The sequence below is a fragment of the Columba livia genome, chromosome 4 (assembly GCF_036013475.1).
Source record: "Columba livia isolate bColLiv1 breed racing homer chromosome 4, bColLiv1.pat.W.v2, whole genome shotgun sequence".
Lineage (NCBI taxonomy): Eukaryota > Metazoa > Chordata > Aves > Columbiformes > Columbidae > Columba > Columba livia.
In genome coordinates, this window is record NC_088605.1 from 72,861,412 (window position 1) to 72,927,584 (window position 66,173).

The 66,173-nt window shown below is 43.6% G+C and overlaps 1 long non-coding RNA gene across 1 annotated transcript; it reads left to right on the forward strand.

Moving 5' to 3' along the window:
* Positions 1–19,460: 19,460 nt before the first annotated feature.
* Positions 19,461–31,696, forward strand: LOC110356296 (uncharacterized). Its single transcript, XR_010472460.1, has 3 exons — positions 19,461–19,881; positions 19,969–20,094; positions 30,083–31,696. It is a non-coding gene; the product is annotated as an uncharacterized LOC110356296 (long non-coding RNA).
* The last annotated feature ends 34,477 nt before the right edge of the window (positions 31,697–66,173 follow it).

Below are 66,173 nucleotides of genomic sequence, written 5' to 3' on the forward strand. Positions count from 1 at the left end.
GCTCTGCAGTCTTCCCTATAGCTTATGGATTATTATTATTATAACTGTGCACTTGTCATTGAATCCACATGATCTGCTTTCTCAAAAGAGCTCATAATAAAGAATGCATTTCAGTTTTTGCAGGAGAAAAAAACAAGAGAAAGCAAATGAGTTTAAAATTTCACTCAGCGCTAGCTGTGTAACTTTTTATTCCACAAGCTTTGAACAGGATGTGTTTGAAGCTGGGCCATGGCTGCAGTTCATCCTTTCCTCTCTTATTTTTCATTGCTGTAAACTTTTTCTTTCAATTACAAAAAGGAAAAAAAAAGTCCTTTCTACACCTAAACTAGAGTGTTAGACTCTGAGTGCCTCTGATGCAACAGGTGGGTTTAAGAAGAAAGAGGTTTGCATTTAGGATGTTTTCAGCTGATTTGCAACATGACAAGTAGTTTATGTCTGTGGCCTTTAATATAAGGGGCAGGGCTTGTCACTCATAAAGCCTAATCTGATATAGAAGATTTCCTCCATCTGGAGCTTCTCTGTTCTGCCAAATTTTATCCTACTGTGGAGAAGTTGTAAGGGTTGGATCGTTAATTAATAATATCCTAAGGATACTGTCTTAAGCCAATGCAGTAAATTAAGCACTGATTTATTAAGTTGTTTTGTTTTTTTTCTGCCTTAAAATACTTAACAAAAAAAAAAACCCAAACAAACCAACCACTAGAAACTCACAAAAAAACCCCACCCTGCCACCAAAAGGTTTGTTGTAGTGGTAAAATCTAGACATAGTGGAACTGCTGTATGTGCTGGAGGGTGGAGGAAGAGGGGCAGGAAAATCCTGACTTGCTTCCCCCTCTGCCAGGAACAGGGTGTGTGTGTAACAGCAAAGCTCGTTTGCTAAAATAAATGGCAAACCATGCTGAGAGCAGCACCCAGCGCTGCCTTAACACCGGTCCCCAGGTTGTCCTATGAGGCTTTGGTGGGATGGACATGTCCAGGCAGGGTCGGTCTCTGCCGAATCACTGCTTTCAGAGATGGGCAGGTTAATACCAGCCATGAACCTCCTGCCCAGTCACCACTTACTCTTTTTAAGGGAGCTACTTTTAATTTATATCAGCTTAACTCAGATCAAAACCAGGACTGGTATGTCAATAAATCCACAGACCCCTGTCCTGATGAGGTGTAAATTGGTGCCCTTTTACTTAGACCTGCTTGCATTCATTTCATATACCAACATAATCATCTGGCATTAGCATCCAGATGAGGGTATTAAAAGACGAAAATTAATGTGACATATCAGAGGTGACATTCAAATACGAAGTCCCCATCATTTTCTTGACTCAAATTCTACAATTACAAAAAAAATGAGCCCATTACGTGCTGGGAGTCCTTTCAAGCCGCAGGGCAGCCTTGCAGGCGGGAGCGTGGCAATAACACAAGCCGTACTTTGTGTTCAAACAGTGTTTGACAGCATTAAATGTAACACAGGCTCATCTAACCTTCACGTCTCCATTCAGGTGCCTGACAACGGCAGTGGCGTTTTATTATAGATGGAAGAGCTTTTCCTTTTCCTTTGACTGGCTTTTCTTTCCCCTTCGGAGCATGCTGGAGAGATCTAGGCATGTGTTTTTTCGTGTATCAAGACAGCTGGGGGGTATATTCTTATCACTCTTGTCTTTCCCATGGCGTGAGCTGTTCCCTGCAGCCAGCTGTGGGGGCTCAGTATCTCTGTGGCCCCATCAGGGGCTGAGCCCCCTGCTCCCATTTTGAGGGTGGCGTTGAGTATTTGGTGAGCAGGTGTTTGGAGGGGATGAGAAATGAAGGTACAACAGATCTGCCACAGTGGTGCTATTTGACTTCTCATGCAACCAGCAGTAGTGTGGAAGGGAGGGAGGAGAGGATCCGGGAGCTGATCCAGTTGTGGGTTAATCTATCCTGACAGCAGAGCTGTCAAGGTATCTTTGCTTAATGGGACCTGGAGATAATTGGATTTAGCAGTTGGGGCCAAGCTGTGAACCCTGGGGTGAAGGAGCTGGTAATTGGGATTTACCCCCTGTGGGGGGTTGGGGTGGTGCCTGGCTGGGAGGTGACTGGGGAGAAGTCCTTGCTACAGCCCCCCTGCTTTTTGTAGAGCTTGGGCTAACAAGCCAGAACCTGCATCTCGTCCTCAGGGTGAAATCCCTTTTGGCATCACCACCTTTTGTTCCCCCTCATCTCAGCAGACTTTCCCGACTCCCTTTCTTCCCATAAAGGTTAATCTCAAAGATTTTTAAGAAAAAAAAACACATTGCTACAAAATTGTGGTTTTTTTCCTTTTTAATTGTAGTCTTACGTAGCGTTTTGAGCCATCCTTCAGCAATAATAATAATAAAAGTTACAGAAGTCAGAGTGAAAAGAAAGATGAATCACAATTATGCCAAAAAGTAATTTAAAATGCAAATTTACTGGAGAAACTGCAAACCCCTAATTGCAGCTGTTCTCTCTTGGTCGCTTCAAAAGCTCTGCGTGCTACCTTCTTCCCTCTGGGAAGGGCCTGTGCTGCCACACTCTGACCTCTCCAGCAAAATACGGGTGACCCAAAATAAAACCAGGAGGTGAGAGGGAAAGGAGGGGGCCGGGGCACCTTGATCCCTTGAAACTCGACACTCCATGGCTGGTGCCCAGGCAGGGGTATCTGCCCCATCGACAGGGGTGGGAGTATCTGGAGAATGCTAACTTGCTGTGTGCATGTTCTTATAGGTCTTTAATGGTAAAAAATGTAACTGCACTTCAAAGAAATGTTTAGTTGAGAAATTTGAAAAGACTCCATCTGTTGAGACACCTTTGCACGGAGCCTGGTAAGCAAAGACCTAAGAATATATTTAACTGTCGAACAAAACATTTGGAGCTCTGTAAAGATGTCCTTAGGGGCTGAAATTCCTGTCTGGGCTGCATAGTGGGCAGCACTGATGTGGTGGATGGGACCACCGTGGCCTCCTGGCCAGCACCTGTGTCCTCTGCTCAGTGCAGCTGGGGGCAGAGGGGCCTCTCTGGTGTCCTGTCCCCCAGTGTGACACACGGTTGCTGTCAAGTGTTGTGGCAGAGATGCCAGTCTCTGCCAGCTAGATCGTGGATGTGTGGTTACTGTCTGGCCGCCAAAGATGGCCAATTACACCCCATGGTCTTGGGCAGGCTAGCTTGTCATGAATGCACCTAAGTGCTTTCTGCAGCCATTTGTACTTTAACCTTTGCAATTACCTTGTGCAATTAGTCTCTGTGGATTTACTCTGATTTATTGGGTGGCCTTGGAGGGCTTCTCAACCTCTGTGCTGGCTCTTATGGGATAGATTTGCAACTGGAACGCACTGGGATGCTCTGATACGGTGAGGAATTGGGGTTCCTTGGGGTGGCTGCTGGCGTCTCATCTGGGCTTGCATGTGCTAGGGGACACTTGCGGCACAGCCAGTCCCATGCTACTTCGGTCAGCGGCGAAGAGGGGACACTGTGTTGCAGGCAAGCTGGCATGTGTGTTGCTGTCTAGGTTGCTTTGGGTAAAATTACTGTTACTTGGCACATCCAGCTTCATTTAACAGCTTGCGCGGCAGGTACGGTGCCAGCTGGACACATGGTCACAAATGCAAGCGCCAAGGAAGGTGTGTTCACAGAATCTGAGAAGCAAAACCTGACTCTAAAAGGCCAGAGTGTGTTGTTTTTCTTGAGCTATGTGTTAGGATCTTGAATTATTAATGCAGCTTTATGCTGGAGACATATGTTAGATGTGGAAACTTTTGGTGTTAACACCTCTTGGTGACCTTTTTGAGTTGGATTTTGCCAATCTGATTGACTTGATCAGTACTTTATTAGTCTCATATTTTCTCTAGAAATACTTGTATAGCACTACTTACTTCATGGCCTAATTGGCATGGTTTAATTACGCAGGTTATTATTGCTACTGTTAGTGTTCCTAAAGCACTGCAGTGTTGCCTGGAGCCCTTGCTGTGCAAGGACCATCGGGGATGCCAAGAGGACAGGAGCAACAGCTGACTAAAGGAGCTTAAAGCAGCAAATTGAAAGTTTCAAAATGAGCTTTCAAATATTATTCCTGCCTCGAGCCTGGGCTGAACGTTGCACCCATTCAAACACATCACCCCACTCCTGAAAGCATCTGATGGCTTTCATCCAAAGGTCTTGGAAAGCTAACCGCAATGCATGAACACTACTTAAAAAGCTGTTTATAAAGCCAAAATGTGGGACATCCTTAGTTCATATAGATGGGTGAAGGCAGAAGGTGCTCACTTCGATGCTAGCAATATGACTCTCAGTTTTGGAGCTGGAGGTTGGCTGCTTACATGCAGTCAAGGTGGCTGCAGCCATCAGTTGTGGCTTGAGAGCAGCAGAACTGAGCAAAGAGTATTTATTTCCATGTAGCAGAAGCACAACAAAAAACTTCTTGCCTCAGACAGTTGTGATGCTCACCTGGCTCCTTGTGCGCTGATGGATGGGAAAGCAAATGAGGTTTTACTTGCCTGTGGGAAAAAAATATCTGCAAAGAAATCTGGCTTGAGCTCACCTCATTGGAAAGGCTGTCAGGGACTTTTAAAGCCATTTTTGGGGGTAGGGCTGTAGTGAAGTAGTTACTATCTCAATGCATGCATACAGTAAAATGTGTATGCTTTCTAAATGGTGTCTTTTAAAGCAAAACTGAGGAGTAAGTAGGAATGCTTCCCTGCAGGCTGGCAGAAGGACGCAGTTGGTATCACACGTTTTAGCAGCTGGCATGTTAATGAGGCCATTTTTATTGAAATGAGCTAAATACTATTAACATTTGTGGACTCCCAACTGATTTCTGAAGCATTTATTGAACTTCAAAAAGTGCTTCAAGAATCAATTAAAAATATTTTTTTAGATTTGATAGAAAGAAGACCAAAGAAAATTGTGCCGTCACGTTTATGTTTATCTGAACAGATCTTACCTTTGTGCCGCTGACTTTAAACAGTTTCCTCTCTTTATCCTTTCTGTGCTCTAAATACCACTGAAAAATATCTCTTTTAAGAAAGTAATAGGGTAGTTTGTAGCCAAGATTGTTTTGTTGGTGCGACCCCTTGGCTGCTACCCTCGGCTACACCAGAGCTGCAGCCAGCCAATATTTAAAGCGTTGTGACAAGCTCTAGTATCTTCAAGACAGAGTCAATTATTCGGTGCTAAGGTGAGGGGCTTGTTGGTAAAGACAAATGTTTAAAGGAAAAATCAAGCCATGTTCTTGAAAGCGACATTAATCTAAGCAGCGTGTCAGCCCGCAGATGCCAGCGGAGTCATTATCCCAAGCTGAAACAACAACCTATGCAATTTTATTTCCCTCGTTTCGTATTTTTTGTCGCAGCAGGTATTCGTTGCTTGCAAATACATGTAGCGTTCATCAAAGACAGTCAAAGGCTGGCCTGAGCTTTGATGGCGCATTAGGGTGCCAGGAATGCCATAGCAGCCGAGGGTACGCTCCAAGTGATGGGCTAACAGTGCCCTGTGCAGCCACTGCCCAGGGGGGCGAATTCAGAAAAAGGATGACCGACTGGTTTGTTGAAATGGGCCCCTCAGTTCCAGAAGGGCAGGGAACCGCTGGAGAGAGTCCAGTGCAGAGCAGTGAAGATGGAGTGGAGCATCTCCCGTGTGAGGAAAGGCTGAGGGAGCCAGGGCTCTTTAGCTTTGGAGGAGAAGAGACTGAGGGGTGACCTCATTAACGTTTATAAATATGTAAAGAATGGGTGTCAGGAAGATGGAGCCAGGCTCTTCTTGGTGACAACCAATGGTAGGACAAGGGGCAATGGGTACAAACTGGAACACAGGAGGTTCCATTTAAATTTGAGAAGAAACTTCTTCCCAGTGAGGGTGCCAGAGCCTGGCCCAGGCTGCCCAGGGGGTTGCGGAGTCTCCTACTCTGGAGACATTCAAACCCACCTGGACACCTTCCTGTGTAACCTCATCTGGGTGTTCCTGCTCCATGGGGGCATTGGACTGGATGAGTTTTTGAGGTCCCTTCCAATCCCTGACATTCTGTGATTCTGTGTAATAAATCTGAATAATGATGGCCAGGCCATTCTCTGGCCTCCCCTGGGGTCTAAAGCGATATAGGTGCTTGCTCTCAGCTGAGCTTTATAGCTGGAGCAGAAAACCTGCTCATCAGCAAGACTCCCAGGAAAGCAAGTTTGTGCACTGAGCACTGCTGGAGGGACTGACACTAAAAAGCTGGAGTGGGATTTCTTAGTCCTCACCCCAAGTGCATCTTGCCTATTCACTTATGAAGCCAGCCTGTGGCAGAGAAATGCTGTTGGCTCCATTTAGCAGCTTTGGAGAGGAAGGCAGAGCATTAATGTACAGTCATCTACCAAAAATACGGGCTGCTAGGTCTGTGTGCAGCCTGCGAGGCCACAGTGCATCACAAATGTGCAACCGTGCAGCAGCTAAAAATGAGCAGAGTTTTTGTTCCCATTCCAAATAGTTGTATCACTGCTTCTAGTTCTACCTCATATCTAACCTGACAGTTACTGGCCATTGGGATGATGAGATTTTTCATTGCTTTACTTTGAAAGGACAACAAAACAAAACTTCAAAACAAACGAAAAGATTCCATGATGCACATGCAAAAATAAACCAGTAGGGAAAAAAAAGACTACTTATTGTATAAATATGCCTAGCAGTGGTTGTTTTTTCTTTCTCATTTGACTTGAATCTTTTCCCAAACTTTAAAAATAGCCTGAATGGAAGGAAGAAGGAAACCAGAAGAAACAGCCTGTTGCTCTGCTGCCTTTAATAGCAAACCTGCGCTTCCCCAGGCAGCCAGCATCTATGTGGTGGGAGTGTGACATGCAAGCGAATGAGGCCAGAGCTCACTAGGCACTGAAGGAAGGAGTTTCTCCCACCTTTAAATGCTGGAGTTGAGACACATAAGCCTGGCAGGCTGGGATGGTGTGGAAGAGGGGAGAGGAGGAGCTGAGTGGCTGCATGAGCTGGGTCAGTGGCACCGGGAGGTTCGGTCTTGTCCCGCCAGCAGAGAGTGATGTCCCCCACCTCCTTCCTTCACCCTTCCTTGCTGACAGCATCCCCTGCATGCTCGTGTTTTTGGCCATGGGGTAGTAGTGTGAGACTGGTACAAGCTTGGTGAACTCTGAGGGGTGTTTTTGGGGACCCAGATGACAGCTGACAAAGTCAGCAAACTGCAGCTGATGTAGGAGAGATTGTTCTGCTTATGTTTCTTTGCTCCTCTGAGTCCAGCTTTGTCATATGAAAAAGAAACATGGATGATGCAGTTGCCTAAGTTAATTGCTAAACATTTTCTTTATTTAGCCCTGTGGCAAAACCTGGGTTACCCACTTGGTGTTTCTGAGGCTACGCACTTGACTCAAGCTTCATCCAGGGAGAACCTTATCCTTTTACCGTTATGAAAATAATGTACCGTTGTTCAGCATGTGAGACAGCATCCTGCCTGAAGTGGAATTTCTATTGGGTGCAAACACACATGGGAACACCCAAGGCACACTTCAGTTCCTCACTGATACCCGCTCTGCAAATGATCTCTGTATTTGTATTTTGCATTTATTTAAAGAGTCCAGCTTGGTGTTCTGGCTGGTGTAATTTGACCTCTTTTCATTACTATTGGTGTCATCCTGGTGATAAAGCATGGTTGTGGATCTTGATCATTCTCTTCAAAATACAGATACAAATTGATCTTAAAATATTTTACAAGCACTTTCTGAATAACCCAAAACAGTCTTCCACCTTCTTTTTGCTGAGGTTCACATTACTCACTACTCACGTAGGTAAGCCTGCTAAATGAGGGCCATGACCATCACCATGGCAGAAATCAATCCAAGATGTGCTTGTGGCTGTGTGCAGTTTCAACGCACAAGTAATTAACACATTTAAATAAAAAGCTCAGCTGAGGAGTTTGGTGATAAAGGCAACATTCAAAAGCCCTGTAAATTAATCCCTGGGTAGGGTTGGGCAGGGGTAAGGGCTGGCTCCAGCCCTGGCATCGTGCAGCCAGGCACAAATCCAGCCAATTATTGTTTGTTGGTTTTAATATGGCTAAGATGGCTTGCCTAAGTCTTTTTAGATGCTGAATGGCAGCTGCTGCCTGGAAAGCTTTGTGTGCCAGGGCCCTAATCCTGAAGTAGTCATTTAGTTGATAACTACTACTAAGTTTAATAGCTCACTTCAGCTGGGATGGGGTTGTTCTCAGTAGCTGACTGTGCAAGAGTTTACAGGAGGATGATGTGGCTGAAGATCTGAAGTCAGCAAGAGAATGTGATAACTGATAGGTGTTAGAGGAGGCAGAAAGGGTAACTGAGACAACAGCACCAGTGAGAAAACATTTCAGTTTAATTCTTCTTATAGCTCCCCTCCTATAGTTTATTCTTGGTCTTATTTCTGCTTTGTTCTTTCTATAAGTCTCCTTTTTCACCTATTATTTCTCAGGGAAATCTACCTTATCCAGCCCCCGGCTGTCTCAGTGCCCAGTTCGGCCACAAGGAGCACTGGCAGTGCCTCCATGGGAAGCTTTGCAGTTTGGATGCCCCTTGACTTATTTTTTTTTTAAATGAGAACATGTACGAGTAGTGGGTACCTTGCCCACAGGACTCCAGTATGCCAGAATGAGCGGAGCCAAATGGTGCTGGCTGCAGCTCCCTGTCGGCACCCGCTGCCAGATCCAAGCTGGGCTTGCTGAGGCTGGGCAAGCGCTGGGTGGGATTGCTGGTTCTTCTGTGACATGGTGAGAAACGTTAAATAGCAGGGCTGGCTCTTGCCTACGGAGAAAGTAGGCGGCTGCTGATGAGCAGCAAAAAATGTAATTGCTGTTTATTGCCTGAGAGGACAAATAGCGCCTTTCTCTGGCAAATGGGAGCTCAGATTTGGCACGGGTAAAGATTATCTTTCCCTGCTGCCTCCTGTGTGTGAGACTGGGGAGGAGCAGGGAAGGTTCCCTGTACAGGGACTTGAGAGGGGAGATCCCCGAACAAACCCCTCTTGTCTGGGCTTGACTTTGTCTCCCTGTTTGCTGGGAAGGTGCCCACCTTACCTAGGTGTGTGAATGAGGATGAGCTGCAAAGAGCTACCGAGATGTCACCTCCCCAAACACAACTACTCACCAGGTGACAGCACCAGCCTCAGCTGCTGCGTGCAGCCCAGAGGCTTTAGCTCAAGGAGACTTATTCAGGAAATAACATGCAGGAGAGCTGGGGGCTCTCCTGCAGATGACGGGGGAGGTGACAGGCATTTTGGAGAGACTCACCCAAAACCAAGCAGGTTTCTTGTTATGATGCTGCTGGAGTTGGCGTCACCCAGCACCTGAGACCCTGCTTTATCCAGTTGCACTTGGTTGTGTGCGGGAGGCACCTCTGCCTCCCTAAAACACAAACAAAACGAGATGGAGAAAGGGTGTTCTGAAGAAACAAGTCAAACAGAAGTGTTTTTATCTGAGCTCTGTTCTCTAATGTCGCAGTGTGGTCAAAGCAAAGAAGCAAAAGGTTGGATTTTTTTAAGGCTTAAATAATTATTTTTTTAGCACAAACAAGGCGTGAAGGCCAACGTGAGACAAAACCTAACACTGCCTGAATGGTAGCGGATAACATTAGATGTGTAAAACCAGGGAAACCAGGACTCTTTGAGGAACTAATAATGGTCTGTTTACAGTAAAGCTGGACGCACAAATCAGTGCAATTAGTAACAACGCCTCTTTTCGCAAGTTCAGCCTTTTTGCAAAAACTGCCTGTATCTTCACCTCCCTACTCATAATGAAGAACACAAGGGACCTTGTTTTGAACTACCTAACTCTATTTCATTTATATCTAAACACGTTGGAATCACATGCTGGTGCCATAGCCTTCTCCAGAGAAATGCTGCTTTAAACAGAAATCTCTCTGCCTGTGGAACTATAAAAAATGTATGAGACTGTAAACATGAACTAAAAGGGCTGAATTTATCCTTCCTGTAACTTCGATAAAGCTGATGCTATGGTCTGTGTCTGTACGAATGAAACCAGTTTGAATGGCAAGGGAGCCGAATTTATACTGGATTATTGCAAATGTTTGCGGATACTCTGCTTTGCTACCAAAAGCACATTGCTGTCGTGCAAATTTTAAGTACCATGTATCACATAAAACCAGAAATAGGAAGCTCTGTTTTGTCAGATGGCTGCGTATCAAGTATTTATTACAAACACCCAGCTTTGTGAGACATTGGGAAACTGCTATCACTTAAATTTTAAGAGCTCACTTGCAGACCAGCAGCCTCCAGGAAAACACAGAGTTTGAACCTTGATTTTGCAATGGGGTGGTTTGAATGTTTCGTTTTGGTGCTTATCTGCTGTTCTGGATTTTAAGCAAAGTTATTGTTCTGCTGCTGTCTCTTCAGGAATGGTGCTGCTATTTTTTACTTCCCTGTGAATGGCAAAAACATCAAGCAAGCTGGCATCAAGGATTGTGCTTTATAAGAAAGGAAAGATAAAATAGCTACATATGGCAATATGGACAGTTTCCAACTTAATGGAAATAAAAGAGTCTGATTTTTGCAGCATGTACCAAGAACTGAACTGTATTTTTATGCAAATGCTATAGAAAATGCAGCTCAGCAAAGGCTGTTTTCCTAACGTTGGCTGGAAAGCATTTTGAGCACCTAGACTTACATCTTCCACCAGAACTCAGTGAGAAAGAATATAAATGGGTAATAAAGCATCTAAAAACATTATGCCTACTGCAGGTTTTGTTTTTTTCTTAATCCAAGTTTTATCTCAAGAATCAGCTAAGAGGAGAAAACACTACTGAGCCTTTAACAATCCTAAACAGTGATTATTCCTTTCTATTTATATCCATATATTAATGCAGGTCAAGAGCAATTTGTTCATGGAGTAAAACACCAGAAAAACAGTGTACATCTGCACAGCATGATCCAGCCCTGAGGGCAGCCACCAGAGATACTTTAGGTGTAATACAGCTTTGAGAGTGTGAAGTTTTATGTATCAGAGGGGAAAGACAATGAAAAGCAGCACAGCACTGGTGCACAGCACTAATTAATCTCTGCTACTGGGAAGACCCAGCCTCATCCAGGTACCTCTGTGTCCAATGACATTGTGCCCCATCAACTGAAAAGCTCATTGCATGTGGTGAATAGATGGTACTGCTGTCAGAGGGAGCCACGTAACCTAGAAATCCTTTGGGATGGGGTAGTTGGGACACATCTTGGGGTATGGATGAGGGTGGCTCAGAATGAGGATGCTCCTTAGAGAAAGAGCTGAAAGACCTGAACTCCTTTATGAGCGTGGGTGGGATGGGCTGACTTCCCATGTATTCTGTTAATGTGAAAAATAAATCACACAGCTAATGCTGTGCCTGGAAGTCTGTGCAGGGTATCCCAGGGAGCCTGAAGAAGATCAACTTGCTGTCACGATGTCCCAGAAAGGAGAAATAGGAGTTCTAGGCTGTTTGCCTGTCACAGTAACTTCTCCATATACCTATTTTCCATTAGACTTAATTGTGACTGAAGGAGTCCGTGTCCTGCTGATAGGCAGAAAGTGGCAATATATAAGTGTAAACTAGACCAAAGAGCAGCGTGCTAGAGACCTGCCAGGGAGGGGGAGACAACAGGTAAAATATAGAGCTGTACTTAGGACAGACATTGGTTTTATAAGCAGCATGACAGGGAGGCTGGAGGGAGTGGGCGTTGCTGGTGCCATTTGGGTACAGGAGTGTGGCTGTGGAGGGTGGTTGAATGGACTGGAGGAGCAGTGGGATGGACTGGAACAGCAGGGTATAATTTCACCTGTGGATGCCAGTACAGGGGCTAGGCCAGCCATACGTGCTCCCAAGACCCACGATGGGGGAACTATTTGTGGGAACTGTAAAGTCATGGTAAATCCTCAGCTGTAAATAGATCAATACCCAATTCCTATTGCGTAAGATGAATTCACAGAAGTTTTGAGAAGGGGAGAATTCGCATCTCCAGGTTTGTCCTGGGTCTTCCAAAAGGATCTGATGGTGAATGTACCCGAGGGGCGATTTACAAACATGACATTAACCCTCAGAGTGGCCAATCCCTCTGCCACAGAATGGGGGGATAAGAGCTGTCTTTTTTGGGAAATGTATAAATGAATGCGGTGAGCTCAGAGGAACACTTTTAAAAGGTGGTGGAGATGCTAAAGAGATTGCAAATATATGGCTTTACTATTAACAGAAGTAAGAGCATTTCACTTCACCAGACTTACTTGGAAGGCTGTAGAGGTGCAGAAGCAATCTGTTTATTAAAAGGGAAAATAAAAATAGGCAAAAATGTACCAGTACCACAGAATACCACTTCTGGTCACATTGAGCTGTTGTAGCTTGAAAGTGTGCTCCAAATATATTAGCTTTGCTCAACTTGATGTCTGGCTTTGTTGTTGCTTAGTGTGTTTTTTCCTGTTTGGTTGAGGGTGGGTTGGTTGGTTGATTTTTGTTTGATTTGTTTGTTTGTTTGGGTTGGGTTTGTTTTTTGTGGGGTTGGTTTGTTTGTGTGTGTGTGTGTTTGTTTGTTTTAAAGTTTCATTCAAGAGTGAAATTATATACTCTGCAAATCACATAGCTTGGGTCCTGTGATACATTTTATTCTTTAGCATTAATGCCACTACCTCTACTAGAAGGGCTGGTTCCTGTAATTTCAAACACATATTAAGAGATGAGTTAAAATACCTCATATCGTTATTTTACTGAACACTTAAAAAAACAGTCAGCATTCCTCTTACATAATGCTGCCCTGCTTCTCTCCTTTCACTGCAAAATCCTGCTGTCCATCAATTGCAGATAAACGCTAAAATGCCCCGTTGGGATGAATATATTGTCCTCCTCACCAATCCAAAACTACCGGAAGGAGCATTGAGGCTGAGAACATGCATTTCCCTACTGGCAGAAACCAGACAGCAGGCACTGAGTTTCATTAGATGAACATTTTACCAAAATATTTTTAGAATAGACTCTCAAAAATGCCTTATTGTACTCATGGGGGAAAAAAATAAAATGACAAGCAGTTCAGTGTCTATTATTTTATTCTACAGACTTTTTCTTAATAGTGCTAAATAATGCTGTTGTTTTAGTTGTTAAACAGACAAGGACTTCTCAGCTTCTCACACTGGCCCGCCAATGAGAAGATGGGGAACGTGCAAAAGGTTGGGAGGGGACACAGCTGGGACAGCTGAACCCAGTGGACCAAAGGGATATTCCACATCACACGATGTCCTGTGCAGTGTATAAAGCTGGGGGAAGAAGGAAGGAGGAAACATTCAGAGTGATGGCGTTTGTCTTCCCAAGTTATGATCAGGTGTGATGGAGCCCGGCTTTCCTGGAGATGGCTGAACACCTGCCTGCCCATGGGAAGCAGTGAATGCATCCCTTGTTTTGCTTTGCTTCTGCACGTGGCTTTCGCTTTACTTATTAAACTGTATCTCGACCCACAAGTTTTCTCAGTTTTACTCTTCCAGTTCTTCTCTTGCCTTGCATACTTTGGACTATGAAGAAAAATTTGCTGACACCAGACCCAGCTGAACCCTGTGCTGGGCACCCACCTTGCCAACAGGACAAGCTTTGTGCTTCAGAAAAGAGACGGTGGGAGAGACCTGCTTTGGTCCACTGCTGCACCTTCCCTTGGCTCACACAGGCCAGCTGCACAGAACCACTGTCCCCAGGTATCCCTGATATATCATGTACCCCCTGCTGAAATCAAGCAGATTCATGACATCTGGCAATAGGAAATCTGTCGTACAGATTCCCACTTCCTCCATGTAATGCCCTAAGTTTCTCCTCAGGGTGAATGGTACCACTACACAGTTGGATGGGACAGGGAAGTTTGGGAAAAGGAATGGTTAAACAGATTTGGGTGCTGGTGACTTATTAAGTAGAGGTTAAAGGGGGTGTGATAAAGAGATGCACTGACTGCCTAGGGAAAAGCTCAGAGTAGATGTAATATGTGGCTCCAGAAGTTAATAAAAATGGCTTCATCTTTACAAACTTCTGTTGTGTCGGAAAATGATGGCCAAGATGTGCCAGGTCCCAGAAGGAATGAAGAACAAGAGAAAAAAGTCATCGTGTTCCCTCCCTGGTGCCCAGCACTGACCACTGTGAATTCAGAGAGCTCCACCAAGGTTAGTCTCATGATTTTTCTGTTGGGGACATCATTCTGGTAAGGCACAAGGGAGAATCGTACTGTATTGACAAGCTGTGCTGATGCTTCAAGGCTTATGGTGCTGCTGATTTCCAGCCTGCTGAGCAAAACGTGTCTGAGATTTTGTTCTTTGTTTCAATCATGATTACAGCACAGTGGGGGCTGATAGTCTTTCTGTGGCTGCTTCCTAGCAAGAGTTACTGGGTTTTAACTTCTTCATGTGTATTAGCCCCCTAACTGTTTGGAAACAGCTTATGAATATGAAAGATATCTGCAGCAATCTTAAAAAAAAAAAAAAAGGTGTAGGAATTAATTGAAAAAGTGAATGGGAATAATCTCCTTCAGATTTTTGCAATGAGTAGAACAAATTACTTAAAACTGATAATGTTCTTCATCAGAGATAAAGTACCTGGCTTACTCAGAAGACAAACACCCGCACAGCTTTAGGAGGCAGGTCCCTAACAGACCGTGAGCACCCACCCTTCCCCATGGCGTGACCACCCACTTGGGCACAAGCCATGGCTTGGTCCAGGTGAAGAATTGCTGCCCAGCTGATAGCCCAAGGGGAACCTGGCCAGATACTGACTTTGTTGGTTTGTTGACCCCCAGGCAAAGGCAGAAGAGGGTTTCTGTCAGGTCTTCTATGCTCTGGGTTTGGCGCAAGAGCAGAGGGCTGGGGGCATCCCCTCCCCAAGGGCAGAAGGGTGGCCCCGGGCAGCGCTTTGCCTCTTTCTTTAAGGGCTGAGCCTTGCAAGATATTTATACTCCAGCTGCCTGCTTTTAGAGTCTGACACATTTTTCTCCTACTTGATTCAAAAAGGAGAAAAAAATGTCAGATTGTAATGCTCAGCTCACTCTTCCTAGAGGGATGAAAATATGCTCCTTTGGAGGCTATTAGTATTGCCAAAGGTTACTATTTAAAACGTTATCTCTTATGGACTGTCCCTGTAAGTCTCAGAGCTGTCTGCACCTTTAGTGCTGCCAAATCATAAGCTGAAGGGGAAAGAGAGTTTTCATTGAAGCTCCAGCTCTGGGATTCATGTGATTAAGCCAGATTCTCATTTTCCATTGAAAAAGTAAGTTTACAGCTGCTGTGATTGCAAAGGAAAGGTTGAAAGTGTAAGCCCTAAGTATGCAAAGCAAGAGAAGCAAATGTAAAGAATATGAGGGTTTGGGTTTGTTTTGTTGTTGTTTTTAGTTTTTGTTGTTGTTTTTGTTTGGTTTTTATTTTTTATTTTCATTTAGTCCTATGTTTTGAAATACTCCTCCTTTCTCCAGGAGGCTGATTCATTCTTTCTAATGGATTGTGTTGGCAATACTATATATTTTTTTGTTCCCTGAGGAATATCTTCAGAGTTTTTCTTTCCAAACCACTTTGCCCAGTTTAGACAACTCCTAGAAAAACTAAATGAGAAGGAAGTTGTAAGAAAAATTAATGATCTGCTTCATAAATTTTTTACAACTTCATACATGGATGGAGTGTGTTTGTAGAATTACAGGATTGCAGTGACTAATAATAGTAATAAAGTGCCTGATTGTATTGTGTGGTTAAAGATAGTCATAATACTCTCATTGTCTTTGCCATTTTCTCACTCCTTGCTGTGACATCAGCCCGTCCAAGACCATCACATCCTGTTCATGGCTGTGTCTTTGTTGATAAATAATGAGTCATTATATGCTGTGCTCTATGACTCGTACAGCTGTATTGCCCAATTTTCCTCTCTCCAGAATGAAATGCCCCTTTGCAAGGATTTAGTAAGCCTTTAAACCAGCAAAGTTTATCTGATGACAAATGTGCATTTTAGCAGAAGGGGGAATGGATGAAATAAGGTTCTTTCTGGATGTTTGGTACCCAGAGTAGGCTCACCTACTGGAAATGATATATTTTTATTAATGGCAAAACCCTACCACCACTTTGTACTGATGGCACAATCCATCGCATACTGAAGCCATGATTTCCATGGATGGTGCCTGCAGGGCACATTGGATCCAAAGACCAGAAGAGCCCTGCTGCCACACAGCAAACCTCTGCACAAAATATTTGGATGCTTACATGTAAACAGTTACACATAGAAGTTACATGTTTTCTCCACAAACACCATAACTGATCTGCTAACACTGAAATCAAAACTTCTCGCTCTCCAGCATGCTGCTGCCTACACAGCATACTTGGGAAGCTTTCCTAAAAATATAATAACAAAATGTATTAAAAGGTGCAAGAAGTAATGGTAATGTTCTCCAAAAAGGCAAAAATACCTATGCACCCTGTGCTCTGACACTGAGAACACTGACAAAGTACCATGAGTAGCCTGGCACTCTAAATAGCTGATTTGCATAGTTGGGAGGTAGTTGTTTTCTTCCATTTAAATTTAAAAGTATGATCAAGCATGTGGCATAGCAAACTTCTAGCTCTGCAGACCTGCTGAACTGATGTGAATTTCTTATCAACAGGCATTGTGCAATCCAGTAGGCCTACTTTGTACAGATGAGTTGGGGGAGAAAGATCTAAAGGTACAACAGATCCTCAGCGAGCCAAGACATGCAAAGCGTTTGTTTTTCCTTCCCCCATTTTAACTGGTTATTTTGCAGCTCACCCTTGCAGAGTGTGAGAGATCAGGTGGCCTGGGGACTGGCAGTGAGAGTATTCGTGGATAATGCAGGGACAGCTGAAAACCAGAACAAAACTTGCGGTCCCTGGCGCAGAAGGATGGATGGCATTCAGCCCCGGCTCATATCTCTGTCACCATGCCTTCCCTTTGCTTTCTCTGAACTGAGGGTCCCAAACCCCGGCCCATCAGCTGCACATAGGCAGGGGTCTAGTGTGGAAGAGAGACTTGGCCAAAATCTTGGCCAGAAGTCCTGTCCTGCTGGTGACCCTCTGTGGGGCTGCAGCTGTGTCCCTCAACAGCTTTCCACCCCTTTCCCAGTTTGTAAGCAGAGGTGTAACACCCATCCCATGAGTGTGACGTGAGACGGTCAGGTATTGCATGGGTATGCTGCTATCAAGCAATATCTACACTTGCAAAGTGTTGCATGCGGGTGTTTGGGGGTGGTTGGGTGGGGGTGTTTATTGATGCCTGTTACCTTGCTGGCCGAGACTGTGTGTCACACTGAGCATGCCCTTCCTCGTGGTCTGGCAGGCAAAGCTTCTACACGTGCATCTCTTTCCCGCTATATCTAAAGTGATCTAGAAAAGTCCTGCCTTGAATCTCTCCCAGAAGGATCCTGAGTGAAGCCTTCTCCCTCCTGTCCATTTACCATGAGCTGGCCTGGGGCTGGTGCCAGAATGCTGTTCTCACCTGGCTAACAAACCTGCAGAAATGAAGATGTTTTGACTGTAACAAACCAGCATATTTCACTGCAAAACAACTCTGTTGACTGCTTGTGCACCTGCCACTTTCTTCCCCTTATCACAGCCTCCTCATTTGGGTTGCTGGGGGCACCATAAAGTCCTGCTTGGGGTTCATCAGGGATGGCAAACCTGCCCAAGGCACCCTCTGTTCCCTGGCCACGTTCAAGTGGTGCAGAATAGGGGCTGGGTTTGGGCAACCAGAGAAGTGTCCCTGCAGCTGTGCGGGGATGAGTCAACTGCCCATTCACTGCCTCTCTCTCTGTTCCCTCTGATGTATTTTTAGGTGGAGGGATTGCAAATTTGATTTGTTAAATAGGTTTAAAAATGTAAATGATAATTATAAAATTCCGCGAGTCTTTTTTTTTTTTTGCCCATGATAAATTTTATGTAGCTGGCAGTTAAAATAAGTGATCACCCCATAAATACTGTTTTAATAGCCTAGTCAATGGCGTAGCCTCTGCTGTTCTGAAAATTTTATCTCTGAAAAGGGAGGGAAAAAATCCTTTCCTGTAGATTTATATCACTGTAGCGGCTGCTGCTGCTGCTCATTACTTGCTGAGTAATTTTGGGGGAACATAGACTTCTAATGCAGGCAGCCACAGATGAGTGAGCATGGATGCTGGTGGGGGGTGGCCACCCTGGACCCACACAGCCAGCTGTGCCCTGGCCTGCATGTCAAGTGCTCCAGCTGATGTTTTTGGGGTAACAACCTCATGTTTTCCAAAGCCAGCCATCCCTGCACACAAGCACCGTCCTCCTCCATCAGCAACCAGTACCTTGCCAACATCGTTGTGGCCGAGTCGGAGAGAGGTGGGTTTGGTGGGTGGAATATTGACCGGACAAGGAATTGGCTGGGTGGCCACATCCAAAGATTTGCAGTCAATGGCATTATATCCAAACAGAGATACCTCAGGGGTCCATATTGGGCCTGACACTGTTCAATATCTTTATTAATGCTATAGGTAGTGGTATTGAGTGTTCCCTCGGAAAGTCCGTGGATGGCAGCAAGCTGACTGGTGTGGTGGGTCTGCTTGGGGGAAGAGATGACATCCAGAGGGACCCTGACAGGCTGGAAGGGTTGGCCCATGTGAACCTCACGAAGTTCAGGACCACCAAGGAAGGCATTTTTGACCCCTTTCAATAAATGAAAGGGGCTTATAAGAAAGACGGAGAAAGACTTTTTACCAAGACCTAGGACAAGGGGCAATGGTATTAAATGGAAAGAAGGCAGGTTTAGGAAGAAATGCCTGATGATGAGGGTGGTGAGATGCTGGCACAGGAGAAGCTGTAGATGCCCAACACCTGGATGTGTTCCAGGCCAGGCTGGATGGGGCTTTGAGCAAGCTGGTCTAGGGGAAGGTGTCCCTGCCCATGGCAGGAGGTTGGAACTAGATGATCTTTAAGGTCCCTTCCCACCCAAACCATTCTGTGAGTGGGGGTTGGGACGCCTTCGGATTTCAATTAAAAAAAATCGTTAAACGCACAAAAAAGACCCTGATTTCCCAGCGCGGGCAGCCTGCAACGCCGCTGCCGCCGCGGAGCCTGGCCCGGCCGCCGCTCCCTGTGCCGGGGCCAGCGCTCCCCACGCCCGGGGGCAGCGCTCCCTATGCTGGGGCCAGCGCTCCCCACGCGCGGGGGGGCAGCGCTCCCCACGCCCGGGCTGCTGGGCGCCGCGGGGGGTGCTGCGGGCGGCGCGGCGGCAGGGGGCGCTGCGGCCCCGCCGTTGCGTTGTGGCGGCGGCGGGAGCGTTGATCCTAATTGGAGCCGACGCGCGGCTCCTCCATAATCCTCCGACATCCCCCCGCTGGCTCGTAATTCCTGGGCGGGCGCTGCCGCCGGCTCCGCGGGGGAGCCGCCGCCGCAACAGCCGGGCAGGTGCTGCCGGCGGGCGGGTCGCGCCGCTGCGCTCCGCTCCGCCTCCCGCCGCGGGAGCCCCGGCGGCCATGTTGTCCCCTGGCGCGGCGCCTCTGCCGCCGCCGGCCGCTCTGGTGACGAAGCAGAACGGTGCGGGGGAAGACACCCGCCGCTCCCGGGGAGTAATAATTAAGCCATGAAAGTACCTTTATGTCTTTATTTGGCGCACATGGCGCAGGTGTTGAGCGTTGGTGTGGCTCCCGCACAGGCAGGAGATGGCGGAGCTGCCCCTTCCCTGCCTCAGCGTGTCCCGGCCCTGCCGTGTCCCTTGGGCGGGCGGAGGGCATCCCGCACCCCCCATGGCCTGTCCTGCTCCCCAACGAAGGGCCGTGGCACCCGGGGGTGGCCACTGACAAGACTTGTGGCACCACAGGAGCCTTCCTTAACCAAAACACAAGACTGGTTGTACCCTGCATGGTGCCTCACAGGCCAGATGCGTTCCTGCACGGTTTTAAACTCAGACTGGCTGGGCAGTATTTGAGGTAAAGTACCGAGCAACCGGGTCAGGCCCTAAACCCCTATTTATGTAGGTACCAGTGCTTCCAGTAATAACACAGGTGACTTTTCAGGTTGTGTTGGAGCTTGCCCTTTGGTGTAAGAGTTGCGGGGTTCAGCGTGGCTGCTGGTCATTAGGAGAAGCTGCCAAGCGTCCTCTCTTCTCTCCCATCGCATCCATCCTGGAGCCTGTCTGAGAGGTAGAGTTTTTTCTCTCTCTGTACTCCCTGAGTGACGGGTATACATTGATTTTACTCCTGGGCTGTGCGGGGCCCCTGGACCTTGCACAGCTAGTGTGCCAGGGTCAATGCAATGTGTGTATTTGGGGGACAGGACAGATATCAAGGGCTACTGGCTCCCAGTCCTGCTGTTCCAGGCTAGATGAGCTCTGTCTGTCTCTGCATTCATGTAGGTCCTCATTTTTTCCTCTCCATGTGAGCACACAAATTAGCCTTGCGAGGGACTGCTTCTCCAGGTTTGCCAGAAGTAGAAATAGGAATTGTTCAAGCTCAGTATTAAAGGTTTGGACTCTAAGGTTGTTTCCACCCTCATTTTAAACAGATGTAAATCTCGAGTTAACTCTGTTGAAGGAAGAGTTATCAGACACAAAACCATTGTGCATGTCTGTGAACAGATACAGCTGACTGCTGGAGAAATAAAAATAATGAAGTAGCAGTGAATCAGCCAGGCACCTTATTTTCGACCATAATAAGACGGGTTTCCGAGAAGCTAATGTTCTCCCTCTTGCAAGTGCTGGTCTCTAGCTGGACGTGTCTGTGAGGCAGTGAGGTCCCCTGAAGCCTGTGCGAGGCATGAATGTGTGTACAGGCTTTAATGGTGTCTTAGAGGCAGAGTCCCTGCAATCTGATCCTTAGACATGGAATTAAGATATTAGATACGCTGCCAGACATGTTATAGACATGGACTGGCTTTACAGGGATCTGCCTTTGCATGTCTCCTCATGTGTGCCATAAGCTATTAATGCAAGATTAATGGATGTATTCTTTCACAGCTTTGTCCCGTCGGGGCAGATTTGTATCCCGAGGTGGGCACACCTGTAGGCACAGGTGCCACACGATACACCTTCTGCTCATTGCTGGGGCCTTAGCGTAACATGTAAAGGGCTCTTACAGTCCTTTACAACAGGTTGTAGTGCCATTTTTGGCAGGATTGGGCAGCTTTACTGCCCAATGTATTATGAATTAGTTGGACTGACGAAGGTTTCTCCTGTCCTTTCACTTTAACGTGTTCCCTGATCCCAGAAAACAGCTGTGTACTGAACTGGGACAGGGCTTCTCTGACCTTCACGTGAGCCCAGAATCAGCATGAGGAGAAACTCTTTTCCTAGTCCTCTCCTCTGTTTGGACCTGAGGTAAACCTGGCCTCTAAGAATACTCCATTCTCAAATGCTTCTGTTCTAGTTTTTCTGGTCACCTAGAAAAGTCTGCTTATATTATGCTTTACAGCAATTTGCTTTGTGGGAGTTTCTAACTATTTTCTGTATTTAAATAGCTTTTCTGTTTCTTCGCATTGAATTTCTTCCCCCTGTAACACCTGTGTGTTTTCTTTTCTGGTATTTCAGTCACCTAAAAGCAAGCATGTGTGTATTTATTTATTTATCTCTTCTGTTACACTGTCAAAGAACATCCTACATTGCCCAACAAGAATTTTATTTTCCCTTTTTGTGTGTTTACTATTGGGTCTTCCCTTGTGCTTCCAGCCCCTGCACATTTTAATACCTTTTTAGCTATTCTCTTTTCAAAATCCATCAAGTTTTTGTTCTCCCTCTCCAGCCCCTGCCTTTAACTTCTGGAGTTCTTTTTGAATTTCTTCTTTTTCATTCTGTGGCTGTTTGAAGTCCTGGTTCTCCTTTGTCATCGTGTCTTCCAGCTTCTTCATGTTGGCTGTCAGGTTCCTCTTCACAGCTTCACTTTTTAGCCATTCCCCTCCTGTGCAAAGCTGCTGGTAAACTTTGCAAGAGCTTGCTATCTCTTCCAGTTGTGCTTCTAGGGTTTTTAGTTTGCCCATGCCCTATAAGCTTTTCAGTTTGGAGCTGAGCATTACCTGGGGTTGGTCACTGACCCGTGAAAGGCTTTTTATTCTTCTTTTGAATATTTGTCTTTGCAAATGCTGAGCAAGTTGAATGTCATCCTGGGCATGGTACATCTTCTGTAGCATTGCTGCTCAGGGGTGTGGGCTCATACTGCCCTAAACACACATGCAAGTGCTGCATTGGTTTCTGTATTTGGTCATTGTGTCTTTCTGCAGCTTTAATAATTTGTCCCTTAAAGCCTTGGCTGTCTAGGGAAGGTCTGTAAAGATGGGTTAATAAACAATGATTTGCATTGTGGTGTTGTGATCCAAGACAGCAAACTCTTTTGTGGACACTAGTTGGTAGAATATAGCATAAACATTGGCCAGTGCCTTGTTCTGCAGGTAATGTGGGTCTGGAGGAAGGAGGTTTAAACAAGCATTTGCCTGTCTCCTACTGTCTTCAACAGTGACTTGCATGGTCTGTGGGGCTGGACTTTATGACTTGGGTTTGATCTGGAGACTTCTGAAACTTTCCCATTTTTGTCATTCTAAGCAAATTTTGTTCCAGTTTTGGTGTGTATACACATATATCTATTTCCTCTTGTAAATAGTGTTGCTCGTATTTACCAGTGACCATACTACAAACTTCTGAATTTTTTCCTTTTTGTCCTTCGGAGCAAATTTCATTCGAACTTTGGTGTGTGTGTAGCAGAGAGTATATCTGTGTATTTATCCAAGTCAGTTCAGCTGCAGAAGCTCCTGAATCCATTTTGGCTCGTTCTGTGGAATTAAAGAAGCCAGCTACCAACCCAACCACTTGTTCGTTTCATTTCACATGGGCAGTGCAGCAAGAGGAAAATGAAAAATTAAAAAAAATGAGCTTCTGCGTGAAGAACTGTGGCTGTGGTTTTACTCACAGGAGGACAAAAGACAACATAGGGGTCAGTAGTTATGGTAAGTGAGGCTGCTGCTCTGTCCTTCAAAGGATGCTATTTGGTCCTCTTCTCCTTTCGTGGCAAAAAGTTCACAAACATATTTTTGATCCGTAGTGATCGGGTAGATCACCATTCTTATCTGCAAACTTGATTCTGTCTTCTTAAACAAAAATCTGGTCACTGGATCTCTCTGGTTCAGACTGTACAGTTCTTCCTAGAGCTGGACCTCAGCAAAGTGTTTTTGAGTAGTAGGTTTGCTGAAGAAAACAAATTTTCCAGGGAGACCCGATCTCCTTTGGTGTGACACAAAATGTGGTCAAGGTTTATTGAAAAAAAAATTAAAAGCTTTAAAATATGGTTTTGTGGGCATTTTTTTCCTTTTTCAGATAAAAAATAGAGAACAGAGGATTTACTACTTTAAAGGGAAACATTTGCTTCTTTGTTTTCATTTATTTTTCCTTAGCCAAACCGCCTCCCTTCGCTTTTATTTCAAGTAGATTCAACTGAATTTTTTTCTGCACATGATTGTTTTTTGTTTGGCCGTTGAACCAGATAATCCAATATTTGCACAGCTCTCCCTGGAGCTGCGCAAGGAGGTAATGCTGTCATTATGACAGGTAGACCTCAGGAGATAATGTGGAAGCACCGGGTCTCCTAGCAGAAGCTCCCTGGCCTTTAAATGTTCACTCTCAGATCTTCATAATTTCCCTGCAGATCTCTGGACCGTGTTGCATTAGAGGGGGTTGAAGTGTTGAGGGGTCTGTGCTTTCCCAAAGGAAGGCAGAGGAAAAATGGCATCCAGCAACAGGGCATGGAGTTCCTGAGTATTTTTCCTCTAGGGAAAGATAAGGCTTCTAGTGTTAAATGGTAGGATTTACTCCTATATATATTTGAAATTTATTTTCTTTTTACTTTGTGGGGTTTTTTATTATGAAAACATGATGTCATATATACCTCTTTCTTGCTATTGGCCCTTGCTTAGGTCAGTGTACCTTATTATGTTTGTACAAAAATATTTGTTCCTAATTAAACTCCGCTTCTTCTGTTTGTACTAAAACATCTTGAGCTCATGAAAACTGCCTGACCCATGGAGCTGTCTGCTGGCACACATGGCTTTTGCAGATCACTCAGTTTGCAGTGGAAATTCAAAGTTTTTCCTGCCTGGCTTATATGGTTAGTAGTATAAATTTTATAAGAAAATGCTCACTGTTATAAGCAGCTGTAGGTTTTGTGCTTGCGAAACCTATTTGCACAAAGCCACCAAAGTCGCCACCCAAATCTGCCACAGTCGCTCAGATCTTCCAACAATTACAATCTAATTAGACCCAGCATTCAAAGTTGCCTCCAGCATTTGAAACGAAAGTAATTTAGCGGTAATAAAAGTGGTAGATTGACAGCTCTGGAGGCTGAACTTGGCTTATCCGCAAAACATACCCGGGGTGGGAAAGAGCTACAAGAATCACCACAATGACTGTCTGAAGGGCTTGACCCCTTGCCTTGAAATCACAACCTCCAAGGGATGAACATATGGGTAATTTTCTACAGGTCCCTCTACTGCCACTGCCAAGAGTGCTGCTAATTACTGACAATAATTAGTGTATTGTCTGTGGCATGAATACTTTTCCGCTAGGAAAAACACCTGATTCATTGTATGATAACAATCAAATGCCCATCATGCGGTGATGGTGTTTATGAAGTTAAGAATTATTCTGAATTTGAACCGCAGCCTATGAGGTGAAAGGCTTTATCCTATTACCGATCCCCTGAATCATTCAGTCTGCAGTGTGTGAGGCACAGGGCTGTGATTACCAATTCATTTCATAAAGGCCAACCATTTAAAATTCTCTCAAACTAGCAGCTGCTCGAGGAAAGAAAAAGCACCTGGTCTGGACAAATATGTTTTTCTTCTTCTGGGTTAATTTAAAGAGAAAACCAACAATTCTTTCCCCTGACAAATGAGACTTTCAATCAGCATTGAGCTGCAGAAGGATAACCCATCTTTGCTTACTTGACATACAGGATTCTTCCAGTTTCAGAGGTGGAAGTCATGGTTAGGCTGAAGAGCACTTGAAAAAATAAGCTGCTTCATGTTACCAGTCAGTACAAGGAATCATTTGAATTTGATGCAGAGAGAAGAATAGGCAATCCACCCGCTTCCGTTTTGTGTGGTGTTGCTGGCTTCTTTTATTGCTGTTGCTTGTAACCACAGGCAGAGTCTTTTCCTTCTTTCCTCTCTCCTCTTGTTTTTCTATCTCCTCCTTTCTCTATCCATTGGTTTCTATGCTGTAAAATACTGGATTATAACATAGGAACGACCACCAGTGACTTCTGAAATCTGACAGGTTTTAGCTTTCCTCCAGATGCTGAGTTAATATTCACCTTACTGCAGCAGGCAAACCTGAATTCAGTTGGCAGTAGGATTACAGCAGGTATATTTACCTACAAGAACACTCATTTTCAATATCTAATTATCTCCTCATCTGCTGAGTCAGGAGGAAAATCAAAATTATCCTCTGGTTTAGATTATGTTTTCCTAGGACTGACAGGAGAATTCCGGGTGACATTCTCAAAAGCATCCAATTTATAAAGGATCAAAAGACTGTGGCTTCCAGGGGATCATCTGCTGCTCAGATGTATTAGGGACGTTAGAAAACAGTACCTTTGGTTTCTAACGTTGGAGATGGAGGTGTAGATAGAAGATTGCTGCCTTTATTGCCATCAGTATAGGATAAGATCATAATTTATGTTTTCAGATGAGGCTTCAAAAATGATGATCTTGTATGTTCTAACTGGAAACCAAGTTGCCTGTGAGGTGTGTTTCAAAAGAGTATGAGTTTGCACTAATAATTTCATGGTAGTTTTTTTATCTTGTCCCTCTGCAGTATATTTTTCTGGCAGCCTCAATCTACTCCATAGGAGGAAGAAGAAGGTAGGGGGTTTCGTGTGTGTGAAAAAGGCTTTTGATTTCTGCTGGGGGCAGCTGTGTTTTGTTTTGTTTTCTTCTTTTCTGCAGCTTTCCTCCGTGATCTTCAAATTACTATTCGCTATGTGAAAATTGGGTATAAACAAAATGCTTTTCTGCCTCCTTCATCAGTCTATTCCACTTAGCCTACAAGCAGATTCAGGCAGAGGCTGTCTCTCCTTCCAGAAGTATGCCTCCAATGTGCACACCTTAATGATGCAGAAGACCTGTGCTGTTCCTCTTGCTAGCCAAGGCTGGTGTGGAGCAGCTATACCTACAGAGACACGCACTGCAGGTCCTTTTCTCATCCAGTTCTGTTCCCTGACCCTTATTTGAGAAAAGCAGAATTTCCTCAATATAACCCTGTCTGCGAACAACTATGACAGCCAGCAACCTGCCTCCTCATCCCTGGCTGCTTGTAGCTATATCAGCAATTTGGCCCAGCATCTAACCTGACACCTCCTGAATCTCACCAAAATACAAACACTAAGATAACAATACAGATGGAGCAAGATGTGTAAGAGTCTGATGAGGAGTGGGTGAGGGAGCTGGGGCTGTTCAGCCTGAGAACAGGAGCTGAGGGGAGACCTGATCGCTGTCTGCAACTGCCTGAAAGGAGGTTGGAGCATGGAGGGGTTGGGCTCTTCTCCCAAGTAACAAGTGATGGGACAAGAGGAAATGGCCTCAAGTTGCACCAGATGGGGTTTAGATTGGATATTAGGAAAAATTTCTTCCTGGAAAGGGTTGTCACGTGTTGGAACAGGCTGTCCAGGGCAGTGGTGGAGTCACCATCCCTGTGGAAGGGTTTAAAAGGCATTTAGACGAGGTTCTTAGGGACAGGGTTTAGTGCTGGAGTTAGGCTGGGTTATGGTTGGACTTGATGATCCTGAGGGTCTCTTCCAACTGAAATGATTCTATGATTCTATGTCAATACAAATGGAAGCATTTAAGTTAGTATATGATTTGTAGAGTAGTTTGGGATCCTTTGGGTTGGTAAATGCTGAGTAAGTTTAAAGCACTATTGTGTCTTATGCTCATATAAACTTAGGTTCTTTGGCTTTGTGTTTTGCTCTATGGATTAAGTTATAGCAGATCTATCTGGAACACCCATTGAGGCTAAACAGTGTTTTGTCTTCTGCTTCATTGCTTAATATCAGGTGTTTTATTATGGGAATTCAATAAAACTTGACCTAAACAAGGCAGGCCTTCATGCTATTTTTAGAATGTTATGCTATATCCCCTGTCTGTGTTTCACAGGCTGGTGTGTAATTAATGATGTGTGTCCTTCCCTTGTTAATTGATGCACAAGCTTGGGAGGTATGTATCATTATCTAATGTAATCATGCAGAAATGTGAAAAGCAGAAAAGGAAAGCAAGGAAAAAGATTTTCATGCCTTGATGTCTTATCCCAGTTGAGGCAGAGCTGGGGGGAGGCGCAGATTGGCCTAGCAAGTTCAGAGCTGGGCTGCCTCACTGTATTGCCAGGATCCATGAGCTTTGAACAGTCTCTGGCTTCAAATGCCTCCATGACCCTGTTTAGAGAAGTTTTAAATGTGTCTGTTCCTTCTGCTGCTCCTTGCCCTGGCACCTGGCAAGAGGGTAGAGGAGCCTCTCCTTCCATTTTCTGCTCAGTGATCTCCATCTCACTGCTGTTTGCCTTCAGGTTGGAGGCGGGTGTGTGAGAGACCGTAGGTTCCTTTAATCCCTATTAAGAACAGCAGATCACAGTGGCCCCTCTGGCCTCGTTCCCTATGACTATGGAACTAGCTTTAGCAGCAGAGAGATTTAATCTTTCTAGTGGAAATGTAGTTCCAGTCAAAGGTCTGCACTGCATCTTTTAGGACAGTTTCTTAGCTGCGTGAAGTTAATCGTGAGGCAGTGTCCGTTCCAGGTTGTAGATTTTGGCAGAAGGCTTGTGCTACAGACTCACCTTTCTGCAGCTCTGCTTTTCTCCCAGGGAGAGATCCCAAACAGGAAAGCCACTAACTCTGCGGTGGGCACAGAGCGGACCTCTGACCCCTCTTGTGGGCCCTTCTTGCTTGTCTCTTCTTCCCACCGTCTATCTGGTGATCAGAGGGGAGAGAACAAGCAGCTCTGGGGTGCACTACAAGCTGTGTGGGGATGATAAGGATCTTGCTGTCTCTCTGTTATGTTTAAAACCTACCTAGTGCAATGTGTCAGCTGGTTCAGGTCCCCTCTGAGAGCACAGAAGGGGACAAGCCAAGGTGTCTCTGCTGCACAGGTCTCTGGCTGCACCCCCGGCAGTGCGTGCAGTAGGGAGGATGGGCTGATAGGGAGCAGCCAGTCGCCCCTTCAGCAGTTGCTCCCCAATTTTGTTCCTCCATCTTCGATTAATTTAGATCATACCTAAAGTGCGTCCACAACTACGTTTAAGCAAAAGCGGTTACCATAGTAACGCTGGAGATTTTCTAAATGCAGTCCATGATGTAAACAACTAAAATGACTGTCACCCCAAATAGTTGTTTATTTCTTCTGTGTAGTTTATTGAGTATTTAAATCTGTTGTAGCACACACAGATTTACCACTTCCAAGTATAACTTGGAGGAGTAACACGTTTTTTTCTTATTGCTTCCATTTCAGCAGATCTGTTTCCATGTCAACAGCTCACATTGATAAAGAATTGACATTCTGACTGCATTTGGCAGTGTAGAGTACAAGGTGACAATTAAAATAAATCAATGTTTCTAATGATGCTGCTGTTAAAACCATGCCAAAATACTGGGATTCCCATGCACAGTAGCTAGAGATTGCTTCTTGAATCTGCAGAGAGCGAGGTAGGAATTATCATGGGAACAGACTTTCTTTGCAGGGTTTTCAAGCCTTCCTGCTTACAGATGCAGAAAGACTGGGAAAGCAAACTCCCTCTGTTACAAAAAACCATACCTGGCACTCTGTGTGTGTGCACGTGTGCTTGCTTTGGCTTATCCACTTCTAATCTAGGTGAGGTTTAGAAATGCATAAAGCATGCAGTAAAAAACAGAACACAATTCTTAGACTGAAGACCTGTTTTGAGTCAAGTTTCCAGCAAAAAATTGTGGAGCGGGAGGGCTTAATTAACGCTCCCTCCCTCCACTCCTGATTTCCTTATAGTGGATATATGTATTGAAATTACTGAGGGACAAGAAACATGGAAGCCCGGAAGGGTGTTTGTTATATTTGCCAGCCTGTTCAACAAAGACCCACAGTTCAGATTGTGACTTTTGGGTGATGAGAGTGAACTGCTGTTTTGTGTTTGTGTGAGCAGCATGTAGATACACAAATGCCACAGCTGAGGTGTCATCACTGTGGGGTTTTATTTTTCCTTGCTGCCTAGCAGGGCTAAGATCAGTGGCTGACTGTATTAGGCACCCCGTTTACACCCGATACGAGAGACAGACACAATCCACAAGAATTCCCAGACAAAGCAGATAGCAAACAGGGGAAGAAGAAAAAAACATTACCCCCATTTTACAGGGGCAGAGGGGGATTATAACAATTTTGTCAAAGCTGCAGGTAGGATTGGCTTCCAGAGGATGCAGGCTCTCTACCTGTGGTTTGAATGCCAGAAAATCTCTTATCTGGTGTTTGCTCAGGGTCATGCTGGAGTCTTGTGGCAGACGTGGAAATCCAGCTCAGCGGCCCTACATTGAAATGAAATGAAATTCCCAAAGTTTGGGAATACATTTCCATGGAGGCATTCAGCTGTCTGAAGGTCCTCTGTTTAGTTTGGAGTAGGCTTGAATCTATAATTTCCATTGCATTTAGGGACTACAAGTACCTCCTGATGTCAGACATCTAAATGATGTGTCTAGTGATCTTAGTTGCTGTTGGTTCTCTTGTAGCCAATGGAAATAGTTGCGTCCAAGCAGGAGTTCACATCACCTTCAGCAGGTGTCTAGCACTGCCTGATACTGCTTTGTGAATGTGTAAATTTGCATGTTATATCTTTCATATCATGGGGTCGTATAGTTTTTGTGGGTGTGAGAAATCCACAAGCTCACTTTGCCTGGCGAGGCTTCTATTTTTAAATACAATGCTTAGTTATTGTGTTAGAGAAAAGAATATAAAAGCGGAATCACTGGTAAGAGTAATGTGATTCCTGATGCCACTGAGGTATACCAAGATATGGTGAGGTTTTGCTCTCATACATATACACAAGAGCAAACTCCAAATCCCAAAACCAGTCATTTGTGTAATGGAGAATGGAGATGAATATAGTAAATCCCCCGCATGTACTAATGATAATTTTATTTCCAGATTGCATTCTTTGGAAGATCTGAGCGCTTCAGAAGGACTAAAGAATTATGCCTCACAGCAGCCCATAAGGTGGTAAGTATTATTACTGTATTTTGTAAATGTGAAAGAATTGTGGGATATTGATAAACAGAGAAATTGCCAAATCAGTCAAGTCTGTAACAAATAACTTTTCCCTGTAGAAAAATACTGCTCTTTCAGATACAAGACAGGTACAACGTTTATACGTTTCAGCAAATGAGCCATTGCTGAATGACTTTAATTTGATTGCGCCGGAGTGAGACACTTTTAGGGCGTATCCTGTGAATGTCACTATGGTGCTGTAACATAAAAAATAGATTGTGACTGAGAAGGGATGTGTAATCTCTGATTGTTAGTCTTGAATATTGGCCGTGGCTGACAGTAGAACAGCAGCTGGTTGGATGGGTCTGCGCGGTAATGAGGGCTAAGAAGATCTTGCTTTCTGTTGAACTGCTGTTGGCCTTCCTTATTGTATTACCTCCTCTCCTAGCTGCAGGAATTGGCAATCTTTCAAGGAGGTGTGCACAGTGTTGTTGTCCCCTGCTGTGAATTAGAGGTATTAAAGCAGCAAGAGCTCTAAGTTCTGCTTCTCAGAGGTTTGGCTGAGTGAGGGATCCTGCAAGGGGGTAACATCCAGCACCTGTGGGATTTGGCTTTGGAGGGTGCTGGGGTCAAACAGGTGTCCCTCCTGGTGCCACAGCTTCCAGTACCTGGCTCTGCCTGAGCTCTAGTGTCTCCCATCAGAAGTCCTTTACCACAGACTTGTGGCTGTCCACTCTCAAGCCATGTTTCAGTACCTATAGCCATTGTTCCATGGAGACATGACTAGCCATATGGTAGTGCCGCTTCTATCCCCATTTTATTATCTAGATTTAATTAACAGGCAATTATAATAACCAGGCAGACAAAAATAATAACCTACTGCCATGCCACATTGTGAATAGTGGCTGTAGTAGCCACACCAATATTATTTGACTTAATATGAATGTGTTTTACATATGCCATCAAGAATGAGGTGAACATGATGCCTCAGACAAAACGTGTATTACCATGTGGTCCCTGTTGTTCAAAAGCTCTGGAAACGCGGCTGTAATCAATAACAGTAAAGTTCTGAAGAATGAAAGGATGGTCACAACCATTTATATACAAGTTAATGCAAACCAGAAGAAACGCATAACCAAATGCAGACAGGAGTTGAAGAAAAGCTAAAACTTAGTCCCAGAAATTCTGTACTAAAGGCCTAGACTTTAACAGGAGTAAACACCCTTAAGACACAGTTGAGAAATCTTTGTGCAAAACAGACAGAATATGTAAGTAAAAGATGTCAAGCGACGTTTGGCTGCTATTGGATACAGCATGAATGCCATGGAAATGTTAACCTAATTCTGTCCCAAATCTGAAACAAAACTTTGCTCTTGCCACCTAAGATTTCTGCTAAGCTTTGCTGAGGTGCAGTTGTGGAACAACTAATTGAAAGCAAACTATAATTCTAATAATTGGACATGGTGTTTAGTCACCAGTGTTGTCCAACACTAGAAAGTGGAGGAGGAAACAATTCAGTTACTTTATGGTCCTTTACATTAAAAAAAAAAAAAATTAAAAGGATGGGAATAATTAAAAAAAATGTAGTTTTTTTTCTACTATATATGATATATTAAGTTGTGGGCTTCTGCTCTCCTTAAAAGGAAGGAAGAGATTGTCAGTGGCAAGAACAGTACCTTGTGGGATTTTGATAGAATTGTAAAACCCAATCCCCTGTCTTTGGGATGAGGCAGTGAAAATGCACAGTGTTACTCACAGTTCTGCTTGGTTTCATTCAGTGTCTGAGTTGCCTTTTGTCATCAGTGGGGTGCCATTCCTATGGCGTGAAACAACACATATGGCATGGACTGAAGTGCCTCAAAACAGCTGCGTGCTGCCTTAGGCAATACCTCAATGGTTAATAGGACTAATGAATGTGCACGCTAACAGTGAACGCAGCCAGTTTAAGGATCACAACCAAAGGTTATTTTCAGATAAGAGAAAGGAGAAAATATACAGGCAGGCAGGAAAACCCTGTTGTGAGCAGATTTAGGGCCTTGGCACAAAGCGAAGATTCTTCTCCCTCTGGTGTTACTTTGCAACCTGAACCATACCTGACTAAAATAGTGCTTCAAGCTTCCTTAAACTTCAAAGAGGCTCTGTTCTGGGGACGGCTGGGCAGAGCGGAGAGAAGGGTAGTAGGAGGGCTTGCTAAAAACTAGTGGAGCTTTCTGCTGGGCCACGTATTGTTGAGCAGTCACTTTGCTACCTTTTGCAAGGATAGGCGCGCCCCTCCTTGTCCATGCTGGTGAAGACAGGTGTGCAGGCACAGAAACCTGGTACTGGAGAGAATGCTGCCATGATTCAGCGATAATAGGGTTTTGGCCAAAAGCAGAGCGAAAGTACATGCAGTGACACATGCAGTACCCCTGTCTAGCTCTGCTACCCTGGATGTGCCGGGTACAGTCCTGTTCTTTTTCTAGTCCACTGCTGAGGAGCAATATAGCGAGTAATTCGCTGGCTGGTTGCTCCATTCACTGTCCCATACCTGTAAGAGCTGTTGCTACCACAGGAAGAGTAACAGTGGGTCTCTGGTGACAAGGTAAGCAGATACCAGTGACTGGCAAGTGCATACTGCACTGGAAGGGGAATCCCGGGGTGTCAGAAGTGTCTCAACTTGATTCTATGTCTGGATGTTGAAATGCTGAGCCAGCATCCCAGTGCACTTTGTTATTCTGGAAGAAAGTTACTCCGTTTACTCCTCAGGTTCCTGGAAGGATTGCTGGGCTCAGAGACTGGCTTATAATTGCAGTTGTCAGCTCACTGTTAAGTGAAGAGATGTAAAATACCTCCTTGCACATCATTTATTAACATCTAAGACCCGTCTGGGGACATATAAAACATTCCTCTTTTTGTAACATTTATAAACTACTGAGAAGCACAGACACATTCCCCTATATTAATTACCTTAATTTAGGCAATGTCCATGGAGGGCCCATGAGCACAGCAGCTATGATTCCTCCCCCCTGTTCTTTTATTTCTAGGCATTGAGGTTCCCCTGAGCCTATTCCAGCTGCAAATTCTCCTGGCATGAAGCAGGATAATGCTGGAGAGTGAATATATTTTCAGACCTTGTATACATGAGGGAGTTGCACTAAGATTACTGGTGAACCTGCTTAGTTAAACCAATGCAAAATGTGACATGGAGAGTCTTATTTCATCTGGTCACTTCTTTTAGATTTGGATTAGGTTTGAAATCAAGTAAACCCCCATTTAACATCTTTAAATAAAGATGTATGAAGGCATTCACATCAGTTTAACTTGAATTGTTTCAGTCAGATTTAAATGAAACTGGTGAAACTTTCTTGTACTGAGGTGACCTCAGTAAATACAAATTTCTGTCTCTTCTACAGGGATTGCAGCACTTCTGGCTTTTCACAAAGCATAATTTTAATCACCTATACCAGGAGCCAGTGGGAATTATAAACTCTGCTGGGTCAGGGTAAATCAAGTAAGGGGCATTTAGTGGTCAAGGAAGGAACATGAGAGAAGGCAGCTTTACTTGTCTCACTCGGTGAAAATGATCACAGTGGCTCCTTTGAAACTCCTCAGGCTTGGCGCTGTGAACTGGTTGGGCCATAGATCCTCGGTGTCTTGTTGCTGGTGTCAGAGCATCCCATGACACCCGGATATATGGGGTGGGCCCAGTGGTGCATCTAACCAGGGCAGGGTCAGCCTGCAGCATCTAGAGATGGGAGATTCCCCTTGGAGCGTTCACTCCTCTCTGCTGGCTTTGGTATTGGTACCTATGTGTGAGAGCAACAATATGGGCAGGGATCTATTCCCCTTGGGTTATTTCAGCCAGCTGATAAAAACTGAGAAATGTGGCTTCTTTCGGTTCATGAAACATTTGCAGCAGACATGTTTTCCTGCACTGGTGTGATGTTTGGAGACTAAAATAAATATGTTATACTGAATGTCATCTTGAGTTTCCCCCATGAAATAATTTGCAGAGTGTTCCCCATGTGCTGAGCTGTGAGGATTGTTGCTGAAAGCACGTAATGTTGTGTATGCTTAATTTTAAATGACTCCACCATGGAGAAGTCTGTATGTATTACAGAATTACAGTGGGTTTGAATGTTACAGATCTTATGGTTTTCTTCATCAGAGGTGAACCCATGTGAATGCTGCTTGTCACTTCCTTGCCATGCGCTTGCTGTCACCTATGAATGTTTTAGTGAGCATCCCAAACCAGTGATGGAAAAGCACTGAGAAATATATAGAGTAGTAATGTTCTTGTGCAGAAGGGAGCTGATTAGGTCCAGTGCCTGCAGGGGGATCCTTCTGCAGAGGTATTCTTCCCATTAGTTGTGCCACTAAGCCATATATCATAGGAGGGCTGAAATTTGTTTTTATCAATTCAGGAATAAGATCCTACATCTGCTCCTAATTACAGGTGGGGGTCTCAGAGGAGGTCTGAGTTACAGTGTGTGTGGATATCAAAATGCATAGCTCTCATTACTTGAATAGGTAAATAATTTTATTCATCATCTGCACAGGGACGTAGGAACCGTAGCCCAGGAGATGTTAACAATTAACTGCCGTCTCGTTTGCATTACTGGCTATCAATATCTTTAGCTCTTCTGCGCAGTAGTGTAATATTGACTATGTAAACCTTCTGCAAAAGGGTTAACTTTTTTTTTTTGTGTGTGTGAATTGGGCATTTACAAATATGTTTATATTTTTCGTCAGATTGAATTTACATGGTGTTTTTCTGTAGAGGATGTGTTTTTGTGGTTCTTTGCTTTCTTTTGGGGAAAGAGGTATCAAGTGCCTTCTGCAAAATCTGGGCTACCACAGCTTATGACTGGCTTCCATTCAGGTCCAGGTGCAAACCACCATGCAGGACTGTTTCCTGTATCTGAAACAGATCATTTCCCTGGACCCAAAATCTTAGTTTTGGCAGAGTTGCTGTTGTTGCTTGTCCTTTAGAAGGTAGCTGTCTGTCCCATGTGGTATACGGGTTTTACAGGTCAGTAAATGCAAGGATTTGCTTGTGGGTTTTTTTTTTTTAAAGGGCTTGCCCTCATTGTAGAGTTACTAGAGTCGCTTGCAAAAAAGCTCACATGTGAGAAATGCCGCAAGAGACTTCACAGCCCATGTTGATACAACTTATTGCTGCAGATTCAAACAGACATGAGAGAAAAATAATGAGAAGAGTAGCTATTTGAAAGCAAATGCACTATTATTTATATTTTTAACTTGAGCTGGCCTAACTGAAGCACACTGCTGCTTTTTGCTTATAGTAGTCTGCTTATAGGCAAAAACTTGAGCTATACCACACACTAGATGCTCATATGACTCCTCTGTATAGCTTAACCACGACACTACAACACGGCTGTCCTCCTTGTAGTAATCCTAACTCAGGAGTGTGTAACTGCTGGGAAACTCCTTTTTTTCTTGTTAGAAATTTCAATTCTATCCCAGGCAGTGCAAAATACTGCTGACAGATCGGTTCTGCCCTCTTCTCATTGTGGTAGCAGAAGCGCTTTGATGGTTTGTACATATGGGGCTGGGAAAGCCCTCTGAGAACCTTTACGTGTGCAGTAATGTAAAATACACTGCTGCTGTTACTTGAATTGTTAAGTTTGTTGAAGTGAACAGAAGTTTCCTGCAAATGGGAACAGGAGAAAATCCAGTGATTTCAAAACAGTGCATTTAACTTGAATTCAGTAGCGAGGACATTGTTGGAGTTATTAGTAAAGCAATCAGTTCAGAAGCAACTACAGGAATATGGGTGGTAAATAGATGGCAGCATGGATTTATTAAAAGTAAATCATACAAACTAACTTAATTTCTTCCTCTGATAGGATAAAAAGCTTAGCGGATAAGGTAAATCCACCAGAATAAGGTGTCTCTGTTTCATGAACATTTTTCTTACAGTTCCATACAACAGTCTCATAAGAAAATTAAAAGCATGGATAAGATATAATTTTATAAAATATGATGGATTGAAAGTCATTTTGAGTGACAGTAAATATATATATGTCAAGGTGTATCTAAAGTGCTTGTCACGTTGGTACTTGTATATATTAACAACTCAGTTTTGAGAGAGGAGGGAGCTGTCTTTTAGGAATCAATTTGGGCTCCAATACTGAGTTAATGTGCTCTATTTTCATTAATTGCTTTGACGGTAGGATTAAGGCTTCATTGATCAGATGTGTGAATGATATTAGTCTTGTTGGGACTGCAAATATCATGCAGAAAGTAGTCATTAAAATATATCCTTCTCTGGACGTATCCCTGGCATATGCCCTAGGGCCTCAGACAGGGAATATGTGCATAGCTGGGCCACTTTGGAATTTCCCTGTAAAGCAAAACTTTGCGTGTCCTTCCAGCTGGGGTCAAGAGCCTTGCTCTCCGCCTGCAATTACATTTAAGAAAAAAAACCCTTGAAAAACTTACATTAAAAGAACATTAAGGTTGTAAAGCCAACCACTGAGTAATTAGGAAATAATAGAATTCAAGTGGCCTGTATAATTTTATTTCAGCTTCCTAATGCATATGTATTATGAGGCGGTCTTTGATTCCAGGAATCCATACTATTTTTAACTCAGGATTCTCCTCCGGTAGCCCTGCGCATAGGAAGGAATTTCATGCAGACTGAGTTTTGCTTCATGCAATTTCGTGAAAAATCCTCAGACCGTCATTCCAGGCCAGTTTGCAGCCCACTGTTTCTAATGATATTGCAAAACGGAGATGTGTGCGCAGAAACATGGAAGCACTTCAGCGTAATGTTTCAGAAGCACTAAGCAGAAGCATGCATTTTTGAAGTGCAACAATGATAGAAGGAATTGGTGAAACATTTTTTGATCAATCAAATAAAACTTTAAAAATCCTTCCAAATTCAAGTTTCAGTGCAGATATTTTCACCGCCTGTGGCTAAAGTCATAATATGATCTATATGTACCCTGAATCTTTGTGACTGAAGGTTTGCACTGTTGCCTTAGATGCATGACAATTAGGCATTTTCTGTTGGATGCTCTGGATAATACCATTAGATGCACAATAATTAGGTGTTTTCATCTCATTAATATTCATTTTCATACATTTAAATGCCTCTCTTATAGCATTTGTTAATTAACATACATTTACAATGGTATATTCCTCTTCGCCATTCACCCATTCTGACTAATTTAATGAGCTGACATATCAGATGACTTCTCTTACAGGGTTCTGCTGTTGTATCTTTGGTGGAAACAAAGAAGTGGTTATCGTGCTGTTCGTGAGCAGTATTAGCGTAGCTATTTTGTTCTCAGAAGGAATCTGGGGCAGGGAGAGTCTGTCCTCACTGATGCTATTGCAAAATAGAGGGCTCCTTACTGTCTATTTCCTTTTATTCGTATTATTAAAACCTGCATCCCAGAAGCAAAGCTTGGGCCCTAATGTGTTTTTCGGATTGAAAGTGCATACAGTTTATACTTTAAAAAGTTTGCATCTCATGCATCTTGTGAGGGTTCAGTCTGCAAAACTGTAATGAGGGAAACACCAACATTAAAAAATACCTTTCCTCGTTCTTGTAAATAGGGCTGATTTAAAAGGTAAACTAAAACATTCAGGGGAGTTGAAGGAAATCCCTGTCTCTTGAAAATGTCTGCAAGGAGGTGAAGTAGTAACTGAAATGCTGCTGTATAATTACACCTACTGGGGATAGTCATTACGATTCTCGGGTTACTCTAGAGTCTGACTATTAGTATTAAGTTCGACAGCTTGCCTGTGTATCGTACAAATATTTTAACAGACTGTGCACAGCACCTCCCACAATAATGTCTGTGGTTTCAGTTCCTGTGTTGTTGCTGAAGTACAAATAGTAATAATAATAATAATAGTAAACACATAGAGAAAATAAACACAGTTCCTTCTGTAGGTTTAGCAGTTAGGTTTTTTGAGAGTATACTACAGTTTTTTCAGTCTCATTTCATCAAAAATTAAGGGGAAAAACTCCTGTAAAATTCTTCATACTGATAAATCAAAAAGCAATCTCAGCAGTTAACAGATTATTCAAATTCAAATGGAGAAAACACACCTGGAGGGGAATTTTCAAAAAGGCTCAATGTCAACTTAATTCTGTTCCCACTGAAGTCAATGGGAGTTAAGCCAGTACAGAGCGTGTTTCAAAATCTTAACCCTAGGATCTGCATATACCCATCTAAGTTCGATGAGGTTTATTCTTTAGGAGATTCCAAGTTATTAAGGAAGAGATTTTCAGTAGCACCTGGGGGATTTAGAAGCACAGTTCAATTAGTCTTTCACCGCAATTTGTGCTTCTAAATACCTGAGACAGGTTTGAAAATCTCACGCTGAAACCCCGTCTCAGCTGTTGGTTAAAGCCTCAGTGCACATGTCTATTCCGATAAAAATAGGATTCCAGGCTGAGGCACATGCAGAATTTTGCGTGTGGTTAGATGGTACGCCAGGAGAATAGGCTGTCACATTATCGTTAACTATAAATGAAGGGCACTGTCAAGTGAGGAACGTTTGAACAACGTTGCGAACACTGCCGCTGCAGTCCTGTGGTGGGTTCTGCTGCGTACCAAAGTCACGTCCTGTAACCTCTGTTAAACTGAGAGGCATGTAACTCCCTCAAGATGCCAAGAAGGTAAGTTAGTATTCATTTCAAGCATGATGGAAGGATCTGGTGCCCCACTTTTTGGATTGGCATGCCGTTTAGGAGTGTTGGATGTGGTTATACGTCAGCAAACGTAATTTACATGGGTTTAAATGGCTCCTTTTGATGTGGTTTTTGTACAGTGTTACTGCAGCCACCCAACTAGCCACGCACTGCTAGTGCAGTGAAGATGATCAGATTTAGGTGTCTTAACAGCCTTTGCTTTTTGTGCTGGCAAGAAAAGACATGTCCCTGTTTTCCTGAATCTCCTGGAAGAGAAAACACAATTCCTTTTAAATATATGGAAAAGAGGAGAGAGTTCTGTCAGTGCACTATAAAGTTGGAGAGTTTCAGCTGTGGTTATTGGGAGGAAGGATTCAAAGCCCAGTGCCACTTTGTTTGAGAGCAGCTAGGCTGGCGATGCCGAGTTAACCCCCTCGCTGTTTGGGGGCTCCAGGTATGACATGCCAGTGCTTCAGAGTTTAGTTTACCTTTTTTGATCATAGGATGCAGTGTGTGTTTCACACCAAAAAGGGTGTAGGCCTCTTTTTAGGGGTCAGATTCTCCTTCAGATACATCCAAGAACTCCCACTGATGGAAACTAGTTGGATGGCTACTGAGCAACATTACTGCTAGAATGGTGTTTGGCACTGTACCGGTCCAATCTTAGGACCTGTTGTGAAGGTGCCTCACTTTACGTTTTTTAACTCTGTGGTGTAATTGAACACTAATTTGGGGGTCTGGTGGGAGGAAATGGGAGTAAGACATTGACAAATGTTTTTCTTTGAAAAAGATGGCTAAAAAAGGTTACGAAATTAGAATTATTTTAGTGTGCAATATACCACACAAAAATGAAGAAGAAGCTTGTAATTTATTACAGGGGCTGTCCCAGTCATGCTAAAATTAAGCTTAACAGGACAGCCAGTCTTAGTCTTTACTTGGGTAAGCAGATGGGTGAAGGAGAGTCAGTCTGTTTTTGTACCATGAGCCTTGTACTCATGTCACGGGGAGGAGAAGCAGGAAGATTTCAGCAGCATACCTAGAGAAGTGCCAGATGCTCCTCTCCTGTGAGCAAAGAGGGATGAAGCGGCAGGAAATGAAAGGAGCCTCATCCTGACAAATGCAGGGAGATAGCGAGCTCTGCAACACAGGGTGAAATAACTCCCCACTCTGTAAAAGGAATGGGTCTGGGAGGTAAAGTACTTGCAATTCACACAGCCCATACCAGCATGTTCAAGGGACTATGGTGTTATTCAATACATATAATTCATATGCTATTGAACCTCAACCAAGCCCACTAGGGCCAAACTATTTCAAGAGAGAGCATTTGGACTTGCATTGGAAATAACAGTTAATGAATGGTTCCAGAAGGTTCAGATTACATGAAGAGTTGCGACTTACTGTCTGACCAGGGTATCTCTTTATGATAATACCTTTGTTTAAATATAGATAGCCCATTGGAATTGCTCAATAAAGGAAAATATGAACCATAATGCCATGGCATTAGCCCTTGAAAGACCCTTGCAGAGAACTGCAGCTCCTGAGGCCTTCTGAGTAAAAGGCTACAAACCCTACTAAAAAGTCTGTCCCCATCTTTCTTTTAAACGCCTTCTAAGTATTGAAAAGCTGCACTAAGGTCTCCTCAAAACCTTCTCCAGGCTGAACAACCCAAACTCTCTCAGCCTGTCCTCATAGCAGAGGTGTTCCGGCATTCTCTAGTCATTTCTGTGGCCTCCTCTGGACCCTCTCCAACAGGTCCATGTCTTTGCTGTGCTGAGGGCTCCAGAACTGGATGCACTTCTCCAAGTGCGGCCTCACTGGAGCAGAGTAGAAGGGCAGAATCACCTCCCTCAACCTGCTGGCCGTGCTTCTTTTGATGCAGCCCAGGATGTGGTTGGCTTTCTGAGCTGTGAGAGAACATTGCTGGCTCATGTCCAGTTTTTCATCCACCAGTACCCCCCAAGTCCTTCTCTGTGTGGCTGCTCTCAATCCCTTCATCCCCCAGCCTGTATTGATACTGGGGGGTTGCCCCGACCCAGGTGCAAGACCTTGCGCTTGGTCTTGTTGAACCTTATGACAATCACATGGTCCCACTTTTCGAGCTTGTCCAGGTCCCTCTGGATGGCATCCCATCCCTCAGGTGTGTCAACCTCACCGCTCAGCTTGGTGTTGTCTGCAAACTTGCTGAGGGTTCACTCGATCCCACTGTCTGTGTTATTGATAAAGATATTAAACAGTACTGGTCCCAATATGGACCCTTGAGGGACACCACTTGTCTCTGATCTCCATCCGGACATCAAGCAGTTGACCACCACTCGCTGGGTTCAACCAGCCAGCCAATTCCTCATGCACCAAACAGTCCATCCATCAAATCCAAATCCATATCTCTCCAACCTAGAGAGGAGGATGCTGTGGAGGACTGTGTCAAAGGCTTTACAGAAGTGCAGATGAATGACATCCGTGGCACTTTCCTTGTTCACTGAAGGGATAAGCTGTTGGAGTGGTCACATAAAAATGTAGCATGTAGAGAAGGATGCAAAGGAGTGAGAAGAAAACAAAAGTATCCCTGTGACCCAGATAAAAGACTGGAGAGCTCTGGGCAACCTTTTGGATTTGGGATGGGAAAGCGCTTGATGCACAGACTCCTGTCTGGTGGTCGGTCTCTGAACAGGCAGTTATGCAGTCTGTTTTACTTTGGTTTCTGCAAACACCCATGGCTCCTGATAAACGTTAGAAACATCCTTTTGATTCTGCATGGCTCATCAGGCCTATAGGCTCAGTCCAGTGATGTGTAATGGGAGCCATACTGTGACAATAGCTCTGCACAGGTTGGTGATTTGGTGAGTCATGTTTTCTTCCCTCTTGGTCTAATCTTAGAGGAAGTGAGTCTCTGCTATCTTTCTTTCATTTGCTTGGAGATGGTGCTGGTAGGGAGAATGCATTATAGAAGAGTCAGGTTTCCCATCCTTCCTTCCTATACCTATTTTTCTCTTGTGCTAACTCGTCTCAATGCAGAATAAACAGCTGGATTTGAAATTGAGTCCATTAACAAGTGGCTCTAAAAGGGACAGATGACCTGTTTAATTAATCACTTCTGCCCATCCCTACCACCCAACCTAACCTGCTTCTGTCTTTACCTGGCTCAAGGAGAAGAGGTGACAGGGTAGCAGCACTGTACTGTTCCCCTCCCAGGAGAACCTGAGACCTATTCAGATTCACGGGGAAACAGTGGAGCTGCAGCTGTGAACCCTCTGTGAGACGTGAACCCTGCTGTAAGGATGACAGCAGTGCAAAGTCGTCTTACTGTCAGCGGGATGGGCAGGTGAGGTACAGAGATGGGTGGTACAAGAATTCCAGGACGTTTCTTGGGGCCATCCATGAACTAGCCTCGAAAGATGCCTCCTCACCCTCAGCTGAGCTGCTCTCAGCGCTGAGGCCGAAGGCTGGGACACAGCGCATATACTGAGGTAGGGAGAAAATAGCAGCATACATTGCGTTTTGTGCTTTTCTCTTTCCTGATGTAATCAAGTACTGTAAGTTTTACACACCAGTGCACAGATTACTGGCATTTACTAGGAAGCACGAGGAGCAGCCTGGCAACTGCTCGGAGGCACGCGGAATATACAGGCAGTTGCTCTGGAGCATGGGGAACACACAGGCAATTCAATTCCCAACTGGTTTCTAGGCAGGAGCTACCAATTAAAATTAAAAGAATAAAAGACTGCAAGCTTGGGACTGATGATATGCTCTGGAGAGAGAAGTTGCCAACAGCTTGTGCTACAAAGATGCCTCTCTTTCAGTGGATTTCAAATGGTGAAAGAAACTCAGGTAACAGATCATTCTTTTCTTCTGGCTTCCCTGATTTTCATGTACTCAGTCGTGCAGCCAAAATTCCTACAAAGACAGACGGGGCTGCTCCCCATGAATTCCAAGCAGCGAGCCAGCCTTTTGAGAGCTGATGCAGTGAATACGCCAGCAGTCAGCTATACCTAGGAAGCGAGATTTTAAAAGCAAGCATCAGGTACCTGAGCAGAGAGTGCTGAATGATGGGGCTCAGATAATCTACTAATGAGAGTACGGTATTTTTATATATATATATATGAAATTATTTAGGATTTAAAAATATGTATGTTATCCATCTAATGCGTCTTTCACATGAATTGTTAATGAGTCTCTGAAGCAGACCTCCTCTTCTGATGAAGAAAACTGAAGCCTAACTAGGCGAGGTTATTAGTGGGACCTGCAAAGCTTGGATTTACACTGTGCCCATCACAGTGGTCCCTGAGCATCATATAGGAAGTGGGCAAGTTTTAACTGGAATTAACAAGCTGTGGCTACCATGCGAGAGATGAAGTCATAAATCACAATTTGTTATGGGTTCTGAAGTCAAAGCATACTTCCCTTGCTTCTCTCAGGAGTCGTGTGTGTGTTGATGAACTAGTAAGGTGGAGGCTGCTGGACTGGAGCTCTTCACAAAAGGCAGTGATTTTACCCTTTATTGTTATTATTATTTGTACAAAGGGGATGACACAAAGACTATTAGTGCTTCAAGATGTGGAAGTTGTAATGGTGGTGTATGGCAAGAGCTGTGATCTTACCTGGACTCCGCACCAACCAGAGAAAAAGCTGAGCCCACCAGCCGCTGAAATGTGGTGGCACCAATCCAGTAAAATTGTCTAGAGGCAGTGCATTGCTTTAAGATTGTTTTAAGATTATGCATTGTTTTAAGGTGCATTTTGTCACATGTGGGCTTTACTTGGCAAGCAGGGTAAGAAAGTGAGAACCTTTCAGGCACTTCACCTTCCTCGGGTAACTTTGGAATCACCAGACTCCATAGCACGGTACTTCAAAGTCGTTGCAGTACTCATGTCAACACAATTCTGCGACATTAGGGTTTGCTTTGTGAAGGATGAACTGCGAGGCTTTCAGATTTCTCTTTCAGAGAGCCTAACACAGAAACCGGTCCTCTGTACGGTGCAGGATGGAATCATTTATTATTGCTTGGCTTAATAAACTGCATCTTGAATTATGGTATTGATTACAACGTTGAATGAAAAGGCTGAGCTGGCGTTATAGTATTTGACACAAGCAGCATTTTAAAATGTTTACACTTATTGCATGGGGCATCAGTATTGTTTTTGGAAAGCAATAGACTTAAAATATGGCGTTGCGTAAAGTGCTAGGTGCTTCTGAATTTATTTACTTAAATCAAAGACATTGCATGGCAAAAGGTGCTCACCCAGACTTCTTGTTCCCATTAACAAACACAAGCCAACATTTGCTCTATCAGTTCACCAAATTAATGACATTAAAGCACAGCAAAAACACATTTGCAGCAACCCTACTAAGTTCTGTAGCATCTCCTGACAGGATAAACATATCTTCTCTGCCCTCCTTTTTTTCCCTCCCCCCCCAAACAAGCAATAAAAACATTTTGCATAAACAAATTCCAAATTACAACTAATCATAGGAAAGCTGACAAATGTATGCTAAGCTAGTCTGTGAAAATACTAATCAAAGCAGCCTGTCAATTGTTAAAGTTAATGATTTAGATATGCAAAACTCTGACTAAATTTTTGTGGATAATTACATAATTACGCCTGGGTTAACACAATCAAAAATAGCAATTGCGTGCTCCATCTTAAAATCACCATGGCAGTTCCCCGCTATCTCGTAAAGGTCTCTTTAGCCTTGTTCCCCATGCACACAAAGTGCAATAGGGTAAGGAAAAAACCTGAGAGCCCCCTGGGAAAGAAGAGCAAGTGTGGTAGGTGCCTTCTGGTGACTCCATCCACTCCTTGCCCTCTGCAAAATCAGTCCCCTGGAGAACAAAGCACCTGCTGGAGTAGATGGAGGTGTAGAAAAAGCCAGCCAGATATCAGAGGATTGGAAATAGGAGGGATATCTGCTGTAAGGAGCTGCAGTAGCAGCACCTCTACCCATGGGTTAAAATATGTGTGACAAGGAGCTTTTCCTGTGGGAGGCCTTTCAGACCGAAGAGAGGGGAGTTCACACCATTTTAAAGGTCTTGCTACGACACAGGAACCCGGGACTGTCAAGGCTTACCTGGGCCATTCAGTTTTTCATTAGATTATCAAATCATTCAACAGTTCCTTTTGATCCCAAACTGTCCCCTCCCAGGTGTTTGGCATAGAAGGGGCTATCAAGCTCTTCTGTACCACCTGCCACCCCCATGAGCTATGAAATGCCCCCTCCACCTGACCCCCAGCTTAAAGCCTTTGCTGGGGCTGCCAGAGGAAGGGAAGCTCTTGGTGGAGGGGAGGTGAAAGAAGGTAAGCAAGCCAAATCCTGTTGGGTACTGGTCTTTTTTCAGCTCCTTTGAAAATAGCTCTGAGTCTATTCTAAGCACCTTTGAAAAGCCTGGTCCTTGGAAATCTTGAATTTCTCTTGCAGCGCTGGTTTTTTCCTTCTCATGTTGGCTGCTTGCTCTATTTTTATACTAGGTCTAACTGATACAATATAGAGATTCCAGATGTTGGGAATCTCAGGGAGGTGACAGAGTATAAATAAAATGAATATTGGGCTCTTTCCTGAGTGTCACGCTAGCTGGAATGGGGTAATGATAATGATGGGGATTTAAAAAGTAATATATCTCTTGTGTAATTTTTTATCATAATTTTTCTATGCAGTTTCTATTAAATAGATAAATGACCTAAGTGAAAAAGAGAAATAAAGTGAAAGCATAAAATCAGTCCCTGTCAAGAGCTACATAAAAAGAGCCAGGGCCCCAGCTTTCTGAAATTGGCTGCCTAAACTCCTAAATCTGTAAGTAGATGTTCAGGTGGATTGACTGGCTTTACTAGTGACTTAATAGTTGTAGGGATGTAAGACGTGAGGGAAGCAAAGGCACATTGATGTAGATCTGTCATTGCCTGTCTTGCCCCCCACCCCAAATAAACCAGCCAATGGTCAAACAATACAATGGTCAAACAAAGTAGCAGCGTAAAACCACATTTGTCTTTCACAGTTGAAATGGTATGGGGTGTTGTCTGGACCTGATGTGCAAGACTCTCCCCTCTCCCCCTTAGTGCCCCCACCCCAATATGGTACAAATGTGGTAGAAGCGGAGGAGGGTGGTTACTAATCTGTAGCAAACCGTATTGAATTGTACGCTAAATAAATGCTGATTCCAATGATATCTGCTCAAAAACACCACCAAAAAACAAAACAAACCCAAACAAACAAACTCCAAAAAGCACAGCCAAACAAAATCTATCAAAGTTAGCTTTAGCCAGTTGATGTTATGCAACCAGTCATTGCTTTTCTTATATTTTCAAGAGTAACTGTTCCAAATTCACTTGTTGGGTTGCTCAGCCTGTAGTAAGGGCATGAAATTAAATGGCAGTGCAGTTGGATGTCAGAATGAAACCTGAAATGTTATTTTGGAAACCTCGCAAGCACCTGGAGCAATAGCAGGGCTCTGAGGTGCTATTCACCAGTCTTATACTGCTTACTTCTGCTGCTCTGATGAAGCAAAAATAAACTTCCTGTACTTAGACAGATTTTAAACATTTTTTCTACAAGACAGAAACCAGATGGAATATTTTCACAGCTGACACTGAAATTCACAGTTTTCGTGACTTCTGTGATATTGTGATTTATACAGGGACTGTCTGTATCAGCAGCCCTGAGCAGACAGCCTCTTGCCATGCAAGCTTTTAGCCATTATTTGGATTGGTAGGTCAAAAGATTGTATTAGCTGTGTGAAATGTGAAGTACCAGTGGATTTAAATGATTGCTCTGTGGGCTGTTCTGTTTCTGCATCTTGACGGTAAGTCATAATAATAAAATATGTTAGAAGTACACTGCTGCAAAATGGATAGCAAACCCTTAAATGCCTCGAAATTAATCATTTCTAGAAGCAAACCAAAAATTCTCCTGTCATGGCACGAGCACAAGGCAGGCTATTATCTGTGAGCATTTGTGAGCTTTCTTCAAGGGAGGACATGAGTGGCAGAAGGCATTCTGCTTGGGTTTCACAGGCAATATTTTCAGATAAAGATAAACCTGATAAAGCGTTGCAGGTTGTTTTCTTTGGTTTGGTTTTGTGTGTGGGGGGGGTTTTTTTTGTTGTGTTTGTTTTCTGGGTTTCCCCCGTGGGGGGTTGAGAAACCAAGTTGAATCTGCTGGTAGCGCAGGTAGGAGGAATGTGGAGAGCGTGGGGCCTGGTGGAGCTGGACACAGACAGGGTTTTTCCCCGGTCCTGTTTCCTTTGCTCTCAGTTTGTGCTTGGATCAGCTTGTTCTTTGCAGCAGAGCTTCTTCCCACCTTGGTGGGAATTCATGGTTTCCTGGGAAACTTGTGTTGACCTGTGCCTGAAGAAAACCTCAGAAATGCATTGATTTTTTGTATGTTTTTACTGGGCTTTCTTTGTGCGTGAGAGCAGTATTTCAGCAGCCCTGGTGGCTGCCTGTTTCCAGATGCAGTTCCAGATTTATGTTTTCCTTTCAGGGTCTTGGATGATGTGGCTTTTGGCTGTGTGGTGTCCTTACAAATCTGGAGCAGCGGGTTGGTATTCCCGGTGCTAACGGAACTCAAGGGTCCAGCCTGCTAAGCGAGGTGGTGTTGGAGATATTCCTTATACATGTGTATTTATAGGATCCCATCCTCTGAAATGCACCTCTCTCCCCATCCATGAGAGCTGGTTTGCACAGGGCTCCAGAGATCAGAGAAACGCCTTGTCTTTAATCAGGTGTTTGCTTAGGAAGGAATGCGTTGTTGCTAGGGGATGTAATTCTTTCTAGCTCTGAGAAAGATGGAGGTATATATAATTTTAGGTGCTTATAATATGTGCACCTTATCTTTATAGGAGGATTTATTGTGTAAATTGGTAACAAAATAAATGGTAACTGCTCCTACACAGCCAGAGCAAGGGAAAGGCTCAGTCTCTAATGTGTTTTTCAGCCTCAACCACTTCTTAAGGCTACTGGAAAACCCAAGTATCCTTCAGTCTTCTGTGACATACGTGCCAGGCTCAACTACAATACAGTGGCCAAATGAAGTAGCATAAAACCACATTTGACTTTCACAGTTGAAATGGTATTGGATGTTGTCTGTACCTAATGTGCAAGACTCTCCCCTCTCCCCCTTGCTGCCCCTACCCCAATATGGTACAAATATGGTAGAGGCAGAGGAGGAGGATGGCTAATAATCTGTAGCAAACCGTATTGAATTGTACGCTAAATAAATGCTGATTCCAATGATATCTGCTCAAAATTGGCATACAACAAAACATTTGGTGATAACATATGGAAGGAGGTGTGGGAGACAGTTAGAAGAGGCTTTCCGCTTTTCTGTACATGTTTATAATCTGCTCTCCTCAACTTTATAGATACTACATATTGAAATTGTCTGTATGCAACCTGACTTAAAAAAAAGTGTTGGTATGAGTAGAGAATATTGCCATTCTTAATGTGTTATTTCCCCATTAGGATCTTTTTTGCCTGTGTTTTTTTCTTTCTCCTTCTCTCCCTACCCCCACTACCCTTCACTGAATACAGACATTGTATTATAAGGTTCATGCTAATGAGCAATTGTTTAGAAGGCTGTAGCACAAATCTCTAATGTTCTCCTTCTATAGACAGTCGCTGAAATCCAGGAAACCACATTTTAAATACAATGCTGATATATATCTAGGGCAGTTTAAACACGTGCAGTCACTTTTGCAAGATACTTCCTTTGGCTACGCTGATCTGGCAAATTACTTACATATATACTTAAATCCCATGTGTACTTGCTTTGAAGTCAACAGGATTGCTGATGTGATTATATACTCTGGTGGTTTGAGGCTTTAAAACATAGGAGGACATTTGGCATTTAGAAAACTAGGACTGGAAGGAGCCTCTGGAAGTCCCAGTTTTTGGAGGATTGCTTATATTTGTAATTTCTTGCAGAATTTTTTTTCTAGGCTGTTCTTAAAAACATGGGGTGATGGAGATTCCAGATTCCATGTCTTTTCCAGGCCCCATCTCAGTGCTTCACTATCTTTAATTATTATAAATGTTTTTCTCCGGTGTTTGACTTGCAGGTTGAACCTGTTATTGCTTGAACTTTCTTATGTGCAAAAACCCTGTGTATGACAAGCTTTTACACATTCAGAGCTTTAACATTGCCTTCCCAAGAACTTATTTTTCTTGAAGATCCCAAAGCTTCCAGATCTTTTCTCCTGGACACATTTTCTGGACCTCTGGTTGCTTTCTGTTGCTTTTCTACCGAGGCTTTCTAATTAGTCCATCTCCACCTTGTGCTCTTCTCCTCTCCACCCCTGTTGAATTTCAGCCTGTTTCTTGACACCACTGTAATTTAGCAACATCTCTTCAACCTCTGAGCCCCCACATTTGCAGTTGTCCTGCACACGCCACTTGTACAGTCTGCAGGTAGCGTAACTCTGCTGGTTTTGTGGCCACATGATTCACGAAAGTACTGAACAGACTCATCCACAGCAGAGCTTTGTAATCCCGCTGTCCCCCTGGATGGTTTGCTTTGACTATGGGCAAACAATAACTTTCTCTACACGTCATGCCAAATCACTTCTGTACTTGTCTCGCAACCGTTTTGTTCAGACCATGTTTTGTTAGTGTGCGTGTGAGAGTGACACATGAGACAGCACCACAAGCTTTACTAAATCAAGAAACGTGACATCTTCTGCTTTGCTTCTGCCACGAGGCCGGTTCCCCTAAGGCAGAAGGAAATTAAATTGATTTGACAGGATTTATTCTCTACAAATCCATACTAGCTGCTATTCATTTCCATGTTATCTTCTAGGCGCTTACAAATAGTTTGATTACTTATTCTGGCATTTTTCTGAGGATTGAAGACAAATTGGCTGGTGACTCCTTAGCTCTGCTTTCCCCCTTGAAGAACTGGATACTCAGTTTGCTGTTTTTCAGCCTTTTGGCACCTTATCTTCTATTCTTGCATTCTCAGAGGTGACTATCCAGCGATTTAGAGATTGGGTTAGTTTTAAGAATCCTGAGTTGAAATTCATTGTGCCCAGTCAGTTTGAAGACCTCTAATTTATTTAAGGGCATTTTAATCTGCTCTTTGTAGGCCGTTATCTTCTTGCTACTACATCTTCTGTTCCGTGTCTGCACTGGTGTCTATATCCTTTAGAAGTTTCTCAGTGGCACTACCAATTCTTGTAAGCCTTTTAGTTTTGCCTTCTGTGAGATCTCTTGAGTTTAGGTCAACTGCTATCTTGAGTTTAATCCTGCTATCGTTAATGGTTGTTTTGCTTCTGGATCAAGGCTTAATTGGAAACTATGGAAAGAACCTCAATTTCTGATTCATATTTGGACAGTATCTTGCTGAAGAGCGAGAGCCCTGAATGAAACTAAGAACTACAATAACGGGACCTGTGGTGGGTTGTGATTTGGGATGCCTGCCGACCAACTTGTGTCAGGCAGGTTTAAAGCTGGTTTATTGATTTGTTTTCAACCAGAACACATAGTTCAACTGTCACTCTGGGAGGTTAATGAACACTTGTGCCACAGCGTCTGCTCCTCTTTCTTAGAGCTGAGAATTTATTTTAACAAATGGTATGTTTAGAGAATAAATTGACCATGTTGTATTTACCTCCTAAAGTTGTTTGTGGTGTCACTTTCTTGTTTGCAGTTCTTCCCTGTTGGTCAAGTACCAGAATGGTAACTTCATCCTTTATCTGTTTCCCTAAAAAAATTGAAGAAGGGAACATCGTTAAAAACTGACGTATATTTTTGTTCATTACATTTTCCATGGTGCCAGTTTTTCCATAGTCAAAAGAAGAATGTTCAGTCAACATTACTCTTGAACCAGTAGCAATTCAATGTATGTAAGTCAAAACTTTGTGTTAATTATAACATATCGATGGGGGCTTTTAGTTTCTCTCCTATACAAGTGTTTTCTTTCCCATTATATTTTTGCGTATTTTTTTTGTCTGAAAGGAAGAAATGCAAAAATTCAATAGCTGAGGCTGTCATTTTAAGATGTGCGATGAGAGACTAGGCTAAAAGAAACTGCAATATTCTGTATAATTTCATGGGGTCTTCTGAGGAAATATGCCAATTTTATGGGGGCTCTTATGGAAAAATCCTGATTTCATGTGGATTCATGTGAAAAGGTAAATTTCATGGGATTTCTAAAAATGGCTGGATTTCACTGGTTCCATGAAATCTATGACAGCCATGGAAAAATGCAGTTCTTGTCATGGAGTAAATTTTTATTGCGGTCTCCAGAACTTTATTTTCTGTGTACATCTGTTCCTCTGACACATATTATGTATTCTGGACCTCTTGCTCATCTTATAGTCTCTTCCTGTGAATATTTTACGATTCTTGATGGATGCATACTGCTCTGATGCTCAGGTGATAGAAATCCATGACTGCCTACAAAGAGGTTCAGTGCACAAGTGTGTGTGGGGGAATGGCATGAAAAATAAGAAATACTAAATGCAGTCCTGGGGATTTCATATTTTATGGTAATGCTAGCTTATCTTATGCAATATAGGAGGGAAAATAATCAGCACTAAGGATGGGAATGGTTTATCATATTCAATGTGAGATCTAAGCAATGTATCAATAACATCGAAAGCAAGCTATTTGCAATTTGTAAAATCGTGGTTTGTGCAGAGGGTCTGGCACACGACCATCCAAGGAGCATATAAAGCTTCAGAGGAGAACGGCTGTGTTGTGGCATCTCAGTTTTTCCTGCAAGCAATGCCCTTGCTGGCTGGGACACAAGTGTGACTGCAGCACGCTTGCCTTGTTCCCTCTCTTGATAGAGGCAGCAGAGCTGAAATAGATCTTGCTTTTCAAGGAGAGAAATTAAGACACAGAGGAGAAAAGGAAAGCGTCCTCAGACAGGGCTTGAAAAATCAATGGTGAGATGAGGTGAAAACTAACAGGAAGGCTGTGTCGGAAGGGCATGGGAAATGACAAAGAAAAAGCAATATTAGATAAGTGGAGGAATCAGAAAGGAAAGAATTGTGAAGCAGATTAAGCCAAATCTATGCAGGGTTTTAAATGAAGAAGCCTGAACAGTGTCTTGAGACGAGGGAGCCATCTGATTAGCTTTGATTTAATGATATTCTTGAACATCTTTGTGTGACTAGCAGCCAGAACTGAGAACAGTCCTGCCAGTGGAGGTGAAGCCTCTCCTGGGGAATTGCCTTCTCGGGCTGAGGGGCAACGTGGAGAAACGTCACAAGGTACAGCAGAGCCAGTGGGGCTGTGGGTTATTCCTCACCCAGGAAAAAGAGAAGAAATAAATACCAGAGTTCTGGATGGGGTTTCTAGGATCTGTATTCTCTTTTTCTTGGTTTCTGTAGATGCTAAATAGAATTTTGCTATCTGTAATGTTTTCCAGAGAAAACACCATAACCTTTTGTCATGTTATTTTGAAGGAATTTTTGGCCTGCTGGGAGCTAGAACCGCTTTTCCCCCTTCTCCATCAAACAGCCTACAATACAGCTCTCCTTTGCATAATCCTATTTCAAATACGAACAATATGAATCCTCCAGTTCACGCTAGCAAGGAAATTTGGGTGGTTATATTTCATCATTGCCTTAGAGAAGAAGGGCAAGCTGTCTTTCTACAGCTTTTCTCTGCTGAAATCTAGCGAAGAAACTGTAATTGTCTTGATAACCAAGCTGCTTTTTTTTTTTCCCCCTCTCTTGCTAGCTCATGGTATCAGCAAGTTGTGGCTGTGCATTTTTCACTTGCAGCAGACAACAGCCTGCCCACCTCATCCCCAGAGGATACAGGTCAGACAAGGTCCCACTGTCTCTTGCTGCGGCTTCCAGATGTATTTGCCTCTATCTTGGTGACCCTCAGATCGCTGTGGTGATGCCTATATCACCTCTAGGACTTCTAGTAAAAATGGCTGCTTAAAATGTTCTATACCAGCATGTGGTGAACTAGTCAGAGGCCTGTTTACCTTTAGTGAGCTTTCCAACATAGAAAAGGGGTGTTCAGCTTGATGATGGCAAAGCCTGGAAGGAGATGTCTATAATAGCATTACCCAGATGATGCTGTAGGTCAGGAGGAGGCAGGAGCCTTCACATGAGGAGCTGTGGGAGGTTGGGGTGGTTGTTCTGTATCTGGCCTCTGCTGTAATGACCCCTCCTTTGCCAGGGAGCTGGACCATGCTCTGTGGGGTTGGTTACCAGCAGCTTCTCCAGCCCCACTCTGTGTGTATGGCAGGGTAGGGCTGGAGTTTGTGTGTCTTTGGGGCTCTGGTGCTGCACCTGGTCCTTGTGGTGTAGGAGTCAAGGCCAGGAGTGATGTTTCCTGGGGCCAGAACAGCATGCGTTGGTACTTCTAGTCAAGAACATAGATCAGTTTCATTCTTTGAAACTTTCTGGCTATTCTTTTTCCTTATGTAAAATGTACACTTGCCTTATATGTTTTGTCAAGTCAGGTAAGAAGAAAATATCCGCTTTGTAATACGTTTTGGTAGAGTGTCCCTTTTTCCCCAGAAGCAATTTGAGCCAATATCCAACTACTCTGCCAACAAGATATACATGGCTAATGCCTACAAACTTATTCATCCTGATGGGCCCTGCTTGCCAAAAGCATTCTGTTCACACCAGGTGCTGCAACCCTGACCACACATTTGTGGACTAGCATGTTTGATTAAACATGCGTATAGAACTGGAGATCACAGTACAAGGGCATGGACTGTTTGAGCCTTTAATCTCAAATGTACCTCATGGGTAAGGTAGATGGATTAGTATCATTGCATGTAATCGTGTAATTTTACCTCTCGAACTCCTTGGTTGCCCCCACTTTGGGAATCTCCAATGATCCATGGAGAGCTGTGAGGTGCTGGGAAGCCTGAGTTCCCGTAAGCCAAGATGCAGGTGACCTGTGGTTGTTGTCCTTTCCACCAAGGGAGAACTAGGTGGCCACACTGTTTCCTTTTGGGTATCTCCTTGCAAAGTGGTCAAAGGCGGTAGGACTCAGAGTGCTTGTCACCCTGCTGTTTGCATGTATCTAACACCGTAATTTCTTCTCCGGAGTAAGCTGGCTGAATTAATTTGATTTTAAAGAAGTGAAGCGCTGAGACTGTGCCTGACATTTTCAGGATTCCAGGACGCTGTGTTCCCAGATCAATATGCTGATTTAGTAACATCACTTATGCTCAGGAAGGCCATGTGACACTCCCAGACCCATCCATCTTAGTCAAGCATTTGTATTAGAGCTGTGCAAATCCTTTGCAGGACAGCAAGTGAGATTTTTACAAGTTTTCCATTAGAAATGGGCAGTGTGGAATTACAAACACCCTGCTACTCCCCCACCAAATACCAGATTTTGAATATAGCGCTTTTCTCACATGTGAGTCTCAAGCAGGCCCTGACACAAGACCATCTCTGTAGTGCTAGCAGTCAAGTAGACACATGCATTTATATAGATCAGCAGATATAACAATAATAGCCTACTGCCCATAAAATGTGCACTTGCATATGCAGATAAAGAAGATCCATTTCTAATCAGGTGCTTTTTGGGTTTAAAAGATGCACTTGAAAAGGTAAAAGGGCACCTCAAGTATCAAGACATTGTGTATTTAAAAACCAGGGAGAGATTTAGGTTTTTACAGACTTAAGTAGAATCCGAATAGTGCACAGATGTAGTCTATTACATGAAAACAAACCAGATACCATTTCGTCACGTAGTTCATTTTATGTATTTCAAAAGTGTTTGGCTGTAGGCCATTCATGTATAGATACCCACAGAAAGAGCACGTTGGAGTCTGCGACTGTTGTGTCACTCAAACAAAAAGTGACTTAGGACACAGACAATGAGCGAACTTCATATTCTGGCAGAAGTCCTGGTAAAAGTATGGCAGAAAAAAATGCTGCTCTCACTTTCTGTGCTAAACAGCTGGTGTTGTAGCTTTCTTACAATGCTTAGAGTTTATACTTCCTTTTACTTGGAAGGTACTAGCAGCTGAATCTCCTAATAGTGCTAGAAAAATCTTCCCGTGTTTATTTATTTCAAGGTGCACAGAAACTCTGGTTTTAATAAGGAGCCAGCTTTCTCTTCTGAACAGAGCAGAGATTAATGTAATTAGTTGATCGCAGCAGTGAAGTCGCTGAACTTCTAAACTGATACCACTTGTTTCTGTATTCACCCAGCTTTGATTCGTCCCATTTCAGTACCGTACTGTTTACCTGTGGGGACACTTGCCTGACTACAACTTTTAAGAGCAGGTTTAAATTAGTGCTGGAAAGTATCTGCTCCTTACCAAAGGATATAATTTTTCTTCTACGTGCCTTTGCTACTCCAAATAGCCCAAGTGTTCCTGAAGGCATCACATCCTTTACACCCTGTGCAATGGCTGACAGGGCCTTGTACATCAGAACCCTTTGTGCTTGCCAGGGAACCAGGATTTGAAGGATCCCTAAACTTGCCCGTTTTGTACATCAGTCCGTGAGGCAGCACTTTAATCATGTATTTTCAAGGTTAGAGTGTTCATTTTGGCCTTGTACTTGCTAAGGGGCATAGAGATGTTATGCACAGTACACAGTAATGCTATAATCTATTGCTTTCTAAAAGCCACCCAAAGTACTGCACTGTAATCAAACAGCACTTCTTGATGACATGGCGTGCTCCAGATGTGTCCTGAAACACCCTGACACAAAGGAGTCATTTAAAGATGCACAGCCAATCAGGAAATCTTGCTAGATGGAGGCCTTGTGTATAAACGGTTTTCTATCTTTTTAAATTATGGCTTTATTTTAATGAAGCGTTTGTTAAGAATGAGGCTATGTACATATGTTTAGTCAGTCCCCCTTATTCTCACCAAGGGAACTGATGTGGCTGCATTCTGACCTGCAACACGGGACCAGCCTAGATTAGTTTGTCTGTGAGAGACAGGTAAATCTTGGCACATCTTTTCATTGTGTTTGAGAGCAACGAAGAGGTGGTTTTGTGGGTGCAAGAGACAGACAAGTTTACAAAGTCAGCCAGGCTTCTAGAGCTCTGGGACAGGCATGCCTTCAAGCCTTGTGTGGGGCACAAAGCACATGCTTCATCATTACTTCGTTACCAATTACTGTTGATAATGAGTAAACAAAGTTCATAGTAAATTCAATGTTATACCTAATTCTCTGGGTCTTTGTAGAAATGTAACCCATGTCTTGGGAAACAGTGGACCAAGTTTGACAATGGGAGGCTGTTCAACAACCTAAATACAATTGTTGCACCTTAACTTGCAGAAATGTAATATATCAGGTGTGGCTATATATTTTAAAACGCTTTTCAGCACAGTTCACTGGAAGATAATTTATTTTGTAAGACAACCTGGCCAATGCTATGACTCTTAGTCCCATGTTCTGTATCATAAAGACAAGGTAGCATATTTATACCTTCTGAAGCCAGTGGAAGTCTGTCTGTTGACTTTCACGGGGCTCCAGATTAGATCTTTAATGAACATCTCCTGATATCATTATAGGAGCAAATATTGGAACAGCATCATGAAAACTTCAGACTTAATTGACATGAAGGATTTATTCCATTTTTTTAGAACATAAAGTAGTTTGAAAATTGCTGCTTCACCTGCTGCTCTGTTCATGCTTATCCCACAGTTACCTGAGCCACCCAAAGGAATGTTTTGACAGAAAGAAGCTGAAGCCAAGATTAGGAGAAAGGAAGAAACCATGCAATATAAAACCAACCAGTTGCTTTGAAGCAAAAAGTTAAGCTGCAAATTCAGAAATTAAATCTGAATGCACCCAAAGAGATGTAGGGGTAACTTCTTCAATCTGGTAATTTTGGACGTATGGTGTGTTGGATTGCAGAGGACCTGATAGTTTTGAAATGTAAACACACAACATGTAAAACATAAGCCACAGAATTAATGAATCATGTTAATTTCACACTGCCCCCGCTTTGGACTAATTAGTGCAAATTAAATGCTGCACTTGTCAGGCAGAGCAGTTTGTGCACCGTGTATTGCATTAAGAATTATTTTTTGATCCATTTGCACAATGTGAAAATAGTGTGAAAATATTTTTATTTCAATTAGTGGTAGTTTTACAGTCATTAAAAGATTTCTTTAATAGGCTTAGGCTCCCATGGCCTGCACAGCTGCATGGGGTCTGGTTTGCATTTAAAGGTGGGAAAATACATAGTGGGAAGGCAGACATTTAGCTGACTGGATTTACTTAATTACCCCCCACCCTATTCTAAAATGCCACACCAGGCTGATCAATTATCTGTCCCTTCATCAGAGGCCAATTGCTTAATTGCAAATTATCCCTAATAATTACACAGTCAAATAACTACTGGATTTATTTTTAATGAATGTGGGAGCCCTTAACAAGGGTTTAAATGTACCCAACAGGATTACTCAAAATCGACAGCTATCAAAGGGCCAGAATCTGCCACTCTCACTTACATGGAGGAGAACCTCACTCTGCTTGTTTTCTATTCATTTTCAGTGAGACTCGGGGAAGTAAAGATGCCATGCCTGTGCTAGGTAATATTTTTAGGTCTGACATTTCCATTGTTTCAGTGGGACAGACTGAAAAATGAGAGATTATTGAAAATGAGAAAAGGTATCAGAACGTGGAATGCCGTGAAGCCGGGGCAGAATATAGGACAGAGCATGGAAATGCTGCCTTTGCCGAAATGAGATGGAGCTCTGCCAGGCAGCAGGGAAGGGGATTGTCACATCAGCAGCACAGAGGTGGGGACTGTCCCCAGGGGGGACAGTGTTCGGAACCGGCCCGAAGTGGGGGTGTCATTAGCACTGATACAAAAGACAGGCTTTTGATGCTTGTTCTCCAGTTCTGACAGAAAGGGGAAACATAATGAAAGGATACTTTTTGTTTGTTTGTTTTTTCTCCCCCCCTTAAATAGCTTTCTCTTTTCAAATTACCTTAAATCACTGCGTACGTAGGCACTGGCTGCTCCTCAGCACACTTGCCAGCCTGGAAACAAGAGGCACACTTTGTTGAAATACTAACCCAAATGAGAACAGGAATTTAAATATAATACTGTGTCTGCTCACAGGCAGGCAAAGAAGATTCAGTAGTTGAATACGTAACAGAAAATTTGAAGTGTGAAGGAGGAAATAAACTGAATGCAAAGGAGCATGCAGAGGAGAATTAAACTACACACGCTTTCTGACGTGGTGCAGGTAAATTAAAGTGGCTGAACTCTTTTTTTGAAATGGAAACTCAGCATCTGTCTGTCCTTGATCTTTCTTGTATTGATCTCCAGAGGTGCACTTTGGAAATCAGGGTCCCACTGTGCTAACCACAGTAAAAACACTGTAATTTGGTGTCTCCCACCACCATTGCCCAGCATCTAAGCAAAATCACTTCCTCAGTTCTGATTTGCTTTTCCGCTCTTATGTTGCCTGCTCTTTGTCAGTCATGTGTAAGTGATTTTTTTTTTTGTTCCCCAGCTTTTTCTGGGAGGTTAAGTAATTAACTTAGAGGAGAATGGAAAGCTGTGATCTTGCCTCACTTTGAAAGGCCTTTTTCCGAGATTCCTGCAGCATGCCTCTTTCTCCTCTGAAATTTCTTACTCTGAATTCTTGCATGGGGAGGTAATGTTCTTCATGCCAAAGCCCCACCTGGTATCTATCTTGTGAAGCAACCTATGGTATATTATACTCCTAAAGAGTTTTTAACACTGACAAAGTGAAACGTGAGGGAATATTGGACTGGTTTATTTTGCGGATTGGTGTTTTTTTTTGTAATGGCTGAGTCCTGTGTCCTTGTACTCCCCTGTGATGGGTGTTAAAGTTTGCCAATGTAATCACAGCCTGAAAATTTCAGATTGGCCCTAATGGCTCAGTGACTAGAGGACACAATCCTGAAGTTCCTGAAACATGTCTGGATCTTCTGGTTGTCACTGTGAAACAGTGACCCCGTGACTGGTGAAATCTTGGCTTGTCAGCCAAAATCTTGGCTTGTCATCCAGTATTTGCTCCCCTGAAGTCAATGCCTATAATGGTTAAGACTGCAAGAATCTAGTTAAATATTAATAAGGAAATTCCAGCACTGTTGTCTTTCTTCTACTTTTCTTTCCAAACTGGAATCAGCGTGTCTTCCATCATCTTCAACTCCCTCATGATTTGTTCAGTGTGGTCACTTTTCTGAGTGATGCCAGATAGAGGCATCTAGTATTATTATTATTATTAGTAGTAGTAGTAGTAGTATATTTTAAATATCTCTCTTTTCCATCCAATGGCTAATGTGGCTTTTTATGCATCAGAAATAAAAGCGTAAAGCAACCTTTCCCTCAGCCTGGTTTGAAGTACATTTCTCAGTGCATCTTCTCTTCTGTGTGTTCTGTCACGTCACAACAATCCAAAGAATGAATGCTGTTATTAAAATTTTCTCAAGGAACAGTGGTTGTTATGGACGCTGTTAAGTATACTGAGAAATAGTCATGTGTAGTCTTTTGACCTTCTTTGACCTGTGGAGAAGAAAGGAAGGAGAAATGAAAAAGAGAAAAAGAAAGAGCAAGAAAGAGAGAAAAGGAGAGAGAGAAAAGGAAAGCGCAAGAGAGGGAAATCTAGCTCTGCGTTTGTATACCCTGTACCGCACAGCGCGCTGCTCCAGCGTGTGTTCAATAGCGTGGGGTGCGGGCGGGCCCGTGTGACGCGGGCGGGAGGAGCCGGGCGGGCCCCCGCGGAGCGCCCAGCGGGGCCGCCGCTCGCCCGGCAGCGGGGCCGGGCCGGGTCCGTGTGGCGGCCCCCGCGCTGCTGGCAGGGCCGTGATGCCGGGGCGAGGAGGTGTGCTCGGGAGCCGCTCCCGCTTCCACAGCGGTGATGATCGTGTGCTGGTGCGACACTCGCAGCCCCGGCTGCCCAGGCGCCTTCGCTCGCCGGTGGGAATTCGGCAAACGCTCCTTCAGCGTTCAGTGGGTTTTCTCTGCCTGCTCCTGACAGCCTCGGAGGGGCCTCGCAGATTAGAGAGCCATCTCTTTCCTATTCTGCCTTTTTCTCTCTAAGCCACAGGACAGGTTTGCCCTGATTTAATTTACCAAGCTACAGCTTCAGTCACTATTGCCCGAACTGAAGTGAGAGCCCTTCTCTGCAGGCACTTTTAGCCATGGAAACTTACTTTGTAGCCTGTTTGTTTTTAAAAATATCGTTAAAGGTTTAGCATAAAGCAATATATGTTATCCATTCAGCCGTTTAACTCTCCAGATTTTTTTTTTATGTCATTTAGTCAAACCTATCCATTTTGTTTATTTGTCCTGCTACCCTCTGTTTTTACTCTTCCTAAACAAATAGTAACAGATAATGCAACAGCATTCTCTGCTGTGAATATACTTTCAGAGAATTTCTTTGCAAAATAGATAATGGTTCACCTAAGATGGAAAGTATGGCTTTGCTTCTACACTCTGTTGCAATGTCAGTGCTGCTGGCATTGCCCCCTGTATGGGGCAGCAATCTGCCCAATAATTATTTAAAATGCATAAAAAACAGGTAGCAGGGAAGAGAGGAAATGGCCCGGGGACATCCTGGGAAGCCCTGGAACGACCTACAGACAAAAAGAAGTGTCTGGAATGAGCCTGAAAAACAACTAAAATGGGAAAAGTACAGAATGGACTCTCAAGTGCTGTGAAGGCCTCTTGTATTTGAATGCCTCATTAAGCAGCTGCATGGGAATTGAACACCTAAATGCCTTAAAATCTGGCCTCAAATAACTAAGATTTTAAGCTGTTTGGAAAAGGAAACGATCTTCTGTTTCAGGATTTGAAAATACGGGATAAGCAGTTACTTTCCACTCCAGGTATTTAAGATTTGTCTCATCAATCATAAGCCTATGAAATAATGAAGATTTAAATTCTGTATGGCTACATACTGGTTTATTCTCAGAAATACAGAACGAGAAGGAATGCTAGGGGTCCTACCTTTATGAATTAAATATTTTGTAAGTGGAGTTTGTATCCTGTGAAGTGTCTGTCTCTGAGCATGTGTGGAGTGTTATGGGACTGTCCCCATACTCACTACCTGTGTGTCCCTTGTTAGATCAAGGCGTATCCTAGTTCAGCCAGGAAAAGCTCATGGGCTGGGGTGAAAGCATTCAAGCTGTACAGAAATGCTTGGTGAAGACATTTTAAACTCCTCATCCTTTAAAAAAAAGAAAACTAACCCTTTTCATTCAGTTTTAGGCATGAGAAAATGGAAGTTTTAGGAGAAAACTACTTTTGGCTTATGATGCTGAACTAAATTAGGAAGTGGAGAGGGGGAAAAGGGCATTCCGAAGGTACAATTTGGAGTTAATGGTAAAAAATTTCAGCACGTAGACAAAATTAAGTAGCTAAGAATAAGAATTTAAAAACTACTGTGTCCTCTCAGCCGTGCCATTGATGCTGCTACCACGGCACTACAGTAATTTATTGTTGCAGAACTTTCTCTCCTAAAACTCTAAATATTTTAAGGGATTTCAATTACATATTGCAGGGGAGCGTCTTTGACAGCGTTCTGGTTTGCTAGCTTTGGGGACCTTAGAGGAATCCGTATGCAGAAAAGCAGACAAAATCAGTGAGAAATGTACACTGTTTAATTAAAATATCAGGTTTTGGCACATTCTTTTTCTTGTTAACTATACCTTATTAGGGAAGAAAACCCTGCATAAAATCCTTTAAGTTTAGGGATAGTATTTTGGGTTGCTTTTTTTAATTCCTTCTGAGTTTTGTCCCAATGGCTTGTGTTGTCACCAGAAAAAAAAAATAATCATAGAGTTGTGTGTATTTTTTGTTTCTTCATGTTATAAATTATGGACTGGTTTGGACCATTTATGCGATCAATTATATAAATGCTCATTGTCCTGAGAAATGTTGAATTTGTTAGGAGAGAAGTAATAGATTCCGTGTCTTCATCTTGGTACGAATTGTTATGGGAGACGTTCCATTGCAGTGGACGCCATCGGACAGGAGAGCTGCCACCCTCGCTGCCAGCCAGAACTCTCTGGCTCTCGAGTTTCATATGGAAACACTCGAGTTATTTTTGCTACATGGGTGTGTGCAACTAGGAGTTGTAGTTTCCAGGCTGTTGCAACAACAGAGTCGGTACATTCAACAGAAAACAACTCTCGTCTTTGTGCTCCACGTGAATTTTTAATGATTTCGAAGAGTGTGATTAAGAAGGGGAGGAAGCTTCAGTAAATTAAGTCGCTCAGTTATGGGTGGCAGTCCTGTATCGCCTGTCTCTGCAGTGCCATGCAAAGTACTTCACAGCAAAGTAGCGCTGAGTAAAGCACGTTTCAAGCCTGCAGTCTTTCCGAGTTTCTGTTTTCTAACTGGCTTTAATTGGGAACCAAAGTTTTCCTGATTTCTGTATGACGTTAGCTCCTAGATTACTGCAACGTCCTCTGCTTCACTTTGATGTGGGGCTCGGCTTCTGTCTGCTTTGGAAAGCTGCAGAAGATAAGCGATACATCTCAATAGTTAGAAATTAGTGTTTGCTTTCCTTTCAAAGTTCAAACCGAGCCCGCTGCTGGTAGATCAGAATTAAAGGGAGTTGCGAGAGGGGTATGCCTGCTACCGTGATGACAGGTAACAGAGGCCTTTTGGGGAGTAATGCAGGTATCTTGGTGCATCAGGAAAAATGTGCCCATCTCCTTGTAGAACTAGTGTTCTCCTAAAATCAACTGGCAAAGAAAATGGATCTGAGAGCAGAGTGTGGCTATTTGTTTTTATGTTGTCTTGTATCTGTGGTCTCAGTGGTGGGATCTGGTGCTGTCTGTGTCCTAACTCTGAGCATCTCTCAGCAAGTGCTCAGCTTAGTAGCCTGGACCGAACTGTATGATACTAATTGATTCTGAAGAGGGCTAAATGGGTTTTGGCTGTGATATTATTGGTATTGAGGTAACTGGGTGACACACCAGAAGAATTTGAAATTGCCAGCTCAGTTATGAGCATCAGGGACTCTGGCCTATTCTTTCTTAAATACTTTCTTTCTGTATTCTCCGGACTGCAATGAAACTGCAGAATATTTACCTGCCTGATGGTTGTTTGTAAATCTAGGCTTTTTCTTCCTGCCTCCCCCTCCCCTTCTAAATCTTCTTTAAATGCTGAGAGGAAAAAAATTGCATACAAGAGAATGGCTGTAAAGCATTTCTTTTTTGTTCTCCGTCTCTGCGTAGAGCTTTTTGTGGCACTCAGGGGTGCAGTAGGGCTTGAATAGTCCAGACAGCGTGCCAAGGTGTATTCCTGTAGGACATCACTAGAGATCCCTGCTCGTAAACCCTGCCTGCAGAGCTGTAACTGGAGAGAGAAACAGGGAGAGGGAAAGAGAAAGGGAAAGAGGTGAAGCAAGAAGGACGCAGAGGTGTGATTAAGGGCTTCCAGAGAAGGCAGAGAGAGAAAACTGAGAGACAGAAAATAGTGGACACACTGGGGAGATGGGAAACAACAGCGTTCAAGGGCCAGGTTGAAGACAAAGGGACTGAAACAGAAAGTAAAGGAAAAAAGGTAATTGCGATCCTGGGGTAATATATTAAGATGAAAAGCTGGGCCAGTCACAACCAAATTGTGTGGAAAACCAAGAGCTGGCTGGAAATCAGCAGGCAGAAAGTGTGAGAAAAATGGAGAGGTGGAAGAAAGAGGTTGGTTGTGAGAGCCATGAAATGTACTGTGCGTTGTGAGGGATTGAGAATCGTTCAGCTAGGGAGGTCTGCTTGGTTGTGGACAAAATGCTCAGAAATCTATAGGGAGAGATGGAGACGGCCTTTTGCAAAGAGGCAGTGTGAAGAGCTTTGTGTAGTGATAATTTTTAACAAAGCATAAAGGGCAGTGATTTAGTTTAAAAACTGCTGGATGTTTAGCACAGTTGAATTTCCAGCCACTTGTCTGAGTTATCTAAATGTGAATTTAAGGGCACAATTTTACACACGTGAAAGAAAAAGAAGTGGAGCAGGGAGCTTGGTCTATCGTCTTCGCTGGTAGAAATGTCTGGAAATCGTAAGACTTACCTGGACATGAGAAGGCACAGATTATTGCTGTTATAATGGATTGTTACCTAATCAGTTTTTCATTCTTAAAAACAGGAGAACCTGGGATAGTGGAAAGAGAAGTCGTTAGAGCTCTTGCAAGCCTTGGTAGTGCAGAATCTGCCTGAATGTTTTCAGTTATGAATCAGCTTCCTCTTGGTTTCTAATGGATGATTTGAAATTGTTGTCCATTTGTGAGAAGCACTTGTATACTGCTAATACTCTCATCTGTGTGATCTTGTTACTCTTGTAATTTATTTCTGCATTTGACCAGCTTTCCTCAGAGACGTATAGTTTAAAATTGAACGTGAGTTCTATACCGCCCATAGTGTTAAATACCAATTTTAATGCAGGATTTTGTTGTATTTGCCTGTGACTGAACAGAAACTAAAGAATCCAGGCAGCATTAAGAGGCTCATGAAAACTGCAGCCAGTCCCCTCATCCTGACTTCTGACATAGTGAGAAATTGGAAGTTGGGTAAGTGAATGGAACTGGCTGGGGGAGTTTGAGGGCTCCTTTTCTTCCCTTCTTCAATTCATCACAACTTTCATTGAATTATACATAAACTCTCAATAAGGACAAAAAAGAGTGGCAGCTGAATTTTCAGACTCCAGTGACCTAAAAACTTACTTTAAAGACATAAGGAAACATAAAGGATTGAAATGTATGGCTGTAAACATCCAGAGGCGCATCATATTGTCTTTTCTGGGGTAGATTCAACTTCTGTTATTCGCGTTCATGAATAGCCCATTTCAGTGACATTACTGGGACAAGATCCCTATGGGTGTGATTCCCATTACTTCACTAGCATCAGTTCAAGTCAATATCTCTGCACAGATTAGAACCTGACGAATTCTGGGAGGTTCATGTTATATTATAGATGCTGTCACCAGATGGACATATAGTGAAATCTGGTGGCAAGTGCTGTCGTGCTGGCTGCACGGGGAGGAGGTTGCGAGTGTAGAGTGGTCCTTGACCAGGCAGCAAAGGATGCTGAGAGTTGGAGAGGAGTGGGAAGGAAGGTTCTGAGTGGGGAACATCAGCGAAGGACTCCCCAGGACACTGGTGCTCTAGAAAACCATTGAATGCCCAAAAGCAGTTCAGCAAACACCTTTTTATGAAATTGAATGAAGCTTCCAGAAGGGAATATGAGCAACAGGTAAACAGCTTTATTAATCATAGAATCATAGAATCATTTCAGTTGGAAGAGACCCTCAGAGTCCAACCATAAGCTATCCGAACTCCAGCACTAAACCATGTCCTAAGAACCTCTTCTAAAGGTCTTTTAAACCCCTCCAGGGATGGTGACTCCACCACTGCTCTGGGCAGCCTGTTCCAATGCCCGACAGCCCTTTCTGTGAAGAATTTTTTCCTAATACCCAGTCTAAACCTTCCCTGGTGCAACTTGAGGTCATTTCCTCTTGTCCCATCACTTCTTACTTGGGAGAAGAGACCAACGCCCTCTGTGTTCCAACCTCCTTTCAGGGTGTCTTCAGCAAGCTGACATTGTTTAACACACTAAGTGAAGGAAGAAACTGTTACCAAGCTGTTGCAGAAATGTGAAGAATATTGCAGCTGGAAAGCATGAAATTCTGAAACTACAATATTAGTTTCTTATGAAAGGCCAAAAGAAAGGAGACACTTGAAACACTTGGGTTTAAGATGTAGGTGTTGCACAGGTGATTTGGAATCCTTCATTCAGAAATATAGATGGTAATGGTCATCAGGGACCCAACCTGTGAATGTGTTAGAAGATGCTGAGTTAACCTCAGAAAGCAGTGAGGGTGCAGGAGGCCACGATGCAGAGGAAAACCAAGGTGACGATGCCCTGAATCGGGGTCACAAGCCACCACACACCCACGGGGCGCAGGAGGCGAAGCAAACCTGGTGACTCCAAGGGGAAACGTGCCAAATGTGCTCAGAGCTCTCCTCCAACGCCAGTGTGGCACACGGCACTGTCTGCACGCAATGGCTTTCAGCAGCCCGCGTGAAATGATTTGGTAGCCGTAGCTGAGTTCCACCACAGAAATACCAAGCTGCTTAAGCTGCTTAACAGGCTTGGCAAAGAGGATAATGATTAACCGTTTATTAAAGTCAGCCCCTCCAGGTCAGGATGAGGGATATGGGTAGTGAGAAAGCTCGCGCTGCTCTTGCCTTTTATGCAGATATGGGAATTCAGCCTTTGGGGATACAGTCACTGGTATTAAATTTACTTAAATGTATGAAATTATTTCATTTCTGTTCTGAATAACACTGTGGGCCATTGTCAGCTGCCCCCATGCAGTTTGCAGCTCCTTAAAGACAGACATGCACTGGTTTCTGAGAATAACTCCGCAGAGAGCACGCAGTGTACATGTCAACTTAATTAAGTGCATTTGTTTAAAATACGATCGATGGTGTGTGAAATTATATAATTATTCCATAA